Below are 59,672 nucleotides of genomic sequence, written 5' to 3' on the forward strand. Positions count from 1 at the left end.
TTCACCATATCAAAAGAAGCCAGTTGAGGCAGTTCAGGCATGTGACTAGCATGCCTGCAGTGGACCTTTTGGGTGGGGTAGAACCCAGGTACTCTGGAGAGATTTGGCTGGATAGATATAGGTATATAGCATGTGTCACTTTGAGTTTGATTGATGCCTTTGACCTTGGGACTTTCCCACCTGTCACCTGACTTGAAGTGTGCAGCGAAGCATGACCAGAAGTGTGCCAGGCACGTGACTAGGCCTCTCCTCTCAGACTGATGAATTTGTGTGCATCTTAACTATTCAGAATAAATGAATAAAAGGCAGGTTTGTGATGACACCTGAGGCACAGAAGAAAAGAAAAAAAATCTAGACCTGGGCTGCTAATTAAGCAATGCACTATATACAGACACATTTGACTGCTTGCATCACTAAAAAACCCATTAACCCATTAAAACTCTGAAGAATGGACGTTTGCTTTGATGCGGATACGTCAGAGTAAGGCATTCCTGAGACATTGTTGCATCACTGTTCTGGGTAATACACCAGATCAGGGATGCATCAGAATCTTCGGTCAAAGCACATATGGCTGCTTATAGACACAGATTGATCATGGTAGTTAGCCTGCTTCTGTCAATTTTTCCTATGTTTTCTGTTAAGTAAGTGTAGGTGGCAGCTGGCCATTAGTTGGAGCTTGGAGGAGGCAACTTTAAACTGGGACCTGACAAGACTGGCATTGCTCTGCTTAGTTCCTACTGCAGTGATCCTGTTGCTTCTACTCATACTATCCTACTCTGTTATCTTGTAATATTGTACATACGTCAAAGGTTTAACTGACTGATGAAATACACATTGCTCCACATATTATGCATATTATCAGACTCATTATTAACTTTCTAAGCTTATTGAATACAAAGTATTCAGCAGCAGTCATGATAAGAAAGCGGCTTGATTTAACAAAGGAAAGCTTTCTTCTTGCTCCATGATCAACCTCCAACTGTTAAATGTTTACTCAATATTACTGCAATGTAACAACAAAGTCAGTTTTTTCTAAACCCAAAACATCCCTTTCACATTCCCATAGACTGGGGTTGTCACCGAATTAGGTTCTGTGTGAAAAATAGGCTTTAGGTACTGACTTGCTTTTAGAACCAGCCTTAAGTGGCCTTTAGAGACACTACAGTTTTTACTGTAGTGTAAAAACTGTAGGAATTCCTCCTCTCTATACTTACACTCAATGAGCTCCTCCCTAACAAATGCCAAGTTATTTTCTCCATACTGTTTATATGTGCGTGTAATTTCATCGCAAAAATCCAACATCGGTGTACTCAAGTGCATAAGATGGAACACAATTAATTCTGAAAAAATACAAACCAAGAGTTGTTTGTTAACAGTATAGTTTTTTAACCTCTTACCACCCACCGGGTCCCTGGTGACAGGCTAGCCATGTCAGATGCCGGTCATTTAAGCGACCAATAATTTTTTGGAATTTAAATTGTGCTGACTCACTTTGTTCAGCACAACCCAGAGTAAAATGAAACATAAAACATAGTAGAACTTATTTTGTTAGACACAAGAACAATTCGAGCATCTTTTTTGGGAGCCAAACCCAGGCTTAAAAGTTTTGCCGTACCCCTGGGACCAGCGCAAAATTGTGTGGCAGGTCCTGGCATGGAAGCTGAGGGTCCAGCCAGCCGGAGAAAAGACCGGTTGATGCCTGGATGTGCATTGGAGCCGCACCACCCCCACAGCGCAGACTTTGCTACCCGCACAGAGCGTTTCAGGTGTTGCTTATGCAAAAGAGAATTGCAACAATACAGCGTGTTTCTCTGCTTCAAGACGCCTGCAACCTTTCACACGGTAAGCATGTCTGTTATAGCCTGCGCTTCATAAATGTCTGTTTGATTATTCAAACCTGGTTTAAAACGTGACTCATTTGTTGTCCAAAAACATTTCCTCTTGATATGGAAAGTTACTGATTTAAAAATATATGTATATTTTCAAGTTTTTAGCTGGATGTGAAACATATGATAAACTCTTGAGCATATTTATATTGCAAAATCCATAATGGTTATGGCAAAATCTTTACCATAGATCATTTATAGGGAACAAAAAAAAAAGAGGAAAGGAGGATAAAGTGTCACTTCAGCAAAGCTGCTGGGAGACAGAAGTGTTCACACGTTTTTAACAAAAGGCTTAAAACACAAAACTCTAATATCAGTTACAACTGGTAAGATGATGAGTTTTACTTCTCACTGTCCACATTATGGTATGCTACTTTTGCTCTGTGGGACTGCAAAAATGTCTTTGTATTGATGGTATAAACCAGACTTTCTACTTTTTACTGTTTTTTCTTCTTTTGTTCACTCCTAGGCTGATAAAAAATCCAAAGACATCCGCTAACCACAAACACAGAACCCACTAACTAAATAACTATTAGCCTTACCTTCTGCTTGGATTTTAGATGTATTCCTCATGTTTACAGTCAGTCTACTATATAGGACTTGCTGCTTACACCCTGAGTTACACAATGAGTCTTTCAGATGTCCACAATGGAATAACCAGCTGCACACGTAGTTACACTGGACACCGCATGGTCTTAATTTTATTAGCCCTCGACTCAGCGGCAAAATGCTTACAATTAGTTACGGGGTCAGTTTCCTTTTCATCAGAATTATTTGCCGTCATCCAGACATAAGTTGAGCAATGGTTTTTACCAATTTCTCATCAAATCATAAAGGGAAGCTGGATTTAAAAAGAACATGGGATATAAGTTAAGGAAATACAAATATAAGTGTGACTATGGAGCACATCTCCTTCAGCGTTCATGATGACCCAAGTGGATGACATCAGGTGTTTCTCTCAGTCAGCTGACCAACTGTCTAGGGAAAAAAATCAGCTAATAGTTATTTAGCTAGTGGGTTCTGTGTTTGTGGTTAGCGGATGTCTTTGAATTTTTTATCAGCCTAGGAGTGAACAAAAGAAGAAAAAACAGTAAAGATGTAGACTGTGAAAGTCTGGTTTATACCATCAATACAAAGACATTTTTGCAGTCCCACAGAGCAAAAGTAGCATACCATAATGTGAACAGTGAGAAGTAAAACTCATCATCTTACCAGTGGTAACTGATATTAGAGTTTTGTGTTTTAAGCCTTTTGTTAAAAACGTGTGAACACTTCTGTCTCCCAGCAGCTTTGCTGAAGTGACACTTTATCCTCCTTTCCTCTTTTTTTTGTTCCCTATTAATGATCTATGGTAATTAATAAAGATTTGTCATATTGTCCCTATAAAACACCATGTTTTTATAGAAATTATTATGATACAGAGATTAAGATTCTTGTTGCACAATGTGCATGAAGTAAATAAAAAGTAATTTTATTAAGAGTGAATGTACTTTTATGTTTACCAACAGCTCGGGAAGTCCTCGGTCCAAACTGACTTTATAGTTTATAAATGTCAACTCAGGAAGCTCCTGTTGTGACCTCCCATCTGCGAGCATGCACAAACACACAAACACACACACACACACACACACAGATTTGTTTCTCTTTTCATCTATATCCTACTACTAAGATGAGTGATTGAAAAAGAAAAACAGCTGTTTCTATAAAGCAAAAAAGAGAAAAAAAAAGATTTCTAAAAAGGAAAATTTATTTTATTTATTTTTATTTTATTTTATTTTATTTTAATTTTCCTCAAATGTGTCAAATATATATTTTTATGTATATTTAAATGTCCACTGAGCTGTGAGCCATGGGGCGGTAATGCACTTTAACATTGGTTGCCAACCAAGAAGAAGAAGAAGCTATGAGCCAGGAGGGAGGGGGTGAGTGAGAGAGGGATTCCTTTATGCTACGATTCAGCACAGCAAGGGAGGGGGTGAGTAACTCAAATATGCTGTTAGCATGTTAGCTGAGCGATGCTACTGTGAACCGAGGAGCTATTATCTTGATGTGAGCTTCTACTCAGGGTTTTTTTCTTCCAATTCAGAGCAGAAATGTTTTTCTTAAGAAACTGGCTGTTGTTTATTTTCCCCACAATTTTAATTTTAAGCTAGATATATTTCTACTAATGAAAATAGTTTGCTAACAGCAACAGGGATGAGTCAGTGAGTCAGTTGGGCTTGTGAATCATGATTCACGAGTCAGTAAAGTGATTCTCGAGTATTGAACAATTCGTTCACAATTCACACTTCACTATAAAGAAGAACTCAGTAAGTACAAACAACCATAGTTTAAGGACATTTTCTAAAATAAAAAGGATTCATCATTGCAGTTTGTGGGGGAAAAAAAGGTGTCACATTAACCCTTTAAGACCTACCATAGAACCAAATCCGCCACAGCTTATATTATATTTTTACATGCTGTGGAGCCATTTTTGGGAGCATTTCAAGTTGCTATACATCAATACAACCATTATAGCCCAAATTTTAATGATATGTATGCATTAAGTGCATAGTAATTACATAAATTGCATAAAAGTGCAATAAACTAAAAAGAAATTTAAAATCGTTTTTGTTTTTTTAACATATATTTCTAGTTAGAGAAATTTAAGAGGCTTATCCCTCAAAACTGTAAATACAAAAAAGTTGCACAAAATAGTTTCCCACCACAGGAAATTTACTTTAAGTGTCTTCATAGTTTTATTTTTGAAATACACCAATTTTTATATACTGCAGGAAAAACGAAAATAATTAAATAATAAATAAATAATAAATAATAATAATAAAGAAACGACACAGAAAGTCATAGAGTCAAACATAACTTTTAAAAACACAAGTATAGGCTCATAAGGTCCTGATGGTAAAAAACTACATTTCCACAAAATGACGTCACTTCCGGTTTCGGGCAGGTCATGGCGGACATGCGATAGTTCGCACTGATGGATGTAGGAAGTGTTACAAACAGCTGATCGGATCGGCAAAGCGTGTTTCTGGAATATTATGTTTTTGTTGCTGCAAGTGCTTTTTATGCAGGTTTTGCAAAGCTATATGTGGAAGGAAACTGTGACCTAGGACAAGCTGATGGCATAAGATGTAAGTACAACTCCTCCGGTTTCATATGCAAAAAAAATTATTGCGCTAGCTTACGTGGTTGCAGTGCTACCGGGATTTAAAAATAGTTACGCAAAACAGAGCGTGCCCGCTCTGACCGGCTTTAAAGGGTTAAAAACAAATCAGTAGATTCACAAATTATGGATACAGACTCTTTTCAGCTATAGAGGTAGAGGTACACTTCATGTACTGATTAACATACAGTTCAAAGACTTGCATTAGTGTGCGCACTTGGGCACCTCTTATTTAGCATGGTTATAACATTATGGATTTTGCTATATAAATATGCTCAAGAGTCTATCTATCTGTTTGACATCCAGCTAAAAACTTGAAAATATACATGTATTTTTAAATCATACATGTATCTTACCAGTTGTAACTGATATTAGAGTTTTGTGTTTTAAGCCTTTTGTTAAAAACGTGTGAACACTTCTGTCTCCCAGCAGCTTTGCTGAAGTGACACTTTATCCTCCTTTCCTCTTTTTTTTGTTCCCTATTAATGATCTATGGTAAAGATTTTGCCATAACCATTATGGATTTTGCAATATAAATATGCTCAAGAGTTTATCATATGTTTCACATCCAGCTAAAAACTTGAAAATATACATATATTTTTAAATCAGTAACTTTCCTTATCAAGAGGAAAGGTTTTTGGACAACAAATGAGTCACGTTTTAAACCAGGTTTGAATAATCAAACAGACATTTATGAAGCGCAGGCTATAACAGACATGCTTACCGTGTGAAAGGACCTTTATGCTGCGCACTGTGACTCACAGCAATGGTCGCGGGTCAGCCCTGACTTTGTGTTAAACTAATCCTAAAGTAATAATGTTATTTCTAATCACTGATATACCACAACTTTATCCTTTCAACAGCTACTGAAAGTTAGGGGACCTAGCTTCTATCGGATATTTATATAGAGATCCTCCAGCTTCAAACTGTATTACCCTTCAAGGACCTGAAGCTCCATAAAGCGCCCCTCCGACAGCCAAACCATCTGTTCTCCGATTGGATAGTTAATTTTGTGATTGACATGACATTGACCAATCAGATGAAAGGAAAAAAATAGGCTCAAAATTCGTACTTGAGTGCAGAGTTTCACATGTATTTTTTGGCTAAGTCCACATACAAATCTTTTTTACACATACAAATCCTGATTTAAAAGTACAAAAACTGATTTACAAGTATAAAATATTTATGACCACAATTTGAGCCCATAGTCTTTTCTCTGGCTGGCTGGACCCTCAGCTTCCATGCCAGAATCTGCCACACAACTTCGCACTGGTCCCTGGGGTACGGCAAAACTTGTAACCCTTAGTTCGGCTCCCAAAAAAGATGCTCGAGTTGTTCTTGTGTCTAAAAAAAATAAGTTCTACTATGTTTTATGTTTCATTTTACTCTGGGCTGTGCTGAACAAAGTGAGTCAGCACAATTTAAATTCCAAAAAATTATTGGTTGTTTAAATGACCGGCATCTGACATGGCTAGCCTGTCACCAGGGACCCAGTGGGTGGTAAGAGGTAAAAAAAATACTATACTGTCAACAAACAACTCTTGGTTTGTATTTTTTCAGAATTAATTGTGTTCCATCTTATGCACTTGAGTACACGATGTTGGATTTTTGCGATGAAATTACACGCACATATAAACAACGGACTCGTTCCCGGTGGGTGATGGGCTCCGCCAGGGCTTCCCTTTGTCACCGGTTCTGTTCATAATTTTTATGGACAGGATTTCTAGGCGCAGCCAAGTGGCGGAGGGCTTTCACTTTGGTGGCCTCAGAATCTCATCTCTGCTTTTTACGGATGATGTGGTTCTGTTGGCTTCATCGGGTGAGGGCCTCCAGCTCGCACTGGAGCGGTTCGCAGCCGAGTGTGAAGCAGCGGGAATGAGGATCAGCACCTCCAAATCTGAGGCCATGGTTCTCAGCCGGAAAAGGGTGGAGTGCCCACTCCGGGTCGGGGATGAGTTCCTGCCCCAAGTGGAGGAGTTCAAGTATCTCGGGGTCTTGTTCGTGAGTGATGGGAGAAGGGAGCCGGAGATCGACAGACGGATTGGGGCTGCAGCTGCAGTAATGCGGACGCTGCACCGGTCCGTCGTGGTGAAGAGGGAGCTGAGTGTAAAAGCGAAGCTCTCAATTTACCGGTCGATCTACGTCCCTACCCTCACCTATGGCCACAAGCTGTGGGTAGTGACCGAAAGAACGAGATCGCGGATACAAGCGGCAGAAATGAGCTTCCTCCGAAGGGTGGCTGGCCTCTCCCTTAGAGATAGGGTGAGAAGTTCGGCCATCCAGGAGGGGCTCAGAGTAGAGCCGCTGCTGCTCCACATCGAAAGGAGCCAGCTGAGGTGGTTCGAGCATCTGACAAGGATGCCTCCTGGGCGCCTCCTGGGTGAGGTATTCTGGGCATGTCCCACCGGGAGGAGGCCCCGGGGCAGACCCAGGACACGCTGGAGAGATTATATCTCTCGGCTGGCCTGGGAACGCCTTGGTGTTCCCCCGGATAAGCTGGAGGAGGTGGCTGGGGATGGTCTGGGCCTCTCTGCTTAGGCTGCTGCCCCCGCGACCTGGCCTAGGATAAAGCGGATGAAGATGGATGGATATAAACAGTATGGAGAAGATAACTTGGCATTCGTTAGGGAGGAGCTCATTGAGTGTAAGTATAGAGAGGAGGAATTCCGACCGTGATTTCTCATTCATGTGCTCTGCATTGTGCATCGTATTGAGACTGTAAATATATGTCCTTGTAACATGATTATTTCTTTTCAGAATAAAGGGCTAAGAAAGAAAATATTTAAGTTGAGTTAAGTGGTAAAAAAAAATTCTTCATAGACACTGGAATTTTTGGAAAACTTTGGAAAGTTGAGATGTTCATTTTTATTGTTAGATGTTCAGTATAGTAAGCCATGTAAATAATAAATCTTTGATATAATGTATATTTTGTCACTACTTATTCTTTTTAAATGAATTGAAAAAATCAATGTGAAGCGTTGTTTGGGAAGCTAAAGAGTGAGCTCTTTTCAGTGGGCTGAGTCATAAGAGAGCTTGAATTATCATCATTACTGCTTCGGTTCACACCAGAGAACTCTGAGTTTATTTAAAAATAATAATATGATAAGTTAACATACATGTCTGTGTTTTCATATATGAGATAACATTTCCTGGGGTGCCAATTTGTTTTTTTGGGTTTTTTTGTCCAGCTCTAGTAAAGTTCACCTCGACGATTACTACTTAAGAATTAAAACATAGATGTGCAACATGTCAAGACTGATTCTTTCTAAGCCCTAGTTTGGCTCGCAAAGGAGTACATTTACACTAAGTGTCAGATTTTGGCTGACATTTAAATGGATTTATGATAAGGGACTCATTAAATAAAAGCGGAAACATTTAAACACATTGAGGAAGCTCGTCAACAGGAAGCTTCTCAGACAAACAAATTCCTGTAATAAAATTACCCAGTCATGTGGTCTGCCATTCTGTGTATTATCACCTCTTGCAATAGCTGCAGCAGTCACATTTGGGGTTGTGTTTATTTGGTTTAAATGACTGATTAACCGATTAACTTGCATTAATGCAGTTATAGCGTTAACATCAATTTAACGAGATTAACGCTGACAGCACTACTTAAAAATAATCAGTTTGCACCCTGATGAGACTGAGCTAAAACTTTTCAACGTTTCAATGTTCTCATAGCGGGTTTGTGATAGGAGAGCACGACTCAGGAGAGGGATAAAAAAAGCAAAGAGTTTTTAATTAGGGAAAATATAACAAAACAAAAATTTGATACAGACAAACAAAGAAGAAGTTCATGAGCATGGCAACATTAACTCATAAAGCAAAATACTGGAAAGCTGAGGCACAACAATAATGCAGAAGACAGGAAATGAGGACATAAGCTGCTAAAAATACTATATACCTAATGAGAGAATGAGGAAAGTGGAAAAAAATCAATTTTATTTATAAAGTGAAAAATAACAACTACAGTCACCTCAAGGCACCTTACATTGTAAGGTAGACCCTACAATAATAAACAGGTTACTATGTAAGCGGAGGGACAGGTGAGGTGAATCTAGAGAAAGGTAGGTGGGAGTGGCAGCAAGTAAAATGACAGCAGAGTGCAGGATGGGAATATAAAAAGCAGACTGACTGAATAAAGAAAGACAGAAAACCAAAAGCATCACAGGTCTGTTTGCTTTGACATTAAAAGATCTAAACAGAGAAAAGTCTCATTGTTTCATCAACGACAGCAGTATTATTGTAATTCTTTCTTTTAATACTTTAAGTACATTTTCCTAATTTTAACAATTTCATTCTTCTAAAATTTTTCCTGTTTCCTATTTTATTTTCACTACAGGAGTAGTGTGCCTTCTGTAATTGTGATTTCCGGCATGATGGCGCCTGTGTTTGGCTTTCCCGCTGTCGGGTGTAGCTGTTTTCGCTCTATTGTTGTGTTTTTTCTCTCTACTCTGCTGTTTTTTAACTGTTTTAATGATGTTCTGGCTGCCTTGGTCTACGACCGTCTGACGCTATTATCCATCCGTTCGTCAATGACGGCCAAAGATGTTTTTTCCTCTTCCATTTGTGGGACTTTCCATTCTCCACTCTTTTTCCCGCATTCCTCTGGTACCTTCCACCCTCTGCCTGTGACTGAATCTTCGGCCAGCGCTTTCAGCGTTCCCCGTAGACTACGGAGAAGAAGAGGAAAGAGATCAGGCATCCAGGTGAAGTTTAGGCTCCTTTGGCGGCGGGGGCTGATTAGAAAGCGATGTCGGGCGTTTTCTGTTGCCTACGCACATGACAGCTATATGGAGAGGCCTGGCTCTCCGAGGTCGTGTTATCTCAGAAGGGTTCATCCAGACTCTTCTGCTGACTGGTTTTTTATCCTCTCGGTGAGTGGAATATATGAACATGAAGGCTCTGATCTCGGGAATTTACGCCCTTTAGCTCGAGAAACTCGAGCTTCTACCAACAACAATGTTTTCACCCCGCTGTCTATGGCGCTCTTTAATGCCCGATCTTTGGCGAATAAATCGTTTGTGCTTAACGATTTCATTGTTTCTAAAAATCTGGACTTCCTGTTTTTGACTGAGACCTGGCAACGGGGTTCGGATTATTCGTCTACTATTGAAATGTGCCCAAACGGCTTCTCTGTCATTAGCCAGCCTCGAGGATCTGGTCGTGGAGGAGGCCTCGCGGTGGCATTTCGGAGCCGTTTAGACTGCCGTGCAGTGAAAGTTGGACACTTTCTGTCTTTTGAGCTGCAGCTCATCAAAATCGGAAAGAAGGATCCTTTTCACTGTGCACTGGTTTGTCGCCCTCCTGGCCCAAACAGCTCGTTCTTAGCTGAGTTTAGTGATTTTCTGTCCTCTACTATGAGGTTGTCTAAATTGCTTCTTGTGGGAGATTTTAATATACATGTCGATGATGAGTCCGACCCCTTTGCTAGGGGTTTTACCAGCATTATGGACTCTTTTCAATTTATCCAACATGTATCTGGCCCCACACACAACAAAGGCCATACATTGGACCTTGTCTTTTCTTTGGGTCTGAATATTGATTTTATTTGTTCTAAGGACATTTTTATTTCTGACCATTATTGTGTCTTTTTTAATATGTCTTTTTGTGAGCCTATGTCTCCTGTTCATCGGACAGTCATTTCCCGTACTATAAACCCCTCCACAGCACAGAAGTTCTCTGATGCTTTTAAATTAACATTATCCCCACAAAACGATGTTGATTTTTCTATAGATCTATTCAATTATCATTGTCTTTCGATCTTAGATGAAATCTGTCCGATTAAAATGAGACCTGTGCTTGTTTCTAAGTCTGTACCCTGGTTAAATGACAACATTCGTCTTATAAAACGAAATTGTCGTAAAGCCGAGCGGTTATGGAGGAAAACGCACTTAAATGTTCATCTCCTCTATTTAAAGGATCTTTTAGCTTCCTTTAACAGTGCTATTAGAGTTGCGAGGGCTGCTTACTTTTCTCAGTTGGTTGCAAAGAGCAGAGGTAATCCTAAAGTTTTATTTGATACTATTACTAATATTATTACTCCTGCTTCACCTGCCGCCATTATCTCCTCTGTTGAAGATTGTGAAACTTTTCTTGATTTCTTTTTAGAAAAAATCAGTAACATAAGGAAAAACTTGTCCTTTTCAGCATCTGCGCTGTCTGCTCCCACGCCAGCTCGGCCTGTTGTTTTAGAAGGTTTTTCACCTGTTTCACTACCAGAGTTGGAAAAAATAGTCAGTGCAACAAAATTATCCACTTGCTCTCTTGATGTGTTACCTGCATCATTATTTAAAAATGTTTTTTACTCTACTGGTCCTTGCATTCTTACTATAATTAACACCTCCTTGGCTTCGGGCATAGTCCCTGCCTATTTTAAAACTGCTGTTATTCATCCTTTGTTAAAAAAGCCTATGCTGGACCCATCTCTCCCTAACAATTATAGACCAATTTCAAAAATTCCGGTAATCGCTAAGATTTTAGAGAAGATCGTGGCTAAGCAGCTTACAGCAGTCTTAGATAATTATAGTATTTTCGACAAATTTCAATCGGGCTTTCGTAAAGTCCATTCCACCGAAACTGCCCTTCTTAGAGTTTCTAATGATATTTTGTTACAAAATGATGCAGGTAATTGTTCTGTTCTCTTAATGTTGGATCTTACGGCGGCTTTTGATACTGTTGACCATTTTATCTTACTTAACAGGTTGAAATACTGGGTCGGTGTCTCTGGGACTGCATTGAAATGGTTTTCCTCGTATCTCTCTGACCGATTTTCCTCTGTGGCAGTTTCTAAGTATAGATCATCTTCTGCGTCTCTGTCTTCTGGTGTGCCACAAGGCTCTGTGCTGGGGCCATTACTGTTTTTAGTCTATTTACTCCCTCTCCAGCACATTCTGAGCCCTTTTGAGGATATTTGTTACCATTGTTATGTGGACGATATCCAACTCTATATATCTTTTAAGCCGGAGGAGGTTTCTAAGCTGCAGCTTTTAAATGTGTGCTTGGAAACCATTAAAGGCTGGATGGCTGAAAACTTCCTCCAACTAAATGATAACAAAACTGAAGTCCTCTTATGTGCCCCAGATAGACATAGACCCAGTATAATAAATGCTCTTGGTCCTCTTTCAGCGTTTGTAAAACCATCTGTCAGGAACTTAGGGATTATCCTTGATCCTGCTCTTACGTTAGATAGTCATGTTAAATCTCTTGTTCGGTCCTGCTTTTATCATTTAAGAAATATCTCTAAATTGAGCTCCATAATTTCCTATACCGAACTCGAGATTGTTATTCATGCTTTTATTTCATCACGATTGGACTATTGCAATTCCCTGTTTACTTGTTTAAACAAAGGTTCCTTGGAGCGTCTGCAGATCGTTCAGAATGCTGCAGCAAGACTTCTGACGAAAGTCTCTAAATATTCACATATAACACCGTTGCTTAAGCAGTTACATTGGCTTCCTGTCGAATCTAGAGTCCATTTTAAGATTTTGGTTTTAACTTTTAAGGCTCTTTGACAACAAGCACCACCATATATTATTGAACTTTTGCAGCCCTATGCCCCTAGTAGGTCTCTGAGGTCGAGTAGTCAGGGCCTACTTGTCATTCAGTATACGAGACTGAAAACTAGGGGTGATAGAGCTTTTGCTACTGTGGCCGCTCGACTTTGGAACTCCCTTCCTCAGGACCTACGATCCGTTGATTCATTGATTACTTTTAAAAAACAGCTAAAAACTTATCTTTTTAAAATTGCTTTTTGTTAACTTTGTTTGTTTTTTGCCTTTTAATCTGTTATATCTGTAAAGCACTTTGTGATGTCTATCTAGAAATGTGCTATATAAATAAAATTTTACTTTACTTACTTCTCCATAAACATTACTTCTGTATCATTAACTGTAAAATTAAAATTAACACAAATACAAACCAGCTTGATGCGTCACACAAAGAGGTGCAGAAACGTCCCACACAACCACAACTACATCATTGCGCACACATACAAAAAGAGGGATGGATGAAATGCAGTACTTAACTCGATAAATCCAATAACAATATTTAAGGAGCTAACCTGAATGCTACAGCTCAAATTAAGTTATCTTATTTTTGAAAGGAGGATAGCATAGAATAGCATAGAGAATCATTCACTTTGGCAAACATGCCACACAGGTCAGTCATGTGGAGCAGCATAACATGTGATGGAAAGGTCTTGTTCACTCTCATCGCTCTTCAACTGCTGTACAAGTATTTTTGCAACATCTACCACACAGAAAAGCACACTGCTCCATCTGCTGGCTGTTTAATGACTTTTCACCAAAACCCTTCAGGCAGGGAACAACTCTCATGAAACCATCCTGCCTAAAGAAGTGAAGAAAAAAAGAAAGTAATGCTCATTTTTTAAATGAGCATTTTTATTTTTTTTTTTTTTGGGGGGGGGGGGGTCCCATTTAAGCCATAATATGATCTCTGAGTGATTTAGTCAGCCTTTCATAAACATACATGAACGCTCTAATCAAATTCAGAGCACTCAAATTCAGTCTCACTGCATTACATCACAGTATTTGTTGAAATGTTACATGGTGCCTGATATTGTGTAATCCTTTGCTTTCTTAAAGACATTTGCTGCAAAAACAAATACAAAAATATACAACATCTGTTTAGTAATTCATTAGGATGCATAAGTACAGTTTTTGAGAAGGAAAATTTCCTGCAGTCCCAGAGTGCAGCTTAATGGCCGTTTTCCCAACACTCAAACCTATATCATTTGGCTCTGATAGAAAATAAATCCACCTAAATCAGTCAACATAGAAAGCTCTGTGTCTTCATGCTTCCTCTTTACACACTGAATGAAGAACTGAAGCAGATGGCACTGAAATCCAAAAAGTGACATCAAAGATGGATATGAAGAGCTTTTTAACTCTTCAAAACAAACAACACATTGTCACATTGACTTAACTCAACATTAAAACAAAACAAAAGAAGAAATGAAACAACAGATAAGACAATAATAAAGAATGAATGCTTTTCTTGAGCATTAGCTGTACACACAGCTGTTACACATCAGTGTTGTGAAGTACTAGCAGAGTCACAGGTTGTTAGTTGAGCACTGATGGCCAGACCAGCTGAACAGTTATACACAAACACTGAAATGCACTTCTGCACTGAAACTGACCCAAGCATTGCCTGAGCACAAATCCAATGATTACCAAAACCAGTTCACTGTAGAGTTTAAAAAGGTTTTTGACTTTGCTCTCTAAGAGGGTGAGGCTGCTAAATGCCTCTTTAATTCACAGCAGCTTAGTGGAATTTTAATTTGAATGCCATGTTCAGGTAGTGGGGAACAAAAGGTTTTGCACTGAACATTTTTGCATTATGCTGTAACTACCCTGGCAGTGAAAACTGATAACTATACATGGAAAGGCCAGAGAAAGACACTCCTATTGCGTGCATTTCCATTTCCTCTTTGCCTTTCCAACTCTCCAGGAGAACATTTAGATTACCCGATGCAGATAGGCAGTGTTAAACTTACTCTGGAGCAGCCAAAAGAAAATGCCCACCAGCATGAATGGGAATACTGGTTTGTGGTTCCAGTGCTGCATTTTAGACATCTGGGAACTCAGATGTTGGAACTTGGACTGATGTGTATCTGGAGTGATGCAGCATAACACTTCTAAAAAACACGTTAACGGATAGAGCCTGATCAATGCTCTGCGTATGGCTTATTTAGTGAGACAAAATACAGAACAATGGCAGTTCAGATTCAAAGTTTACAGTTTTAATTCTGTTTAGATTCAGTGCTGCCATCTTGACCTGTTAGTTCAGGGGGCGTGCCACAAAAACAATTTGGAAGCAGAACTTCAAAAATGCAACTGACAAAATCAAACAACAGCTCACACAGCGTAGCAGCATGCAAATACTTTAGGAACATAATAACTTAAAATATACTTTAAAAAAAAGCGACAGTATGTTGAGGTTTTAAGTTTTAGTTTTGCAGAACAGCATCTGTTGTTGTGTAAAACTAGTTCTTTTTTTTGGAGTGCTGCAATTTCTCACTTACTCATTTAGTCACATTTGCCATGAACACAGTTAATCATCTGAAAACAGCCGTGTAAAGTTAGCATGGAAAATAGGACATAAAAAAGCCATGGAATGGGATTTTAGTTGTTTTACTTCACTGAACTGTAGGCAGTGAAAATGACACATTTACAGGCACCATGTGTGCATTTATATGTTAATGTAAAATTATTTCACAACAGTTCTCATTTTTTCTTCACCTCAGCGTAGAGTTCCTCTTGGCCGTGAGCCCTTTGTTTTAAGCTTTTTTCTCGCTTTTTGATCTGTGCGTACACCGTATGCTGCTGCTGTCCACTGTCCCGCACTGAGTTAGACGATGCTTCATATGCCAGTGTGGAGAAGCTGATCTCTCCATAATGGATGTTTTCTTCCTCTTCTTCCTTTTTACTTGCTGGTTCATCAACCTTCTGCTCTTCATTTATTTGAATCTATAGAGTTAAAAAAAACAGAAAGCTCGGTGAATTAGGTTCATTCTTATTCATGTTTTATTAAATAAATAGACTGCTCTGATGAAGTTACTGCTGTAATCGCCAAAACAGTCAAGTAACCCTGCAGCTAGAATTTTTTTTTCTTTGTAATTTCCTTACCAGAAACCTTTGTTGAGTTTGTTGCTTTGACTTTAACGACCTGGAAGACACAAGAGGCAGTAGAAAATTATCTCTGTGTATGTTAAATATATGTGATTAAAGTTAAGCTTAAAACAGAAATTTTTAATGTGTAGCTAAATTATCTGTGAGAGTAGCTAATTGTGTTTTTCTGCTTTGATGTGTGATACTTACCAAACAAAGATGATCAAGCAGAGGAGAATTATAAGTAAGAGTACAATGATCCCAATGATTACTCCAGGAAGTAGCCACAGTGTGTCTCCTAAAGAAAAACAAAGGTTACTACCTGAAGTTATTTTTAAAGTTTGGAGTTTGAATGGATAAAAAGAAACAGGAGCATGTAACACATGAGTGGCTTTTACCTCCAACAGTCACGTTAATCTCTGCTGATGTCTGATTACCCAGATCATTAGTGGCCACACAGTAATAAACTCCTCCATCTGTTACATTGAAGCTGTAAATCTCTCCTTCAGATACTTTCACAGCTCCATCTCTGCTCTTCTTGAACCAGGTGAAGTTGCTGACTGGAGGTTTGGCTCTGCTGGAGCAGGTCAGGTTCACCCAGCTGCCTGCTGACACCAAACCTGATGGACTGATGGATGCTGAGGTGTCTTTAGGAGCATCTGGAGAAAAAGATTGACAGAAATCACCATTATTCATTCTAAACAGTGGACTTCCCAATGAATCAAATGCTATGTTGACAGGATCCAACTACAAATACTGATTGTCTTACATGAAACACTGAGAGTCTCTTCTGTCTCTGCTATCTTGGTGTTGTTTCCTTGGTTCACAGGATATCTGGCAGAGCAGCTGATCTTCTTTCCATCATATGTGTCTGACAGAGTGATGTTCTGCTGGATTTTAGTTGTAAAGCTTCCATCTGTGTTTTCCTCTATTTTGTTGGGAGAGTCTTGTTGGAGATTCCAGGTGAGTTGAGGAGGGGAGTGTGGACAGGGAGTGAGAGCTGAGCAGGTTATAGTGACAGACTCCTTCTCCTTCAGATCACCTGGGATTGTAATATTGGGCCTCCAAGGAGAATCTGTGGTTTCACATCACAGACATATTAACACTACAGAGCACACTGCAGTTTATACCAGTGTTTAAAATCTCTAAACCACTCATCTTATCTTAAATTTACATATAACTTTATTAATTTCATAAAGTCATGATTTATTGAGTATTTATTTATTAAAGTATTTTTTTTAGCGTAATAATAAAACATTCGACCAATATTAAACTGTATTCTGGGACAATCATTATGACTGAAATGTAATATTTCTTCAACAAATGCTGATGAAACTTAACTGAAGGCAAGTCAAATAAACCCAATAAAGTAAAAATATAATTCTAATAAAAAACTCAAAATCACTCACCTCTGACTGTTATTTGAAGAGGATCACAAGAAGCTGTTGCCTTGAATGGTTCTCTCTCTACTCTGAAGAAGTATGTGTCTGTGTATGTGGTGGTTAAATTAGAAAACAGAGTGGTGCAGTCTCTCTGACTCAGGTTCCCAGTAATACTCATTGGATAGATGTTAACTGCTGCACTACTGTTGAAGATCACATTGTTTGGATTACCGCCAAATTGGGATTGATTTTTAATCCACACTCCAATAATTGTTCTTGTGCTGATAAATTCCTGTTCATCTTTGGGTCTGAAGCTACATGGGATTTGCAAACAAGATCCACTCAGTGCTTCCAGCTTCTTTGATGCATTTATGAAGAGGTCTGCTTTCTTAGGACTATCAGCCAAAGCACCTGTAAACACAGTGTCACAACTAACCTATTAATTAATTAATTTTATTACAAACATTAACTTGTATTATTTTAATTTGTCCTCCATAGGACTTAAGATATAAACTTTAATCAAAGTACTCCTAAAATTAAATAATTGTTTATGTAAAATTAAATTTATAATAGCTCATCCAGAAGTGACAGTGACATTTTCACCATCTGCCCTTTTTGATTAATGATGCTAAATTACATATTTGTAGCTTGAAATATAATCTATTGTAACATGAACAACATGTCTTTGATTCTGTTGGTAACAAAAAGTATTTCAATTACCTGTCAGACTATGAACAGTATGAAAAACAAAGCTTTATCTCTATCAGCCGTTTAATTTTGTTCCTTAAAGCTGTTAATGATTTAAATGAATCCAATAATGCCTTTATAGTGAACAAACAGCTCACCTGAAACAAAGAGGACCATCAGTAACATGCCGACTATCACCATGTTCACACACAGCTCAGGAGAGGTTTTTACAGTGAACATAATTTCTTAACCAGAATTACAGGGGAACACATCGCCTAACTGTTGTTAGAATAAGGAAGCACAGAAGAGGACATACTGTTTAAGAAAGTGCAATGTCAGTTTGCTTGATCGTATTTGCTATAGGTGTTGAGAAATATTCTGCGGAAGTACAATCAGTTTGCTAATATCCTGTGATAGAGGAAGTCAGGCGATAGATTTTTAAAGTTTAAAATTACCTGTCAAAATAACCCACACACGCAAATACTTTTCACTAACTTGAGTTATTCCAAGCTTGCAGACTTTTACAGATTTTATAACTCAGAGTATCATACAGCAGGCAAGTAGCTGCACAGGTCTTGTGGAGCTATGAAAACACAAGTAATTGAGGAAAATTATGATTTCCTTAAACCTGAAAGTTTTAATCACAACTATAAGTGAGTTTAAACCATTTTGGTTGTGCTAGAAGAAATTTAATTTGAGGACCCTTAAAAATAATTATGTTTATAGTAGTAATCACAGAGCATCTTAGTATTATTTACTAACATTGTCATCAAATGTTATATTTTCCTAAGTTGTCTACTGACGTCAGTACAGGATAGAACGTCCAGTGTTGTTGATATCATGATGTTACAGTGCTCTCACACAGGGGGTCATCAATCGCCTAATACAGGGTTGTCCAACTCCAGGCCTCAAGGGCCAGTGTACTGCAGGTTTAAGATGTGTCCTTGATCCAACACAGCTGATTTAAATGGCCAAATGACCTCCTCAACAGACAGACGATCAGATAGATAGATAGATAGATAGATAGATAGATAGATAGATAGATAGATAGATAGATAGATAGATGAAACTTTATTAATCCTTCGGGTGGGTTCCTCCGGTAAATTCAGTTTCCAGTAGCACAGCTTCGACAGAAGTTGCATGTTACAGACACAATAAGGGGAATGAGAGTAAGGATGTAAGCATAAATATACACATATACATATATATATAAATACAGAATATATAATATGTATAAATAGGATTGCAGATTTGAGTGACTATATTGCACAGTCGAATATAAAAAAAAAATACTGCAAATATTGCACAGTGTAAAAAAGCACTACAGCTCAGTTGTTCCTGTCCTCCTTGTCCCCCTGTTTCCCCTCCCTATCCCCTCCAGTGAGGAGTTAAACAGTTTGATGGCGTGTGGGACAAAGGACTTTTTAAGTCTGTTTGGGTCTGCTTTGACTTTGGGAGAAGCAACTTGTCGCTGAATAGGCTCCTCTGATTGTTTACGCCCATGTGCAGATGATGCACATGTTCCTGCCCTAACTATATGTTTTAGTGAAAAGGAAAGTTTTAAGCCCAATGTTAAAAGTAGAGATAGTGTCTGCCTCCTGTGTCTAAGCTGGGAGCTGATTCCACAGAAGAAGGACCTCACAATTTTACAGGAGGCCAAGTTAATGTCATCCAGAGTAAACATCTGGATAGTGACTATTTTTTTAGGGGCAAGTACAATAACATCAATTTTATCTGAATTTAGAAGCATGCATTTAGAGGTCATCCAGGTCTTTATTTCTTTAAGACATTCCTGCAGTTTAACTGTGGTACATAGCCCAATAATAGAGATAGCTTGATCTTACTTAAGATTGAAGCATTAAAAATGGTATGACTTCTTTTAGCAGTCTTAAAGGAATATGATCTAATAGACACTGATCATTTAGAGGCAGTAATTACTGAAGTAAGCTCAGAAGCATCAATCAGAGAGGGTGATTCCAAATATCAGCAGTGTTGAAGGTAATTGTTTTAAGGAGAGTGTTTGACAGTTATACCTGGGAGCCAAGTACCCAGAGTCATATACAGTGAGGATGCAACACTATTAATGAGATAACTAATCTTTGTGTGTGTACTGTTTTTGCACATAGTACTGAAAAAAGTAATAGTGGAAGTATTATATCCTTAAACTTAATTACATAATTTTCTGAAATACATCTCATTTAAATATTTATAAGAAACGATTGAAATTGTGGGTGGGGTCTTTAATATTTTAGAGAAGTCAATTGAGTCTAATGATAGATTAAATGTCATGTTGAGGCTGTAATTAAAAAACACCCACAATATTGGTAGAGCTGAGGATGTTATATTTGTCATTTGTTTTATGTGTAAATTGTTTTTTGGGGGGTCTGGGAGCAGACACTTTATCAAAGAGGATGGGTTTGGGGGGGATAACAGGAGGAGAGAAGCTGCAGTTTTCAACTCATGTTTTAGGGAGTCCAAGTTATTTTTTGGACACCAATAAGACAGCCAGCACTTTAAGAAGAACATGAACATCAGAGTATGTTTATATACCACTACTGCATGCCATTTACTCTTTGTTCTCTCTCTATAACCTCCATTTACTCTTCTCTTTCCCTTCATCCACAAACCAACCATGGCAGATGTTGTTACTCCCTGAGCCTGGTTCTGCTGGCAGTTTGTTTATGTTGAAAGGGTGTTTTTCCTCACTGCTGTTGCCTATGAGTACTTGCTCATAGGGGATCATTGATTGTTGGGGTTATCTGTCTAATATTTGCAATATACCTCGATACTATACATCTATACTGTTATTGTGAATTAGTTCTATAGAAATAACAATGAACTGAAATTAAATACATTTTTTTAGCCGTCATAGTTTTTTCTCCTTCACTTGCATAAGTGACACATTTCACATTTCCTTCTCTTTACATGTCACGCATTTTGAAGTAGACTCTTCTGTAAAAGAAAAAGAAACTGTGAAGAAAAAAAGAGGCCACTAATGTGAGGAGTTTTGTTCTTAATGTATTTCAATGTTCTTATTTTTTACATGCTTTATATTTTATCTTGTCCTTTGCTGCTTGGTTTAGTTTACAGGAGAGGTTACGCAAAGGCCTTTTATAAGACGTAGATATGGTTGGAAAGTGAATTACAGGACAAGGAAGGATTGATTGAAAACGTCACTGACTGCTGGTCAGAGACACACTGTGACCACTGTTTCTCTACATTGTTAAGATTCGTTGTCATGTTGTTTGTTTTTGTGTTTTCACTGCTGATAAAATGATAAAAGACTCCATAAAGGTTAATTTTTAGTTTAATTATTTTTTAATCTCATTTAAAAATAAATATTAAGAAGATATTACTTTGTTGTTGTATGATTTCTACTTAAATTATCTACATCCTTAAATGATATACTCGTATGCTGTGAGTTGTAAATGTTATTTTATGTAGTGCACCAACAGCTCACCCTGCTGGAATAAACGGCACAAGTAATACATAAACTAAATATAAAACCATAAAGTGAAGAATTATTAATTCCATATTTGATATTCATCAAGTCAGCAAATTAAATTACATGAAATAAATGCTGCCTTCACTTTTTCAATATTAACAGATGTGATGAGCATTTAAATTTTTCAGAAACAGCTCTTTCCACATTCAAGTCCACAGTTACAGTAGTACTGCTGTAACTTTACAGCTGGACTTCATTTGTGATAGTTAAATGTGAAATGTCAAAAGTTTGACTTCAAATGAGAAAAAGAGGATTAATGAATTTCATTTAAATACAGTATACAAACTTTAGGAGATTTTGGGAGAAGCACAAACTGGACTCCCTGTAGATATTTTTTACCACTATATTCTCCATTAACAGTTTAATAGATTTGCTATACATAAACTGAAAAAACTCTTTTGAGAAGTTTATTTACATATTGGTTTCACTCGTCACCATCACAACATCACTTTTGTTGTGATAGGCTGAGAATCACTGGTGAGTAAAAATGCTGATATGCTGACTGTTTAGCTGCTTATTTGGAATCCTCAGGAACAAAAATGAGTTTTTCTCTGGAGAAATGTCGCTAATATAAGATGAATATTTACACCAGTGTCACAATTAGCAACCATAGATGTTAATGCTGTAAAGCACTTGTGTCATCTTTGCATACGCATGCAAACTGACACAGATGTACACTCACCTCCCTCCCCCATTCCAAATGCCACGCCGACGCTTGCTATATCATAACAGAGAAAACTGGTCATTCAGGATTCACTCTTTTACCTGACAGGTGTAAAGTCAGTAAATGCAGTAAGTGCCAGTTTTTTCCGTCCACTATGATCACAGTGGTGCAGAAATTGCTGAATAACCTGAACTATATGTAGAAAACATTTAAACAGTCTGATCTCTGTAACATCTGACATATTATATTAACATGAAAACTTTCTCTCCTTCAGTTGTTATTTTAAGAGGATCACAAACAGCTGAAGTCATATGTGTTTGTGTAAGTTGTGATTGAATTGGAAAACAGAGTGATTCAGTCTTTCTGTTGCAGGTCTCCTGTAATCTTCATTGGATAGATGTTAACTGTCTCACTGCTGTTGAAGATCTAATTTTCTGTAAATGTTTAAAAACATTAGAATGATTTTTCATCCACAATCCACAGACAGATCTAATGCTGGAACTTTTCTGTTTCAGTTTCACTGAAGTTACATGGGGTTTGTAAACAAGATCCACTGAGAGCTTCCAGCTGAACAACAAATTAAATAGTGTGAGAGTTTTAAAACACATTTTAAAATCACCAAAAGTCAATAAAAAGAGAATAAAATTCGGGTAATGTGAGATTCCTTGCTCTAGTTTAACCCAGTATCACAGCAAAACGTGTAACAGACACACTGATCCACCCTGTCTATTTCATGATTTGTTGAGTGAAGTGTGAAACGGACCCTCATTCAGATGTTGCAGTAAGTTGCAGTAATCTGCAGTAACAGCAGAGGGAGATATTTTATTGAAATCCAACATGAAAATAATCACATGAAAGCTTTTAAACAGACATTACTAACTCATTTACTTGTAAACACATGTTAGCCATCAAGCTTTTCTGGTGATTAAGGACCCTGGAAGTACTTCATACCTTCCTTCCTCACTACTGTCTTCTTGGATTTAAATAATCATGATCACAGCTATAATAATATATCTGTATTTATAGATAACATAATGAAGATGAGTAAAGCTTTATCAATGATAAATTACACACCTGCTACTACCATACTAATACCTTAATAAGGCTTAATATGCTAAGTATGTCATGTTTCGGCTGTGTGGCAGGCAGGAGAGGACCCAAACGCAAACTCACGGAGACAAAACGTAAACTCAAAAACACAGCTTTAATGCTGGCAAAAGGTGAAACACAAAAACAGTACTAAACTAAACTGGGAAAGCTAAACATAAAGTATACCAGGAACCACAGGGAGAATCACACACAGCATGAGGGAGACTACGACACTGACAAAGAGAAACACAGGGCTTAAATACACAGAGGGATAACGAGGGAATGAGACACAGAAGGAGGGCACAGCTGGGAGAAATCAGGACTGACGAGACAAGCAAAGCTAGAAACACTCACATGAGGCATGGACCTCCAAAGTAGAACAGGAAACACACTGACTGAATTCTAAAACACGCAAACTAAACAGCAACTGGGGAGACAGAACATAGGAACCTGAAACGTGGTACAAAACATCACAGTGGACATAACATGGAACACAGGGAAGCCATATAACAAAGCCAAAGAGCTAAAGCTAAGATAACCATAACTGAGATCCAGGGAAACAAGAAACAGTACATCAAAGGACTCAAAACATAAACCATGATATAAAAGCACAGGATCTCTTCCAAATAAAATAGGAAACATAATGAGATGCATACATGATAACCGGAACTTGACAACGTAAGACACAGACATGAAAGAGACAGACTTGACACTGACCAAAGGCTACTAAATGATAATCATAATCACAACAGTATCAGATCATAAATCATAATATAGAAAAACACCAAGATAACTGAAACACCAAGTACCAGAGAAACATAAAGGAAAATCCATGATGCAAAAGTACCAAAACATAATGAACTCAAAATACTGGGTCCAACGGACCCAGAACCGTGACAAAGTATGTTAAGCACTTTGGTACTCCACTGGTTTTTAAATGTGCTATATAAATAAAGTTTGTTGTTGTTGTGTTGTTGTAATAGTGAACATCATTATATAAGGACCCCTGGGAGTGTGAACACAGCAGAGCTGGGAAAGAAGGTTCAGCAGAGACTGTACGTCCTGAGAGTCCTCAGGAAAAATAGCATCCCTCACAAGCTGCTGGTGTCCTTCTATTTATGTTCTATCGAGAGCATCCTGTGCTATTGCTTCTGTGTCTGGTTTTCCAACTGCACAACAGCACAGAAGAAAACACTTCAGGGACTTTTAAAGATTGCCCAGGGGATGATCACCTGTTCTTTAGCCTCACTGGACAAACTGCACAGCTCTCGCCGCCTCAGGAATGCAGGAAATATCGTGAATGACTCCACACACCCCGCTCATGATCTGTTCCAACTGCTGTGAGGCATAGGATACAGGACGATCAAAAACAAATAGACAGAAAGTTTCTACCGTGTAGCTGTTAGGGTACTGAATGGCACGCCATCACCAGTTTAACCTGAGAAGTACACTGCAGTGGGTGACATCTTGTGCAATAAGGTTTTATTTATGTACTGAATGACTGTTCTCTACTTCTTTTTTATATTATTGTTTTGTATTTATATTTAAAATTTTCCCTATTGACACTGCAGGGACTGCACTTAATTTTGTTGTACTTGTTACAATAACAATAAAGATATTCTGATTCTGAAGTGCTACCAATCGACCTAACCCTTAGATGCATGACTGAACCCTACACTCTTCCATAAGTGAGTCAAACATGACACATTTTAAAATCAGTCTGTTTTTATGACACTTATTTTACATTTTGGTCCACACAAGAATCCTTTTGTCACAGTTGTAGCTGACTCGAGAGAAAAGGACTCAAATGCAGGACACAGATGGAGCACAAGGAACGTTTAAGTGACAAAGTTCATGTACAATACAAGTGTATGCAATGAAGCTATTCAACTGTGAACTGAGCAGTGAGTTCAAACTTGTGCCGTGAACAAAGCCAAAACTATGGCAACCTGAGCTATGCAAACAACAAGTGAGATTTCAACTGTGGAAACGGCAGTTCTGTGATTTTGGGGCCAAAGGGAGAGACCAGATGGGGGGTCAGAGACACTGAAACAAGAGTAAACAAGTTCAGGTATGGTTCCAAGAGAATGCTGGTAGATATTGACTCTGAATTTTCCTTGAAGCTGCTTACTTGCCACAGGTGTATCAGTAGAGTGGAGAGGAGAGTGGTCTGGATGAGTGGTAAGAAATCCAAATCTCCTGATGTTGAGGCAGAGAGGCAGGCAGGTGCGTGGAGTGAGCAAAAACCATGACCATGAAGACTGTCGATAGCTCCAGCGCCCAAATGCAGGTTCTATGGCGAGGATTTGTGTCTGGTAACCTGGTGAGTAGCTGTGAATGAGAGGTACAATGTAATGCAAAGCAATTTACTATGATGTTTACAAAACACAGCGGTGGCCTGCACTAGCTGTGGTTAGCTGAGAATCTGGCCAAGAGAAGTTGAGAGCGCTGGCCTTATAAGTCAACAGCTTAATTACCCATAGTTGAGAGCAATGAGCAGGAACACAGGAACTGCCAGCTCTGTGGAAAAACACTGGCACTCACCCAGACCATAACACATTGAATGTTTAAAATATTTTCAATTTTTATTTTGTTTTTTGTTTTTTTACATAAAACTTACAGCATAACAATGTGTGTTCATGTTTGTGTAACTCTTGTCTTTTTTTCCTTTCTGGTATTTTCATCAACCATTTTATTGTGACACATCATGCTCAGGAATACAACAGCTATGTGACATAGCTGACCATTGTAAAGTTTCCAATGAATCTAATTATGTCCCTACTATTGTAGGGACTCTGGTGTAGAGTGAGGATCCTTCTCCAGGAGACGGCATAAAGGCACAACAAAAACAAAGTTATCTGTGGTGATGTTATGCCCTGTGTTTCTGAATCTACTGCACAACCTCTGGACAATATTTCCCCTTTGATAGTTCTGAACCGTTTCTCCTGGTTATATTCCCATATAAACCATTCCATCTATTGCATAGGAGATGTGTGCATCACAAAACCAGAAGATGGCATGTAGTGAAGCTAATGCGTGCGTTTAATAAGATCTTTAGTCACTCATCTCTGCTTCCCAGGTGTTTGTGGCTAATCTAAGATTTATATCACTTCCACTTTCTGACACTGTAAAGCCGATTGTGAGATCACTACTCCAGTCATGTTTCTGCTGAATTCTTTACATCAATAAATCATGTTCAATTCCTTCTAACAATCTCTCCTTAATGCACTGTCAGCTCCCATTGCGTTTACTGAATTGACCATGTGTGCGTTACAAACCCAGAGGATCTTAAGGCCATACTAGGGCTTGTCTGGCATGTACTGAAGAAACTTTCACTTCCCTCCCGATGGTGCAAGCTGTTTGTTTGCAGTGACACAATCACCGATGAATTGCTCTCTGAATGCTATCTGTTTATTGTTGCTGTGTAAAATAAATCTGTGAGACACTGTGGTCAACAAAATCCATAGTATTGACAGTCACAACTGACAAGAATTAAAGGTTCACATGAAATTTCATAGGAAATAAATGTGGGTCATTTTTAAACCACTTATAGAAGTTTAGGGTAGTAATACAAAAAGAGCAATTTTGTCAGATTTATAAAAGATAAGTCGAAAAATGTAAATGGCCTGATTTTAATAACATGCTTTTGAAGACTAGCTGAAATATGAAATAATAACAACTTTTCATTTGAAAGAATCCCTTATACATCTAAGGACTAATATATGGAGAGCTGTAATATGATATAATTAAGAAAAGAAAAACCCTCCACGGCATACAAAAAAGAACAAGAATACTATGGAGGAAATTTATATCAGTGTTAAAGTGGGAACCCAAAGACTCGAATGGAAATACAGAAAGTTTCCACCGAGGTGCAAAACACTGGTTACACTCAAGAACAGGATGGCCAGATTAGGTTAAAAAATATGCACAGTTTTTGAAATAAAATATTTTCAGACAGATGAAACCAAGATGAACTTGCACCACAATCATGAGGCAAAACTATAGATAAAGATAAGATAATAACTTAAGATGCATGCAGGATTATCTGCCAACCATGATGGGGGCAATGGTATGGTTTAGGTGTAGCATGAAACTGCATCTCTAGTATTTATTGACAATGTGACTGCAAATAGAACATACAAGTTTCTTGAAAACAAAGAAATGAGATAAGAAAGGCCGAGCTAGTCAAGCCATCAGAGCATGCTTTCAGTTATTACACACAAAACTGAAGGCATAAGAGACCCACAAACAAGCAGCAGTTGAAGGTGGCTGCAGTAAAGGCCTAGCAGAGCATGTCAACCACAGGAGGAACCACAGCTTTTCCCCTACCCGTTCTGATCTTGATCATATTCATGTCCTTGCATGTTTTGCTTCTTAAGCTTTACCAAAATAAATACTTTGTGTTTTATACACCAGTCTTGAGTCAAACTCAAGTGGTTTTTTTACATTTATTTTTAAGATTTTTACTCTGGCCTACAAGATGCTTATTCAAATACTTACGGTTGTCATTGTTATTATTGTATTAATCTGTGTATAAAATTATTATGCACATAATTAGGACTTTAATACACTTAATTGACATAAAGATCTAAAGAGTACTTTAATTATTAATGACGTTATCTTGTTAATTGATTAAGTGATTCAACAAAAACTGTATTAGTCATTTACTGACGGCAGAATTCACATCAATCAGACACAAAATTGAAAACCACTGAGAGGTGAATCATTTTGTTCCAGTGTCATTTTCTGCTACAATGCCTCAGGTCCTGTAGTAAATTTCTTGAACACATAACTTTCGTAGTTGCTTAACAGATAGTAGGCCACATAATCAAGACATTTGTTTGCAAAATATTGTGTGTCTGCTTTCTCACAGCACCTACAAACAGTGTCAGAACCCCACTGACCAACTTCCCCTATGTACTCAAATGTTCCCTTTTTACTCTGTCAGCTGTTCATCAGTGAAGTGAATCAGCAAAAAGCAGGCACTTTATCACTTGGAGTGGTTCGGTCAGAATGAAAACTACACAGTAACACTGCAGTAAATACAATTAAGCTGTTGTTCAGCAGACAGCTGATTGTTGATACCTGAGCTTAAGAGTTCCAAACAATAATTATCTTCTCTTGCGGATTCTTTAGTTACTGTGTTATGATATAACGCCACGAGATTTAAATCCCCTTTGTCTAATGGAATTAAGACTGAATAACTGACAGCTTGGTGAAATGTTTACTGTATGTTTAGTAGATTTTTAACATGTGCAGGTAATACCATGACTGCCACATCCTGTTCATCTAAAAAAAAAATTGCAAAACTGCAGATTTAGACAAATTTACAGAGCAACTGGACAGTTTTGAAACACTTATGGCCAACGATAAAGTTCGTACTTCCCCTGTAATTAAATGGAATTTCAGTGCATTTCATTTGCAATTTTCATTTGCAACAGAAAATAAGGAAATTATTGAACTGTAAGTAATGTTAAGTACTGCGTAAGTCATTTTAATGTTTAAGTAATTTTCTGATAGTGTAGGGGAAAACGAACAATTATTACTCATCTTATAAGCATCTTGTCAGAGTACTTCTAAAAATGCAGTTAACTTGATCTGTTATGTGCTATTTGCAAAATATATGCAGCTTATTCTGTGTTGACCTGCTGTGTCTGTGTAAACTGGTGGACTGCACAAGTGTACTTCATTTTGTCAGTTGGGGAGGTTTGTCTTGAAAGGAAGGGAGGCTTAGCAGTTATTTCAGATGTTTACACTCAATATTTATTCAGATTTAATGGAAAGATAGATGTCTCATTAATGTTTTATTTTGGCCATGTTCTAGTGGTTGCTGACAGATCTTTGATGCTGAGGCATCTTCTCATCCTCTTCCCTCATCTTTCCTGGGTTGGGTTTGAGACTTGGAGCCCAGTGTTGGGTCCATCTGGTCCTCCCCCATGAACAGCACCTGCTCCTCTGTATTATCATTCTTGCCCTTCTGTTCATGGCCTGGCACCTTGGTCTCATCTTCTTTGCCCTTGGGCTCCTTGCTGGTCAGCCGAGTTGAGGTCCTGCTGGGCAGGACAAAAGACAAAATCTAAAGGTAAAAGTAGCTTGAAAAACGAATTAATATCAGAGCACCAAATGTGATTGTTTGAATCAGTACAGGGTCATTTTCCTCCTCAGACTCAGCTGAGGCTAATGCATCAGGTGAGGAAAAAACTGTCACATGTATAAATTTAATTTCAGTTCATATGATCTAATTATAATATAATAAGATATACTCATATACCAAGGAACTTGTTGATTTTAGTCAAATACATGTAATTTCAAATATTCTCAAGCATTTTTCACTTGTTTTCACTTGTTGAATTAAATTATTGTTTCTACACATTATTGTTGCAATTACACTTTTTGTACACACTTTACATTGTGGAGGTAAACATTACCATGTTTTCTGAGGCGGATGATGTCCTTCAACATCTGTTGGACAGTGCTCAGGGTATTTTATGAGTGTGTTGTGACCAGTGCCATCCTCTATGCTGGTGCATGCTCGGGCAGCAGGTTAAGCGTTGCAGATGCCAAAGGACTCAATAAACTGATCTGCAATGCCAGTAATGTTGTGGGGACGGAGCTGGAGCTCCCTTAGGGTGGTGTCTGAGAGGCGGATGTTATCAAAAATAAGGACAGTGCTGGATAATAACTCCCACCCACTCCATGACACGCTGGCTAGTCACAGGAGCACTGCAGTGAGAGACTGAGATTACAAAAAAGGACCACTGAAGAAAAGAAATCATTCCTGCCTGTTATATCTCCCTGTACAACTCCCCCATCTAACACACCGTACACACTCCAATAGTTACACCCTTTTGCACATGCTTTACAGTAAAATAACAAATGACAAAGTTTCGCAGGTTAGAGTAAAATGTCCATCATATATACTTCACCTCTGTAATATTCTTGAAAGTTATAATTGAGCGATTTGTACTGAAATGTTCTGAAATGTTTAAACTTTGTAATATATTGTATTAATCTACTGTAATCCACATCATTTCCTTTGGGATTATTAAAGTATCCCAATTCTGATTATCTAAAACTAAAAAAGACAAAGAAGTTTATCTATTTCATGTTTGTGTATTTTGTTACATTTAGTGAGCCAGTGACATTCATTATCCAAGTTGTAGCTGACCTTAATACCATTTTAGATTAAAAACCAGAGATGGGTAAAAACCTTTCCAGGCTGACAATTGACTTTGAGGTTTTATGCATCACTTTTCTTGTAAGGGAAATTGGTTCAATTTTTTTTTTAAACATTATTAAAAAAAATTCTTCACATTTACAAATCTGTTGTATGCTTTCATGACTGTGGATTACAATTTTACAACTTAGAAAATGAAATAAGTTTATAATAGGAGTGTGAATGATCATTATTCCATATTATCAACAGGCAAAACTAATTTTGCTTTGGGCTCTGACTCTTTCAGCTCTCTGAGGCCATCCCAGGCATTTTTTGTGATCTGTATCACATACTAATGTTTCAAGAATTAGTGAACATATGAAACATTCACACAATTTTAGACCAAAACTTTGAACCTAACCCACTGTGGACCAGCTTATGTTAACTATGAATATCTTTGGTGATCTGGGCAGAATAAAACATCATCTTCAAGACACTGAAAACTGACTTTAAGCTCAACATACCACACTACCCTTTGTAATACACCTACCCAGGATTTACTGTGTCACAAAACCCTTACTGAGAATTCTGTGACTGTACTGCAAACACAAAGCATGTAGTTTTTCAACAACCGAGCAACCCAATTTTGGTGGCTATTGTCAAAGTTGGCAGACAGGAGCCAACATGCAGGACTCAGAAAACAAGAAACAAACTTAAAATCAGCTTTAATTACAAGACAGATCAGGAATAACAAACCCCAAAGTACTACTTTTCGGAGAAAAAAGAAACCCTATAGCAAGGCAGGGCACCAGTAGATAAATAGTGTATGAACATGATGATAAGAAAACTAATTTTAAAAATGCTACAGTATGTGGAGGTTTTGAGTCTTCTGCTGAAACTTCCTGAGTTTCATGTAAACTAGTTCGTTATTGGACAGCTGCAACATCTATTTATACACTTTAACAGTTACCTAAAAACAAAAGATGTGAAAGCAGACATGTTGACTTTCACCTGTGCATACACTGTATCCTCCTGCTGTCCTTTGTCCTGATCTGATGCTTCATTTCTCAGCACAGAGAAGCTGATCTCTCCATAATGGATGTTTTCTTCTTCTTCTGATTTACTTGCTGGCTGCTGACTGGAGGTTTGGCTCTGCTGGAGCAGGTCAGGTTCACCCAGCTGCCTGCTGACACCAAAGCTGATGGACTGATGGATGCTGAGGTGTCTTTAGGAGAATCTGGAGAAAAAAAATAAGAAAGTCATATCCCACAAATCATGTTGTCCTATAGGATTCAGTTCAACAACAAACTCTGATTGTCTTACATGAAACACTGAGAGTCTCTTCTGTCTCTGCTGTCTTGGTGTCGTTTCCTTGGTTCACAGGATATCTGGCAGAGCAGCTGATCTTCTTTCCATCATGTGTGTCTGACAGAGTGATGTTCTGCTGGATTTTAGTTGTAAAGTTTCCATCTGTGTTTTCCACTATTTTGTTGTGAGAGTATTGTTGGAGATTCCAGGTGAGTTGAGGAGGGGAGTGTGGACAGGGAGTGAGAGCTGAGCAGGTTATAGTGACAGACTCCTTCTCCTTCAGATCACCTGGGATTGTAATATTGGGCCTCCAAGGAGAATCTGTGGTTTCATATCAAACACAGTTTGATAAATCAATAATGTGAAAAGATGTAGCTCAGTGTGGATTGTTGAAAGCTTTCATAACATATTGAAATTGTTTGTAATCAGGAACATAAATGTATATCTAAACACAATTATGACAAATTAGTTTAGGACATGTGTTTATTTTTTCTCCAACAGTAGACAGTTTTCCTTCAGTATACAATGTGTGACTTTGTAAAGTTTCTCTATCTGCACTGATTTGTCAGACTATAAATGACTGAAATGAGACGGCTCACTTGGAATAAAGAGGAGACTCAGTAACATGATGTCTGTCATGATGTTCAAAGACTGGACTGTCATCACCTGGAAAAATATATATAAAAAGAAATCCATTATTACACAAATATAAGATCAAACTAGAAATTCGCTTTTTATAAGGGGTTTAGTTTTATATATATATATATATATATATATATATATATATGTATATATATACACACAATTATTAAAATGTAAAAAATGATCAGACTGCTACAGAGGAGAAACGACAAAGTAAAAATCAGTGCGTCATTTCAGCAGAAACAGAGCGACTGAAACACATCTCTGTTTAGATGTTTCAATGACAAAGCAAACAGACCTGTGATGTTTTTGGTTTTCTGTCTTTTTTTATTCACTCAGTCTGATTTTTATGTTCCTATCATGCACTCTGCTCTCACTTTAGAAGCATCCGCTTCTGCCTTCCTACCTCCTCTAGATTGACTTGACCCACTCACACACTAACCTTTTTCTCATTCACATTTGTATTTGTATCTCAGATTTTCTGTGTTCTTCTTTGTCCTGCAGAAACGTACATACACATTGTGTACGTACACAGGTTACAGAAAATGTGTCTGCAACTTGCTGTTGATGTACTTCCTCATTTTGTTTAAATGTTTCTGCTCGTATTTAATGAGTCATTCTTCATTTGAGCCACTAGATAATACCAGTATTATTTATTGTCAGCAACTATAGCTAAAAATATGTAAGTAAAACACAATAGAGTGGTTGAGTACCATGAGCCTTTTTCATTGTTTTGTTCATTTTGTTTTTTTTAATACTCTGAGCTGTGTTTGCTCTCCTGGTGTCAGGGCTCTGTGTGCAGGCGGATGGAGATGAGGATCCAAATGCGAGACTCGGACACTGAATACAACTCAAAACCTCAGCTTTATTGCTGGCACGAAAACAAAACATGAAATGAACACTGAATACTGAGAACAGAAACACACAGGCATAATCTGATGATGCAACGCGACACGGAGAATATGAAAACACAGGGCTAATATACACAAGGTGGTAATCAGGGAATGGGCAACAGGAGGGAGACACAGTTGGGAGAAATTGGACTAACGAGACAGGAGGAGCAAAGCTGCACACACTGACATAAGACAGGAACATGAACCTTCAAAGTAAAACAGGAAACAAGACACACTTTACTAGGACACTGACTTGACAGAGTGAGACAGACTAGACACTGAACAAAACTGGCGATAATAACAAAATACAACCTGAAACACTGATTCATCATAAAAACCAACAAAGCACCAGAGAAACATAAAGAACAATCCATCATTCAAAAATAAATCAAAACATAATAACTCAAAATACTGTGTCAAACTGACCCAGAACCGTGACACCTGGTTTGCCATTTATCCTTCAAGTATGTAAGGCTTTGAGCTAAAAGGGAAAAGGCTCTTCTCTTTTTAGTTTTTAAGTGTAAAAGTGTTGCCTCAAAAATTTTGTCAGTTTTTTGACAGTCAATGTCAGTTTTAGTTTTTAGAGTGAGGATGACAGTACAGGTCCAACGTATTTCAGATATGGGTCCCAGGTTCTGTGGAAAGAGTCCAAGGTGGTGTTGAGCATACAAATACAATATATTCATTGGGAATACAGTCCATAACAATGCTATGCCAGGATTTCTTAGTTGGGGATTGCTGGCCTGCCCCAGAGGAGCAGGTTATTCTTCCTGGCCGCAAAAGATAACAGCTGGAACAGTCTCTTGTGCTTGCCTTTGATAATCAGATTGTCCATTACTCCCAGTATAAGACAGAGAGGGTCCAGAGGAACAACATAGCTGAAAATAACTGAAAGTACCTGTGGAATTATATAGCATTATATAGCTTTTTAGCATTATACTGTTTAAACATTATACTTTTAAGCAGGCCTCTGTGTGACCTTGGGAGCAAGAATAGTTGAAGCAACATTACAGAAAAAAGATGCATAGAAATAGCCCAGAAGTTGCAATAGATAAGAGGGGGGCAAAAGGGCAGCGTTAAGAACAGTCTAACACATTAGGTAAGTATAGACAAAAAGCAGACTGAGGAGGAGAGCGTAAACACCCGGCACAACACACACTTGACACCTACAAAGCGCACACTCATGACACTTGACATGACCCCCACACACACACCCCTACAGTGCAGACAGGAACACACACACATTGCAGACAAAGACATGTACATCACACACACACATTCACAATTAAGATATGCAATTAAGAAAGGGGTTAAAGGTAGGGCCAGACCTTAAAAGGAAAGGTAGAAGATGAGAGATGAGGAAGAAGCTGTTTTGATCCAAACTGTGTATGACGTATAGGCGAACGTGATAACAGAATAACAGGAAAGGTGGGAGGTAAATAAGGAACTTTGGAATATTATAAATGTAACAGTTCGAAGGACTGCCCTTGGAATCTGCAAGACGCTTTATGCTGACCTTCTGCGCAGGGGTTGGAATAAAGAAGTTGATTTATTGAAGAAGTCTGTCTCGAGTCGTTCGTTGTGGTTTTTCACCAGGTAGATAAAAAGATCGGGAGAGGCGTCAGCACGGCGACATACCTTTGCAACATCCGACCAGAAATATTGAATTTTCACACATGACCAAAAACAATGCACAAAGTCACCCTTCTCTGCATTATACTTCCAGCATAAAGGGGAGGAGTTTACATCTATTTTACTTTTTAAAGAGGGTGTGATGTATGCCCGATGAACAATTTTTAACTGAATAGATTTAGCCCAATTACAGACAGATATCTTAGAGGCACAGGCCCAAATCTCCTGCCAGTCTGGATCATTTATTGAGCAGCCTAGGCCTCTTTCCCAGGCCTGTTTAGCAGCCAGGAAGCGAGGGGCTGAGCTAGAGTTAAGAACCTTGTAAAAGGAAGGATTTTCCAGACTGTTGGGGGGACAAAGCATCCTCCACTGCGGACCTAGTAGGGTCCAACAATAGGGTGGTGTCATTAATTATAAAGTGCCTCAGTGGCAGGTATCTAAAGAATTCCACATTTTGAATGCCAAAACATTGTTGAAGCTGCTGAAAGGAAAGAAGCGTCCGGCCTCTAAACAGATCACCCAAGTTAACCAGCCCCAGATTAGACCAGACCACAAAACCCCGGTCCAGACATCCAGGCAAGAAATAAGGGCCATTCATAACAGGAGCCAGGGAGGATGTCAAATGGGCCCGACCCTCTAAAGCACGGACAGACCTCTAGGCCTTGACAGAGCATAGGGTAATAGGATTGTTGGAGAGTGTTTTGACTTCACTGATCTCTTTAACAAATGAATTAAACAGGGGACATTCTATGGCTATGTCAAAGAGTAGAGGACTAAGAGGATCGCCCTGCCTATTTCCACACGGGAGAGCAAAATTGCTGGAGTGCATCCTGTTAGTTATAACCGTTGCGACTGGGGAGTTATGGAGAACTTTCACCTAATTTACAAAGATTTCAGCCAATCCAAATTCCTCTAAGGCAAAAAAATTGATATGACCATTCAACGTGATCAAACGCTTTTTCTGCATCAAGAGAGAGAACAAGGAATGGCTCATCAGAATTTTGTGAAAGATGAATAACATTGAGAAGTCTCCTCATGTTATCAGAGGATTTAACAATGGAGGCCTTTAACAAAACTTGTTTGATCCTTATTAATTATATAGGGGAGTACCTTCTCGAGTGGCAGGGCTAATATCTGAGCCACTGAGCCTGGGCTGTCAGACACTGAATTATTAACAACAATAATATTATTATTAACATCTACATAATCATAACATCTTGTTTTCTGCATCGAAGCCCAGGGCAAACACAACATTGATATTCTCACCTTTATTCACAGCAGCCGCCGGATATTTCACCACATATAAACTCACCCATTTACTGGCGCCCTTAAACATGCAGAAATACACACAAAAAACACACAATCTGCCTCATCCAGGAGAATGAATGCTATCAGCCCTTTTCTTTTACCTTCTACCAAGAAGACAAAGTAAGGTCTCTGTGATTTTATTCTTTAGTTAAGATTGCATGTCAATCTTATTGTATTTGACATTGCTGTTCGTTTTTACCGTACTGTTTTTCCATTTAAGAACATTTTTTCTTATTTTTTTTAATATGTCATGTAAATATAATAAAAGGGATTCTTTTTTAAAAAAAATGTTTGTACAGATGTTGCTTTTCAGCCAAATTATTAAAACATTGCAATTTCTAAAATGCAACCAATGAGCAGTTTAATTTCAAAGATCTTTCTTTGTTTTTTTTAAATGTTTGATGTTGCTCATTTAAAAGCAGATCTTGAAAGCCAGACTTTTGTGGTTCAATATATTGGCTTCTCCTTTTCTCATTAGTGTCAACAGGTTAAGTGTAAATGTGTCTTTGTAAAGTATCTCTGTCTGCAGTGATCTGTCAGACTGTGAATGACTGAAATGAGATTTGCAATAAAGAGGAGACTCAGTAAAATATTTGTTAAGTTAAGTTCACAGATTGCAGTGTCACAAAACTCATCACCGAACAGGCTGCATCACCTATGAAAACACAGCATGAAACACAAATGTCTCCATTTGTTTAAATAAATTAACTCATCAGTTCTTCTTCACCAGTGAAGTAAATCAGCCACAAACAGACACTTTATCTTTCATCATATGTGGAGTGGTGCCTTCAGCACAAACAATTCACAGTAACACTACAGTGTGGTTTTTGTAGAGCAGACAGTTGATTATTGATAAAAGCCCAATATAGTGATTATTTTATATCTGCTATGAGCAAATGTTAAGGCCAGTCAGAGATTTGGATCCTAACATGTTAACTAAGTTAGCAATAGGATTCACATCCAAATGTTAACATTACTTGAGTACTATACAGATGTTTGTGTCAGCATGCAGATATTAACACTGCTGATCTCTGAGATGTGTGTTCTCTTCTTGCAGACACTTTAATTATTAGACTGTGATGCAGCTCTGTTCATGTGAACTCTTAGTAAATAAATAAATATGACCTACTGTATAGACCAGCTTTTCTTTAAAAAAAAAAAAACCCTCCTCAAACAATAAAACAAATCCATTAAAAGAGAAACTGCCACTACAAAAAGTGTCGACCCTAATATATAAAAAAAGAGTGAAATTTGAAGACAAAATAAATTTTTTATCCACTTATTTAGATATGAAAAAGACATCCCACGTTTCATATCATTAACAATATAGAGTAAACTTTTAGAATAATTATATTAAATATCACACAAAAACACGTTACATTGAATAAACACATTTTATTTAATGTGTTTAATAAATTTACAGACGTGTTTTGATGCCAGTTTCCCTGCAGTCTTTTAAACAAATTACCTGTGAAGAAGTCTTACATTCATTTCAACATGTCTACAATGTAAATATTAAATCATACAAGAGCACACACAGCATGCCAGCATTCAAATACTGTATGAACATGATAATAACTAAAATAATAATAAAAAATAGCCACATTGTGTAAAAGTTTTTATTGTTCAGTCTTCTCTGCTGTCATGTGAATTAGTTCTTTATTGGACTGCAGTGAAATTAAAGTTGAACATAAAAAGCTGCAGGATGTAATTTTTTTTTTTAAGTTAATAAAAATTTTGTGTGTGTGTTTTTTAATACACTGTGTTAATGTAATGTTATAACTTTTTCTTGACCTCAGCGTACAGTTCCCCTTGGCCATCAGCACGCTCTGTGTTTTTTGGCTCGTTGACTTTCACCTGTGCATACACTGTATCCTGCTGCTGTCCTCTGTCCTGCACTGAGTCAGAGGATGCTTCATTTCTCAGCACAGAGAAGCTGATCTCTCCATAATGGATGTTTTCTTCTTCTCCTTCTGATTTACTTGGTGGTTCTTCAACAACCGACTCTTCACTTCTTTGATTCTATAAAATAGAAACAAATAGAAAGGTTCATTTGAATCTAGTGAGCAGACTCTGGTGGAGGTACAAGAGTAAATAACTTTCTGAACACAGTTCAGTAAATTACAGAGAAGTTGAGTATTTTCTTACATGAGTCTGTTGTTGAGTTTGATGCTTTGACTTTAAGCACCTGAAAGATATAAGAGGCTGTTAAACTAACTATCCTCTGTTTTAGGTTAAATATATTTGTGAGTAAACAGATAATTTCATGTTCAGCTACCATGTCAGTGACAGAAATTGATCATGTTTTCTAATGTGATGTAATATTTACCAAAAAAAGATGATCAAGCAAAGTAACATAATCCCAAGGATTCCTCCAAGAAATGACCAGAGTGGGAATCCTGGTAGAAAACCAATATCAAGATGAAACAACACAAGAGTTAAACAGATCGTGAGGTTCTTCTTTTTCTTTTCCGTTATATTACCATGATGTTTAATTTTACACTTTGTACAGCACTATTTAGAAAAAACAAAACACTTCAAGAGATTTAATGAGTTACTCAATAAACAAAGAAGAAAAAGTTAGATAATAGCATAAAACAGTTCAGTGGCATGAGCCATTACCTTTAATAGCCACATGAATCTCTGCTGATGTCTGATTACCCAGATCATTAGTGGCCACACAGTAATAAACTCCTCCATCTGTTACATTGAAGCTGTAAATCTCTCCTTCAGATACTTTCACAGCTCCATCTCTGCTCTTCTTGAACCAGGTGAAGCTGCTGACTGGTTTGGCTCTGCTGGAGCAGGTCAGCTTCACCCAGCTGCCTGCTGACACCAAACCTGATGGACTGATGGATGCTGAGGTGTTTTTAGGAGCATCTGGAGAAAAAATAAGAAAGTCATATCCCATAAATCATGTTGTCCTATAGGATTCAGTTCAACAACAAACTCTGATCGTCTTACATGAAACACTGAGAGTCTCTTCTGTCTCTGCTGTCTTGGTGTCTTTTCCTTGGTTCACAGGATATCTGGCAGAGCAGCTGATCTTCTTTCCATCATGTGTGTCTGACAGAGTGATGTTCTGCTGGATTTTAGTTGTAAAGCTTCCATCTGTGTTTTTCTCTGTTTTGTTGTGAGAGTCTTGTTGGAGATTCCAGGTGAGTTGAGGAGGGGAGTGTGGACAGGGAGTGAGAGCTGAGCAGGTTATAGTGACAGACTCCTTCTCCTTCAGATCACCTGGGATTGTAATATTGGGCCTCCAAGGAGAATCTGTGGTTTCACATCAAGCTCAATTTTTACACTGATAATACAGGAAACACAGTCAAGTAACAGATGAAGATCAGTGTAGTTGTGTTAAAGTCTTAATTTTACATGTTCATGCTGTTCAGTCAGGAAATTATTTTATTCTGAGTTTATTATTTCCTCCATGTAGGAGAAATACCTGAGCTTTGGAATCAGCACAGTAAGCAAACTTTGTTTTTGTTTTTTTTGCACTGAACTGGACAACACATTTTTAACTGCCAAATATAAAGTTAGTACATTTATGTCTTAGCTGTTAATATTCAAATCAGATTTTTTTTTTATTATCAACAATAAAATGAAAACTTTCTCACCTTTAATTGTTATTTTAAGAGGTTCACAAACAGCTGTTGCTCTGAACGGCCAGTTCATAATTCTGAAGTAGTATGTGTTTGAATAAGTTGTGGTTAAGTTGGAAAACAAAGTGGTGCAGTTTTTCTCCTTCAGGTTTCCTGTAATATTCATTGGATAGATGTTAACTGTCCCACTGCTGTTGAAGATCACGTTTTCTGGATGAGCATTAATCTTGTTATCATCTTTAATCCACACTCCAAAAACAGATCTTGTGCTGTCAAACTTTTCTGTTCCGGTTTCACTAAAGTTACATGGGATTTGTAAACAAGATCCACTCAGAGCTTCCATCTCTGTTGGTGCAGTGATGAACAGCTTTGAATTTTGAGGACAAGCAGCCAAAGTACCTGGAAAAAATCAAAACAAACTCATACACATGATGGGAAACAGAATTATGATACACTGAGTTTATTAGACGTGTGTTGCAGTTCAGTTTCAGTTTTATTTGTCATATGTAAGTTAGCACAGGGTCAACATTGCAATGAAATGTATTTGACGAGCAGAAGACAAGTCACAAGACAAATGGAATATTGCACATGAGATAAAGTGGCAGGAGTGAGCAGCAGCACAAACTGAGCAGTACAAACTTTTTGAGTGGCAGTTAGTACAGTATTGCACGGAGTGATGTTTTTTTCTCTAAAGTATCTCCATCTGCACTGATCTGTCAGACTGTAAATGCCTGAAATGAGACGACTCACTTGGAATAAAGAGGAGACTCAATAACATGATGCCTGTCATGATGTTCACAGACTGGACTGTCACAAAACTCATCACCTGTATAAAAAAAAACATAAGATCACATAAAGGTTTGATCAGATCAGGAACTTGCATTGTTTTATAGAGCAATACAAAATCTACATTTATTTTAAATCAGACAAACAAAAATAAAGCAGTTCTTTTTATTGTGATATAAAAATCTTGTAAGATGCAAAAAATGTTTTCTTACCTAATAATCAGACTGCTACAGAGGAGAAATGACAAAATAAAAGTCCGTGTGTGATTCCAGCAGAAACACAGCGAGTGAAACACTTCTCCGTTTAGATGTTGTAATGTCAAAGCAAACAGACCTGTGAAGCTTTTGTCTTTCTTTTTCAGTCAGTCTGCCTTTTATGTTCCCATTATGCACATGTTGTCAGTTTAGTAGCCACCACTTCCATCTGCCTGTTTATAGATTCACTTGACCCCCCACTCACACACTAACCTGTTCCTCATTCTCTCATTAATATTAGTATTTGTGTCTTAGCTTTTCTGTTCTTCTTTTTGTGTCTCTGTGTGTGTCTGTACTCACACAGGTTACAGCTTTGTGTTGATCAACTTCCTCGATGTGTTTAGATCTTTCTGCTTTCATTTAATGATTCCTTCTTCAGGTGATCCACTTGGCCAATAGATGTCTAAATGTTTTTATATTTATTGTTTGTAGTGTGTTTCCTTCAGCACCAAAATAATCGCATATTGAGAGAAGGTAATTATGGAGAGAAGAAAACAGTTGGAAAAACAAAATGCAATGAACAGAATATTACTGACAAAGTGACAGCAAAACTAAAGAAAGGTGCCAGAATAGACAGTCTATTGCAGTTTGTTGTGTATGGGGCATATTCAGACACATATTGAGTAAATGCAAATTATTTACATGGCAGTGCACTACAGGCATAAATCTAGACTCCTAGATAAAACATTATGGGTCATTCCCACAACCCACAGCTTTACTGTGTTCCAGAAAAGTATCCAATAGCGGTGACAACTGCTCCACAGTAGCAGGTGGGATTTTTCTTTTTTGAGGACGGCTCCTTTTACCTGTCACTACGGACGGTCTCTTTATGTTTCGATCAAGAGCCTTTTTTGGGCAGCTGAAGAGGAGAAATCCATCTTATGGCCAACCTCTGGCTGTATCTTGGTCATATTACCCAGCAAAACCCAGTATGCAGGTTCATCTGTAACAGTCCTCGTGCCACAGATCCGCACTGTTGCTTCTACAATAAACAGAAGATGGGTGCAGGTCTCCACGACTCCGGCCATACAGGTGCCTTCAACCTTCCCTGTGATGCTCACAATGACCCATGGCTGCAATGCTGGTTCATTCAGTCTTATAGAGTGCAGTACCTGAAACACACACAAAGTTCCTTTAAAGACAAGAACTATGAGCCAAGGCCGACATAAATGTGTTTAATCTACTTTATCATAAATGTAACAACGTGTTTATAAAGTTAGCACATACATGTAATTTTTCATTTTTTTATGTGTCCATCTAAAGAACGCTGCATGTTATAGTCTAACTCTTCCTGTTCTCTCTCAGAAACCTGCCTGCAGAAATTGAACCTAAAGTATGCAGTGCAAGGATGTAATCACTTTAGAGATGGAGAAAGCATAAAGTTTGACTTTAAGTGACAATTATGGACACCTAATATGATAATGAGATTCTGCAGGTCATTAAAACTAAAATAAAATGTACTTGTAGTGACACAGGACACAAACACGGAAGAAAGATGTATAATTAGAATTATTTATACTAAACATGAATAAATCATTGCAATTTCTTTAACCAGAAAGAATAACTAAATCCTTCAGGACAATATCACATCAATGCACTGAATTCATTATGTTATCCCTCTAACAGAGCCTCTACATGTTCTCACTGTAATTTCCCCCTCATGAATGAATTTATGCTGCACTAATTTGAATGTTCGGTGGAAAATCAAACGCATTTTACTCGCAGTACTCGAGCTGACTTACCTTTGTTTGAATGATGACGTACTCACAAATCTTGTACCCATGTGTGTGTATCCCTCCAGAGATTTGTAATTGCAAAACTGGTTCACCTTGTACTCGCTGACTCCACAGACAAGGTACGAAAATATGTCAGGCTACGTCAAAAGCGGTAGGTCTCCTTATTTCATACGGGTCCACATTTCCAATGCACGCTACTTTCTGCAAGTACCGTCTCTTTGCATTAAACTGCTTTTGCTTTTAAACATGTTTCTAGCAACCATCCTTCCAACATAGTGTGTTTGCTTTGATTCGTGGCCCAGGAAGATGGCGCCGCGCTCCCACAATGCATTGCGGGTTGACGTCAACTCCAAAGCCATATTCTGTGTGTGTGGGTGCATGTGTGTGTGCTTCCAGCCATACTATACATAGACCTTACAATGAACTTAAACTGTGTGTATGAGGTATGCAGAAAAGCAGAAGTAAATGTTTTGCTAAACTATAAAAGCAGGAATTTGTAATAGGTCATATCTCAAATGCACATTTAAAGGTGTGAAATCTTCACCTCAAGAAACAGGTTTCGTATCAAAAGCTATAATGGGATTATAACGTCGAGGCTGCTTCCTGTCATCTCATGGTACACAAGTGCACACAGAATCTTATCAGACCTAATAAGGAGATGATTCTTATCAGCATACAAATGATTATATGTTTCTAAGCACAAATGACAATATAAGAAAAATCAATTCCAACAAGCTGTTTAAAAAAAATATGATAACGCCTTATCGCCTCTTGGATGAACCTTTCAGAAAGCTAAACTGAAGACACCGGCTTCTCCCAGAACTAGCCAGAGTTTATGTTGGAAAAAGTCAAACACAAATCTATTTCTAAATCAGCAGTCTGGAATAATTTTACTCTATTTCATTTTTATTTTTGTTCCTCTTCACAGACTGAAGGAAGAACAGAAGCTGAACCTGAAGTTTCTCAGATCCAAAGAAGTGACATCACAAGAGTTTGTCACAAATGACACATTTCCACATGAATTTAACTAAAAAAACTAATGTCCAGCAACAAGAGATGAAAAGACTGTTTGAATGTTTGTTAAATAAAAGGAAGTCACAGGAAAAACACATCACATGACCCAACAGCGTCCTCATTATGCAAAGTTTCCCCAACAAAACCTGGAGGAACAAAGTAGCTGGTGAAGAGACACTAATGAGAACATCATCACAGCATCCAAACCAGAAAGCTTACAGTAGTTTATGTTCCCAAGATGGCAGAATTCCCAAGATGGCGCCGCGCACAGACGCAGTGGGTTACTGCAGCTATGTGCCTTTTTGTATGTCTAGTGTGCATAACGTACATTGTACGGGCATCTATCTACACAACTGGACGTTACAGTCGTCTGGAGATATTGGACATCAGTTTCCAAACAAAGATGACAATCACCAGCGACTTTCATCGCACACACAACATTCCGGACAGGATAGCGAGACCAGCGGGATCTCCGTGGATTGTTGTCGGATCGAACAGGTGACGCAGACGGCGAAGAGAGAGGAAGCAAAAGCGAGGCTGCAGAGCTGGACTACTGGCTAAGGAAGCAGCCACTCAGACCTTCGCTGCCGAGCCTCTACCTTACAAACGCCAGATCCATGGCACACAAGACGGACGATTTGGACGTACAGCTGGCTGGAAATCACTATGTTCGGGACTGCTGTGTGCTTATCATCACAGAGACCTGGCTACGTTCTCAAATCCCGGATGTCACGGTGCAGCTAGTAGGCCGCATGCTACACAGATGGGACAAGAACAGTGACTCCGGGAAGAACAGAGGAGGGGGGCTCTGCATCTAAATGCACAAAGGTTGGTGTAACAACAGCACTGTTGTGGACAGACACTGCTCTCCTGACCTGGAGTTCATGACGGTGAGGTGCAGACCCTTTTTTTTGCCCAGAGAGCTAAGTGCTGTAATAATCATGGCAGTTTATATAGCACCGGCCGCTAACGTAAACACAGCTCTCTCTCTGCTGCTAAATGCCATCACTTCTCACCAGCGTGCCCACCCTAACGGCGTCCAAATCATAGGAGGGGATTTTAATAAGGCAAATCTCAAGACTTTTTTACCAAAATTTTACCAGCACGTAAAATGCCCAACAAGAGGGGAAAAACACTCTGGATCATGTGTATTCCAACATCAAGCATGCTTACAGAGCTGTACCCCTCCCCCATCTGGGTCAGTCAGACCACCTCTCTCTTCTCCTTACCCCAGTATACACTCCCCTCAGCCGGCAAACAGAGCCCATAAAGAGGGCCATCACCAGCTGGCCTGAGGCCGCCCTCCCCCGATTGCAGGATTGCTTTGAACACACACAGTGGGATGCCTTCTACAATTAAGGTCTGGCAACATTCACAGATACAGTACTGTCTTACATCAAGTGCTGTATTGGGAACGTCACTGTGGAAAAGTGCATCCGGGTGTTCCCGAACTAGAAACCCTGGATGAGCCAGGTTCGTTTGCTTCTCTGGGCCCGTGATACAACCTTCAGGTCAGGTGACAGAGCATTGTACAGCACCGCTCAAGCCAACCTAAGGAGGGGCATCAGGACCGCCAAAGCAGAATACAAGAGGAGAATAGAGGAACATCTCAACGACACCAGACAGGCGTGCAAGACATGCAGACCATTACCAACTACAAAGGATGTTCTGTGACACCTGGGGGCTCAGATGCGGGGCTAGTGGAAGAGCTGAACAGCTATGTCAGAATGCTCTTCATTGATTTCAGCTCTGCCTTTAACACAATAATACCAGACATTTTGATCACCAAGTTAGCCAACCTAGGGCTCCCGCCATCCACCTGCTCTTGGATAAAGGACTTCCTGGTCAACAGACCCCAGCGGGTGAAACTGGGTCCTCACCGCTCTTCCCCTCGCACTCTCACCACCGGCTCTCCCCAGGGCTGTGTACTAAGCCCACTACTCTACTCCCTCTACACATATGACTGCAGTCCCGCCCACCCAGAGAACATCACTGTCAAATTTGCTGATGACACAACAGTGATGGGGCTGATCACAGGGGGAAATGAGGCGGCTTACAGAGATGAGGTCCTGCGACTGGGTGAATGGTGTGCATCAAACAACCTGGCACTTAACATCAACAAGACCAAGGAGCTCATCCTGGACTTAATGCGGAACAGAACTGCCCCTGCCCCCCTGCACATCAACAGAGAATGTGTAGAGCGAGTGAAGTCCTTCAAATTCCTTGGCGTCCACATCTCTGCAGACCTCTCCTGGGCAGCTAACACCACGGCCCTAGTCAAGAAAGCTCAGCAGCGGCTACACTTCCTAAAGGTGCTTAGGAAGGAGCAACTAAACACCCCTCTGCTGGTGAACCTTCTACAGATCCACCATCGAGAGCCTGCTGACCTATGCAGTGACAGTGTTGCACACCAGCTGCATGGAGGCAGACAAGAAGGGACTGCAGTGGGTGGTAAACACAGCACAAAAAATCATCAGCTGCCCCCTGCCCTCCTTGTCTGTCGTCTACAACTCCCATTGTCTTAGTAGGGCCAGAAACATTTTAAAGGACACTACCCACCTCGGCTACCATCTTTTCAACCTAATGCCCTCTGGCAGGTGCTATAGATCCATAAGGGCCAGAACAAACAGACTCAGAGATAGCTTCTTCCCCAAAGTGATCACCATGCTCAACTCAAATTTGTACAAAAGGAATCTGCTCTGAAATATCATGAATTCCCTGCCTGTCTGTCGTTGTGTCAGCACTGTACTGGCTATTTATATTCATAATAGTGTATAGTTATATTATTGTATAGTTTTATAATGTGCTATAAGCATGTGTGCACTTTTATAGAGCTGTTTCCAATTTTGCTATACCATGTATAATGACAATAAAGGCTTTCAATGTTGTTTGTTTTACAGTGTTTTTATATTGTCTCCTGGAGACATGAACTTAATAAACAGATTTACGAGTGACCTACATGCAGATGCAGCCAGTAGTTGAACGGTGGTGTGTAGCACGTCTGCCACTATGAAACCCCCACACATGCATGTGGCACACATGGTTTTTATGTTAACAATATTTTTGTTTACATACAGTGATGTTCGCTGTTCAGCAGTGCCCACCAGGTCTATCTGTCCTGTTTTCTTGACAGCCATGTGCACTACTGCATAGAAATAGGAGAGCCATAACTAGACTGGCAGCTGCACCAGCCAGCCTCCACAGCACGACCCCTGAACCCACTGCACCACCCCTTTCCTGCAGCTAATGATATTTATCATTTGCAGTGATCAATGTGACATTTTGTTTTGAACATTTGAGCACTGAAAGGGAACATTTCACCCACACAGATCTGCAATAGAAACATAACTAGCAGCACGGGTGTGAATAAAAACTATGACAGCGTTAAACCTACCCAGCCCCCACTTTTTAAACAGAAGGACTGAAAACACAACAACACTGATTATGATGTCGTCATCATTTAATGTGGAGCCGTAGTCTGTGTACACACACACACGCACACACACACACGCACACACACACACACACACACACACACACACACACACACACACACACACACACACACACACACACACACACAGCATGAACACCATAGTGTCAGAGCCATTAGTAAGACGGTGAGTGAAAGAAAACATCATTCTAGCATCTAAAACACCAGCGCTCATCAATGTTCATTAATAAGATGGCTCTTATGTATAATAATAATCTTTGATATAATAATAAATAATAATAAATTTAAAGGTAAATGTTTACATGGAGAGAAACCTCCTGAGAATCTATGATGAATGTTTGAATAGATGTATTTCAACAGAGACGTGTTATTTGCTTCTCCTTTCCTCATTAGTGTCAACAGGTTCAGTGTAAATGTGTCTTTGTAAAGTGTCTCTGTCTGCACTGATCTGTCAGACAGTGAATGACTGAAATGAGGCTTGCAAAAAAGAGGAGACTCAGTAACATATTTGTTATGAAGTTCACAGATTGGACTGTCACAAAACTCATTTTGTTATGAAAACAAAAAAAATGAAACAATTCCATGAATAAATTACTAGAAGAAACAATGCAAACCTGTTCTCCAATTGTGTAAACAAAGTATCTGTATTTGTATAATAATGTAACTGGAGTGTTGATGGTTATATCATTCTATTGATTAATCTGCTGATTCAACAAGAGCTGTATTATGTATATAATAACTTTATTTAGAACGACCAGTCAGACACAACAATGACACTGATCAACTTGTTACAATGCAATGTTATTTATGGGAAATTCGGTCCTGACATCCAAAGAAATGGCCTACATGCAGACATTGTCTTGTCTGCACTAACTTCATATATACTATCTTAAAACATGAACACAAAGAATGAATGAATACACAGAGTCACCAACCACATGATTAAGAAATGTTGTTGCAAAAGGCTTCATGTCTGTACGCACAGATCTGATAGAAACTGTGTCTGCAGCTTCCCGCTGATCTAATTTCTCAGTAAGGTTCTGTTTTTAACTCATCAGTTCTTCTTCACCAGTGAAGTAAATCAGCCACAAACAGACACTTTATCTTTCATCATATGTGGAGTGGTGCCTTCAGCACAAACAATTCACAGTAACACTACAGTGTGGTTTTTGTGCATCAGACAGCTGATTGTTTATAAAAGCTTCAGATAATGATTATTTTATATCTGCTATCAGCAGATTTTAAGTCCAGTCATAGATTTCCATCCTAAAATGTTAGTTAACTTAAACACATGTTAACATTACTTGAGTACTATACAGATGTTTGTGTCAGCATGCAGATGTTAACACTGCTGATCTCCAAGATGTGTGTCCTCTTCTTGCAGACACTTTAATTATTAGATTGTGATGCCGCTCTGTTCAAATGAACGCTTTCTGTCTCTGGTGTGTTGAAGCGTCCTGATCTAAACCAGCTGAAGAAAAAACAGAAAGAAATTAAAAAGAGAAGCAGTTGTTATTTTTTTCTTAGTGTTTAATGATAAACATCTATTTAATAGAATGAATGTAAAAGTGAAATTAAATCAGTTAGCCTGTAAATAGTTTTAAATGACTATCATAAAAGCAGCTGACTCACCACTCAAAGATGATCAGTGTGCTCAAAAGCAGTATGATTCCAACAGTCTTCACTAGCGTAATGAAGACAGTGTACAAAATACCTCCAACAGTCACACAAATCTCTGCTGATGTCTGATTACCCAGATCATTAGTGGCCACACAGTAATAAACTCCTCCATCTGTTACATTGAAGCTGTAAATCTCTCCTTCAGATACTTTCACAGCTCCATCTCTGCTCTTCTTGAACCAGGTGAAGCTGCTGACTGGAGGTTTGGCTCTGCTGGAGCAGGTCAGGTTCACCCAGCTGCCTGCTGACACCAAACCTGATGGACTGATGGATGCTGAGGTGTCTTTAGGAGCATCTGGATAAAGGTGTGTCACATATTATCATTATTCATTATAAATAGCTGACTTTCACTGAATCATCATGAGTTGACAGGATCCAACAACAAACTCTGATTGTCTTACATGAAACACTGAGAGTCTCTTCTGTCTCTGCTGTCTTGGTGTCGTTTCCTTGGTTCAAAGGATATCTGGCAGAGCAGCTGATCTTCTTTCCATCATGTGTGTCTGACAGAGTGATGTTCTGCTGGATTTTAGTTGTAAAGCTTCCATCTGTGTTTTCCTCTATTTTGTTGTGAGAGTCTTGTTGGAGATTCCAGGTGAGTTGAGGAGGGGAGTGTGGACAGGGAGTGAGAGCTGAGCAGGTTATAGTGACAGACTCCTTCTCCTTCAGATCACCTGGGATTGTAATATCGGGCCTCCAAGGAGAATCTGTGGTTTCACATCACAAACACATTTTGCACACTAATAATACAGGAAATACAGTAGAAAAAAATCATAATTTTTTTACTCTGTTAGAAAAGAAAAAATGGATCATTAATGTTGTTTGATGTTTTTTAAACGGTCAAACATCAAACAAGATGTAGTATTTGATTCTCTCTGTGATATCATTAGGGTAGTACAGACATTCTGGGGTAATAATAAATACAGAATAATCAGACTGAATTCTGTAATAATTGAACTTTTAGTTCTTTCTGTTGATTAACCCAAAGCTGCATCTGATTACTCATTTTAGTTTTCAGAAAACCTGGACAATGAAAAGAAACTTTCTCACCTTTAACTGTTATTTTAAGAGGATCACAAACAGCTGTTGCTCTGAACAGCCAGTTCATAATTCTGAAGTAGTATGTGTTTGTATAAGTTGTGGTTAAGTTGGAAAACAGAGTGGTGCAGTTTTTCTCCTTCAGGTTTCCTGTAATATTCATTGGATAGATGTTAACTGTCCCACTGCTGTTGAAAATCACATTTCCTGGATGTGCAAAAATATCAGAATTATTTTTAATCCACACTCCAAACACAGGTCTTGTGCTGTCAAACTTTACTGCTCCAGTGTCACTAAAGTTACATGGGATTTGTAAACAAGATCCACTCAGAGCTTCCATCTCTGTTGGTGCAGTGATGAACAGGTTTGAATCTTGAGGACAAGCAGCCAAAGTACCTGGAAAAAATCAAAACAAACTCATACACATGATGGGAAACAGAATTATGATACACTGAGTTTATTAGACGTGTGTTGCAGTTCAGTTTCAGTTTTATTTGTCATATGTAAGTTAGCACAGGGTCAACATTGCAATGAAATGTATTTGACGAGCAGAAGACAAGTCACAAGACAAATGGAATATTGCACATGAGATAAAGTGGCAGGAGTGAGCAGCAGCACAAACTGAGCAGTACAAACTTTTTGAGTGGCAGTTAGTACAGTATTGCACGGAGTGATGTTTTTTTCTCTAAAGTATCTCCATCTGCACTGATCTGTCAGACTGTAAATGACTGAAATGAGACGACTCACTTGGAATAAAGAGGAGACTCAGTAACATGATGCCTTTCATGATGTTCACAGACTGGACTGTCACAAAACTCATCACCTGTATAAAAAAAACATAAGATCACAATACGGTTTGATCAGATCAGGAACTTGCATTGTTTTATAGAGCAATACAAAATTTACATTTATTTTAAATCAGACAAACAAAAATAAAGCAGTTCTTTTTATTGTGATATAAAAATCTTGTAAGATGCAAAGAATGTTTTCTTACCTAATAATCAGACTGCTACAGAGGAGAAATGACAAAATAAAAGTCCGTGTGTGATGCCTGCAGAAACACAGCGAGTGAAACACTTCTCCGTTTAGATGTTGTAATGTCAAAGCAAACAGACCTGTGAAGCTTTTGTCTTTCTTTTTCAGTCAGTCTGCCTTTTATGTTCCCATTATGCACATGTTGTCAGTTTAGTAGCCACCACTTCCATCTGCCTGTTTATAGATTCACTTGACCCCCCACTCACACACTAACCTGTTCCTCATTCTCTCATTAATATTAGTATTTGTGTCTTAGCTTTTCTGTTCTTCTTTTTGTGTCTCTGTGTGTGTCTGTACTCACACAGGTTACAGCTTTGTGTTGATCAACTTCCTCGATGTGTTTAGATCTTTCTGCTTTCATTTAATGATTCCTTCTTCAGTTGATCCACTCGGCCAATAGATGTCTATATTTGTTTTTATGTTTCTATGTTTTTATATTTATTGTTTGTAGTGTGTTTCCTTCAGCACCAAAATAATCGCATATTGAGAGAAGGTAATTATGGAGAGAAGAAAACAGTTGGAAAAACAAAACGCAATGAACAGAATATTACTGACAAAGTGACAGCAAAACTAAAGAAAGGTGCCAGAATAGACAGTCTATTGCAGTTTATTGTGTATGGGGCTGCAAAGCTGCAGACCAGTCAGGCTGCCTATGTTGATGCCTGTCTGCTGATGAAAGAACAAGCACTGAGCACATGAGCAGAACTGGATTATGGAGTAATTAAAGAAGGTGGTTTTGCCTGATGGATCACATTTTCTTTTACATCATATCGATGGCTGGATGCATCACTTAGTTGGGGAACACCTGGTAGCAAGAATCTCTATGAAAATAAGGGAAGCTGGCAGAGACAGTGATGAACCAATGTTCTGCTGAGAAACCTTGGGTCCTACCAATCATGTGTATCTTACTGTGACATGTATCACCTCCATAAGCATTATTATAGACCATGTCCTCACTTTAATGGAGACTGTATTCCCTGATGGCTGTGGTCTCCTTCCGTAGGATAATGCGCCCTACACAAAGTAAAAATCATTTAGGAGTGGTTTCACAAGCACAACAATGAGACTGAGGTGTTGACTAGGCCTCCAGATTTTCCAGATCTTAATCCAATCAAGCAACTGTGGGATGTACTGAAGAACCAAGTCCTATCCATGAAGGCCCCACCTCACAATTTACACAAATTAAAGCATCTTGGTGCCGATACCTCAGCCCACCTTCAGCAGTTTTGTGGAGTCCATACCTCGATGAGTCAGGGCCGTTTGCTGCTGCAGGCTCGAGCAGCCCATCGCCGCTCCCGGCTGGAGAGTCTCCTCCGCAGCTCCCGGCTGGCGCGGTAGCGGCGGCTCCACCTCCAGCAGGCACAGCCCCTCTTGCCCCTCGTCCACCTCCGTCTTAAGCGTTTCTTTGACCACTCCCAGCTGGAACGGCCCTTCCCGGAGCGGCTTCTTTTCCTCTGGTTGGTGTGGACCCTCGCGCGTCTCCTCCACCGCTCCTGGAAGGAGCAGCCCTTCACCCAGCTGTTCCCCCTCCTCCGTCAGGTGCAGTGTTACGACTGTGATCGTAATCATGTGTGAATTTGAGTGTCCAGGTGCTCCTCCGGGATTGGTGCATCCAGGGTGGATGGCTCACACCGATTGGCTGAGGACTGGGAGGCAGCGGATAAGAAGAGACCGCCAGGGACTGCCAATTCATTCATCCTCGGCCCAACCCAACCGGCAGACCGTTCACTGTGACAAAATATTATGTTAATGTAAGAGCATGTAGGGGTGGACCGCCTTTTTGTTTGATCAGTTTTCTCCTGTTTTTGTTAGGCAGAGAGGAAAGTGATTGTCGTTTGGTTTAGTTCTTTTGAGTAGGTAAGTTGTGTTTATTCCTGAGATAGTTTACTTTTTGTTTGTTGTTTTGGCCTTGGGTTCACCCTGAAGTTATGATATGCTCCCTTCCTTTGTTTAATTGCACTTATTGTAAATAAATCACTGTCACAAAATATTAAGTGTGTGACGTGCTGCTTGGGGTTGGACGGGGATGGATCACCCTTTATGTTGTGGTCTGGCCGCGCCTAGACGGGCCATAACAGCAGACTCCCGCGCGCCTCGTCCCCCACCACCGGCTGCCGAGGTGCCTTCCGCAGCTCCTCCACCACTTCCCCACCGTCAGTACATTCTGGTGGGTGTGGTGTCGGCAGGGTCGCCAAGGCCTGGAGCAGCATTGCCATCTCCGCCATCTTCGCCATGTCTGCCATTCTTCTTAGGTGGCGCTCAGTCTCGTCCCGTAGTTCTTCCTGCTGACGGTGAGCCACCGCCGCCTGCTTCCGCTGCTTGGCCGCCAGCTTGGCCACCATTCTTGTCAGGTCCTCCCTCTGCTGGCCCAGTCCTGGATCTGCCGTGCCTCCCTTCCTGGGTTTTGGCACCACTCTAAAAGACCACGGCAGACCCAAAGAAGTCGTCTAGCCTGGATAGCGGCTGTAAGATGAGCTGATATCCAGTTTTCTTTCATCTCCAAATATCTGTTGGTGTGCTCCAGACATTCTCATTCCAGTAAGTTCTAAATATGTTCAAATCACTGGGCGATCGCGGCTCAAGAGTTGGGAGTTCGCCTTGTAATCGGAAGGTTGCCGGTTCGAGTCGGACAGTCGTGGTCGTTGTGTCCTTGGGCAAGACACTTCACCCGTTGCCTACTGGTGGTGGTCAGAGGGCCCGGTGGCGCCAGTGTCTGGCAGCCTCGCCTCTGTCAGTGTGCCCCAGGGTGGCTGTGGCTGCAATGTAGCTTGCCATCACCAGTGTGTGAATGGGTGGATGCCTGGATGTATAAAGCGCTTTGGGGTCCTTAGGGACTAGTAAAGCGCTATACAAATACAGGCCATTTAAATCACTCTTTATAGTCTATTAGTTTTATTTTATGCACTCTGAGGTCATAGCAAATTAGAACAAACATCCTAATGAGTGATTTTGCTGAGAACTACCTTCTATTTATAGAGTTGCAAATTATTTGGCATTATTGCAGCAAACCAGCCTATGAAATGGATGAAACGCATCATAAAATAAGATAAGATAAGACTTTATTGATCCCACAACGGGGAAATTTTTGCATCACCTCAGCTCAGGTACAGATATCAGAAGGAAATACAAAAATACAAATAAGTACAATCAATGAAAAAAAGTAAGATAATACACTATATACAATGGTAGCATACACAGTATGTGATTATGGATATAGTTGGAAATATGGAAGACAAACTATATAGCTTGATATAGCTATTGTACCACTACTATTCCTATTTATAGACATATACACACACACACATGTACACACTAAATATACATATGTATACATATACATACATATATACCTGCACATGTCCATACACATGGAAGGTCCATTATGCATGAAGTGGTGACCGTGGATGTTCACAGTGTCCAGTGACTTATGACATCGTGATTGAGGAGTTATAGAGTCTAACTGCTGTTGGGATGAATGATCTGCGAAAGCGCTCCTTCCTGCAGCGAGGGTGTTTCAGTCTCTGACTAAAGGAGCTGCTCAGCCCACTCACATACTCATGCAGTGGGTGATGTGGGTTGTTCATGATGGATGTCAGCTTTACTAATATCCTCCCCTCACCAACCACCTCCACAGACTCCAGGGGACATCCCAGCACGGAGCTAGACCTCCGCACCAGTTTGTCAGTCCTGCTCCTGTCCCTGTCCGTGCATCCACTCCCCCAGCAGGCCACTGCATAGAAAAGGGCAGATGCTACCACAGTGTCATAGAATGTCCTTAACAGAGTCCTGCAGACTCCGAAGGACCTCAGTCTCCTCAGCAAGTGGAGTCGACTCTGGCCCTTCTTATACAGGATGTCTGTATTTGTAGTCCAGTCCAGTTTATTGTTGAGGTGAACACCCAGGTACTTATAAGAGTCCACTATCTCAATGTCTTTCCCTTGGATGTTCACCGGTGTTGCAGGGGGTGACTTCCTCCTGAAGTCTATGATCATCTCCTTTGTCTTGCCGGCGTTGATTTGGAGTAAGTTGGTCTCACACCAGCCAACAAAGTCACTGATGACCCCCCTGTATTCCTGATCATTCCCGTCTGATACGCATCCAATGATGGCTGTATCATCTGAGAACTTCTGTATATGGCAAACGTCTGAATTGTAACAGAAGTTATAATGACTGGGTTCCAGCACTATATACAAGGGACCTGCTTCAAACATACCACCATGCCAATCAGATTACTTCTTCATTGTGAGGGTGAAGAGGTGACCCTTCTGGATAAGATGGTGAAGGTTTGCTGCGTTTGGTGAACAGTGTGGTAGTAAAACCAGGAAACTTGCTCTTGTTAAATAGTCTTAAGTCTTGTGCTGTATAAATAGCGGTATTTTTTCAGAAGATACAGTATATTAAGTAGTGTTAATAGTGGGTGGTTAATAGTGGGTGATATCATGTAAACGCTGTCATGATTTTGTGTAAACATTTTGTCATTTGTAAACTTTAAATGACATGGATTCTACACTGTAACTGATGTGATGTTCTATAAAGTGGTTTTAATAAAAAAAAAAGGGCAAAAATTAGTTTGTTTCTTTATTCAACTTTTGAACAGTGGTACTCAGTCAGTACATATTCAGTAAATGCTAATTATTTACATGGCCCCACAAGCTCATTTGCGGGTTGACGTCAACTCCAAAGCCATATTCTGTGTGTGTGGGTGCATGTGTGTGTGCTTCCAGCCATACTATACATAGACCTTACAATGAACTTAAACTGTGTGTATGAGGTATGCAGAAAAGCAGAAGTAAACGTTTTGCTAAACTATAAAAGCAGGAATTTGTAATAGGTCATATCTCAAATGCACATTTAAAGGTGTGAAATCTTCACCTCAAGAAACAGAAAGGTTTCGTATCAAAAGCTATAATGGGATTATAACGTCGAGGCTGCTTCCTGTCATCTCATGGTACACAAGTGCACACAGAATCTTATCAGACCTAAAAAAAAATCAATTCCAACAAGCTGTTTAAAAAAAATATGATAACGCCTTATCGCCTCTTGGATGAACCTTTCAGAAAGCTAAACTGAAGACACCGGCTTCTCCCAGAACTAGCCAGAGTTTATGTTGGAAAAAGTCAAACACAAATCTATTTCTAAATCAGCAGTCTGGAATAATTTTACTCTATTTCATTTTTATTTTTGTTCCTCTTCACAGACTGAAGGAAGAACAGAAGCTGAACCTGAAGTTTCTCAGATCCAAAGAAGTGACATCACAAGAGTTCGTCACAAATGACACATTTCCACATGAATTTAACTAAAAAAACTAATGTCCAGCAACAAGAGATGAAAAGACTGTTTGAATGTTTATTAAAAGGACGTCACAGGAAGAATCAGAATCGGAATACTTTATTAATCCCGAAGGAAATTATGGGTTACAGCAGGCAGCACACTAATGGCGCATGTGCACTTACAAAGGAACCTTCTGACCATTACACAGGCATCACATTGGCATCACAATGTCAGTGAGGTAGGCTGATAGTAAAAAAACAAAAAAACCAATGAAATACATAACATTAGGTGAGAGGAGGAGAAAATATTCCACTCAGACTCCTAATAGGAGAACAGTTTGAGAACAGAAAAAAAACACCCCAGCACAAAAAGCACTTTGTTGGGTCCTCAGCTTCCATCTCATCGACGCTCTTCTTCTTGTCGACGCTCTTCCTTACTCGCTTCTTCTCATGGTACCTGACACTCCTCTTGTGCCACATGGCTCACGCCATGTGTCAACTCCCCAATGAGACATGTACAAGAGTGTTGCACAGTCTCCTTAAAACAATCTCCAGGGTTTGTCCTTTGGAGCAGCTTCACTCCAACCTGTAACCCTGTGTATAAACATTAGTCAGTAATTAAATATTTAGCTTGTTTAACTCCCAGCTCCACCCGGAGCCTGTATCCTAGAAGTCTTTAAGTTAAAACAACTCACATTTGCAACCAACTGCAACTCATAAGTGTAATAAAGTATTCAGCATCACAGAGACAAGTATCATTGCAGGTTTATTCTAAACTCATTAAACCCCTACTTTTTTTTTTCCATAATTTGCTCCAAATCATTGAACATCTCATCGTCATTCCACATTATAATCAGTGACTTCCCTTAAGTTTGTCACTCACTATAAGCCCAATAGTGGTCAGATAATGAGCCCAGAGATGGGCAGTTACGCGTTACTTGTAACGCGTTACTGTAATCCGATTACTTTTTTCAAGTAACGAGTAAAGTAAGGGATTACTATTGCAAAAACGGTAATTACATTACCGTTACTTTCCCGTAGGAACGCTGCGTTACTGCGTTACTAAAACCGTGATTTTTTTGCGAGAATGTCTCATGACAGTGACGTAAGCAAGTGCGACGTTCGTGACAACAGCTGTCTGCAGATCAACAATGGATAATATATCGAGTGCGGAGAGAGTATGAGCGTGCAGCGTTTAAAGCGTGGAAGTACTGACCTTATTTTAAGTTTGATTCCATAAAAAGTGACAAAAACATTAGCATCCGTTGTGCGCAGTGTTGGGAAGGTTACTTTTAAAATGTATTCCATTACAGAATACAGAATACATGCCCCAAAATGTATTCTGTAACGTATTCCGTTACGTTACTCAATGACAGTAACGTATTCTGAATACTTTGGATTACTTAATATATTATCATGCTTTTTACAACAACGTGAATGTACTATTGCTGTGTGATTTATTACTATTACTGAAGGTCCGCGACTCCGAACTGTAGTAAAGGGACCTCTGACTAATACTGCGGGGTCCCTGTCGGCTCGTAGCCGAAAAATAGCTTTACTTTGTTGTGTGGGTCAACTTTGCTAGCAGAGACAGAGAGAGGCGTTGAAAGGCTGCTCCAACGGAACTTATTGTTTTCGGAGGAAAACACGAACACGGTGTACAGTCAAGTCTTAATAGCTTACTTTCAACTGGGCTCGTCAGGCTCTCTTCTTGGCTGAAGTGGTTATTATTATATTTACATGCTTCCAGCTCCCGTTTTTCCTCGATGACAACTCGTACCTTTCCACTCCCCTTTTTCTCCCTCCTCGCTCACAGACACATAACGTGTATGGCAGTCCATTCTCCCTGCAGCACGGACTACACTGCCCATGATGCTACATTCTTTAGAGCTATGCTTGTAGCATTCTGCCTGTTAGCTTAGCACAACAACAACAACAACGGAAAGGCGCTCTCTCTCACCCAGGAAACACACAGTCGCAGAGAGAGAGAGAGAGAGAGCGTCGCCCTGTAACCATGGCAACCGTAACGCTGCCGGCTGGAACAACAGAACATAGCTGTCAAACAAAACCCAAACAGTCCTGACCCTGCGACAAAATGAAACAGGAAAGTACCGCAGTGTAATCCATTTATTTCAACAAAGTAACTGTATTCTAAATACCACCTTTTTAAACGGTAACTGTAACGGAATACAGTTACTCATATTTTGTATTTTAAATACGTAATGGCGGTACATGTATTCTGTTACTCCCCAACACTGGTTGTGCGTGGGAAGAAAACTTCTTTTTACAGCGAAAAAACCCTTAAACTTCCAAGGAAGCACCGAGTGCGCAACGACGTAATGGGAAATTCACAGAGAAACTCGCGGATTCTTCCACTGACCGCCGCGGCACACCTGCACCAGGGCACACCTCCGCCTACCCTACTCCTGCTTTACAGGTGAAAATAGAGCAACAGGACCGCTAGTCTTTGATTTTATTTATTTTCTGCTGTGTTTTACTTGCATCTATTTGAAAGAGTGAGTGTAAACACAATATATATATATATATATATATATATATATATATATATATATATATATATATATATATGTGCTGGAATGTGCAGAAAATAGGTTTAAATATTAAAGAAATTTCTTCCAGTCAGAGAATGTTACATATAATTAATTTTTTGCTTGATGCATAAAGTTAAAAGATTAAAACTAATAAAACAAGTTTTAAAAAGAGACTTTTCCATTTGATTACATTTTGTATGATGGATTATATGGAAAAAGTAGAATTGGGCTGAAAGAGCTATTGCTTTATCACCTATTCAGGTTGTAAATCATGTTTTTAACAAGTAACTAAGTAACTAAGTAATTAATTACTTTTGAAAATAAGTAATCAGTAAAGTAACTGGATTACTTTTTGGGGGAAGTAATTACTGATTACTTTTTCAAGTAACTTGACCAACACTGAATGAGCCCCATGTAACTATTCTGTAACCACTGCACATCTGTTCAATTGTCACTTGTCTGTCTGTGCTGAATCCTCTACAAGCACTCTTAAAGGAAAACAAACATTAGCCAAACACACGGTTCATCCTGGTGGTCAGGCGTCGGTCATCCAGATTCCAGAGGTGCTGTAAAAGGTCATAATGTTAACACTCTGCTGTAAAAAGAAGCAACACTAGTTTCAAACACAGTATCACACTGTATTCACTTTCTCCCCTGTAACATTCACATTTTCGCCAACATTTTCTCAACAATACAGTGGGATTTCATCACCAACATATAGCCTGTAACCACAGTTTCCTTCACACAAAATCTCAGTAATCCTGTGTAGGGATGGGTACCGGTGTCCGGTGCCATGATGGCACCGGTTCTGACATAAACGGTAGTAACCAGACCGAAAAGCAGCGCACATTTCGGTGCTTTATTTCGGTGCTTTTTTTCCCTGAGCTGTGATACACTTTAGATTCTAGCCAATCATTTTACGTTTCCGAGAATAGTAGGCGGGTCCAGGTACGTACGTTCTTTTAGAGCAGAGCTACAGATTAAAAATGGCCAAGGCGAAGCGGTCAAATGTATGCCTGTACTTCACAGAAAAATATGCAAACTCAGCAGCCTGCAACAAGTGCTTTAAGCTGATACTGTGCAAAGGAGGTAACACCTCGAATCCGATGAAACACCTGGCGACGCATAGCGTTTTTTTTAAAAGCCGAGAAATGCGCCGTATTTGATAGCTTGCTGCGAGACCTCACTCCGTGCACATCTACTGCGGGTGGGTTGCCAGTTATCGGACCTGGAGCAACATCCCCCAAAAACCCGAAGAATAGAGTCCTGGCCCCTAGCCCTGCCAGTGTAGCAGAAATGATGACG

The 59,672-nt window shown here is 39.2% G+C and overlaps 3 protein-coding genes and 2 long non-coding RNA genes across 5 annotated transcripts; all 5 read right to left on the reverse strand.

Annotated features, from left to right (window-relative positions):
- Window positions 1-13,474: 13,474 nt before the first annotated feature.
- On the reverse strand, window positions 13,475-18,058 carry LOC120736189 (myelin-associated glycoprotein-like). The gene is made up of 7 exons (XM_040036168.1): window positions 17,911-18,058; window positions 17,093-17,476; window positions 16,453-16,758; window positions 16,082-16,342; window positions 15,894-15,981; window positions 15,702-15,741; window positions 13,475-15,542 (listed from the first exon to the last, which is right to left on the reverse strand). The coding sequence occupies exons 1-7, from the start codon at window positions 17,990-17,992 to the stop codon at window positions 15,300-15,302; spliced, it is 1,404 nt and encodes a 467-aa protein (XP_039892102.1). The 5' UTR covers window positions 17,993-18,058; the 3' UTR covers window positions 13,475-15,299.
- Window positions 18,059-18,825: 767 nt separating this feature from the next.
- Window positions 18,826-27,243, reverse strand: LOC120736205. The gene is made up of 3 exons (XR_005696435.1): window positions 27,232-27,243; window positions 22,996-22,998; window positions 18,826-19,389 (listed from the first exon to the last, which is right to left on the reverse strand). It is a non-coding gene; the product is annotated as an uncharacterized LOC120736205 (long non-coding RNA).
- A 10,133-nt stretch (window positions 27,244-37,376) lies between these two features.
- On the reverse strand, window positions 37,377-38,334 carry LOC120736206. Its single transcript, XR_005696436.1, has 3 exons — window positions 38,279-38,334; window positions 38,098-38,137; window positions 37,377-37,971 (listed from the first exon to the last, which is right to left on the reverse strand). It is a non-coding gene; the product is annotated as an uncharacterized LOC120736206 (long non-coding RNA).
- A 110-nt stretch (window positions 38,335-38,444) lies between these two features.
- On the reverse strand, window positions 38,445-40,779 carry LOC120736200 (vascular cell adhesion protein 1-like). The gene is made up of 5 exons (XM_040036182.1): window positions 40,547-40,779; window positions 40,299-40,374; window positions 39,564-39,947; window positions 38,914-39,219; window positions 38,445-38,829 (listed from the first exon to the last, which is right to left on the reverse strand). Exons 2-5 carry the CDS (start codon window positions 40,369-40,371, stop codon window positions 38,552-38,554), a joined length of 1,041 nt encoding a protein of 346 aa, XP_039892116.1. The 5' UTR covers window positions 40,372-40,374; window positions 40,547-40,779; the 3' UTR covers window positions 38,445-38,551.
- A 6,763-nt stretch (window positions 40,780-47,542) lies between these two features.
- LOC120736198 (myelin-associated glycoprotein-like) lies at window positions 47,543-50,721 on the reverse strand. The gene is made up of 6 exons (XM_040036179.1): window positions 50,505-50,721; window positions 50,258-50,333; window positions 49,523-49,906; window positions 48,874-49,179; window positions 48,425-48,767; window positions 47,543-48,263 (listed from the first exon to the last, which is right to left on the reverse strand). The coding sequence occupies exons 2-6, from the start codon at window positions 50,328-50,330 to the stop codon at window positions 48,182-48,184; spliced, it is 1,188 nt and encodes a 395-aa protein (XP_039892113.1). The 5' UTR covers window positions 50,331-50,333; window positions 50,505-50,721; the 3' UTR covers window positions 47,543-48,181.
- Window positions 50,722-59,672: the final 8,951 nt, after the last annotated feature.

Source organism: Simochromis diagramma, unplaced genomic scaffold (assembly GCF_900408965.1).
Source record: "Simochromis diagramma unplaced genomic scaffold, fSimDia1.1 OVJJ01000271.1, whole genome shotgun sequence".
NCBI classification, from domain to species: Eukaryota; Metazoa; Chordata; class Actinopteri; order Cichliformes; family Cichlidae; genus Simochromis; species Simochromis diagramma.

Bases quoted from the DNA above. Each gene is read 5' to 3' on its own strand.
- LOC120736198 (XM_040036179.1), bottom strand. From the start codon at position 50,330: ATGAGTTTTGTGACAGTCCAGTCTGTGAACATCATGAAAGGCATCATG. The intron at 49,907-50,257 runs GTGAGTCGTCTC...GATTTTTTCCAG, and splicing joins GAGTCTCCTCTTTATTCCAA to GTACTTTGGCTGCTTGTCCT. The intron at 48,264-48,424 runs GTGAGTCAGCTG...TTTTTTCTTCAG, and splicing joins ACACTGATCATCTTTGAGTG to CTGGTTTAGATCAGGACGCT.
- LOC120736189 (XM_040036168.1), bottom strand. From the start codon at position 17,992: ATGTTCACTGTAAAAACCTCTCCTGAGCTGTGTGTGAACATGGTGATA. The intron at 17,477-17,910 runs GTGAGCTGTTTG...CTGTGTTTACAG, and splicing joins GATGGTCCTCTTTGTTTCAG to GTGCTTTGGCTGATAGTCCT. The intron at 16,343-16,452 runs GTAAGACAATCA...CTTTTTCTCCAG, and splicing joins AGAGACTCTCAGTGTTTCAT to ATGCTCCTAAAGACACCTCA.
- LOC120736200 (XM_040036182.1), bottom strand. From the start codon at position 40,371: ATGAGTTTTGTGACAGTCCAGTCTGTGAACATCATGACAGGCATCATG. The intron at 39,948-40,298 runs GTGAGTCGTCTC...GATTTTTTCCAG, and splicing joins GAGTCTCCTCTTTATTCCAA to GTACTTTGGCTGCTTGTCCT. The intron at 38,830-38,913 runs GTAAGACGATCA...TTTTTTCTCCAG, and splicing joins AGAGACTCTCAGTGTTTCAT to ATGCTCCTAAAAACACCTCA.